The sequence below is a fragment of the Miscanthus floridulus genome, chromosome 8 (genome assembly GCF_019320115.1).
Source record: "Miscanthus floridulus cultivar M001 chromosome 8, ASM1932011v1, whole genome shotgun sequence".
NCBI lineage: Eukaryota > Viridiplantae > Streptophyta > Magnoliopsida > Poales > Poaceae > Miscanthus > Miscanthus floridulus.
The window spans coordinates 85,257,733-85,329,821 of NC_089587.1; the positions used below are offsets into that span (position 1 = coordinate 85,257,733).

The window sequence follows — 72,089 nt, forward strand, 5'->3', positions numbered from 1 at the left end:
CAAGTGTTTATTTTGCTGATGTGTAGTACAGCGTAAAAGCAGCCGACAAGTGTTATTGGATTGAGACTGTAGATGGCTATGATATTGTTGAGTATATTGTTGGAAGGGTTGATAAAGGAGACAAACAATACTATGTGAAATGTGAGATATGCGTTGTTGAACACAAGCTGAAGGAAATTTCTTGTTCTTGTCTAAAGTTACAGTCCCTTGGAACCCCATGCTCACACATCTTCTTTGTATTGGGTTGTCGAGGAGAACACAAGCTTCTAGACTGCTGTGTTTTGGAAAGGTGGACGAGGGGGGACCAAGCAGTGGATTTCCTCCTATAAGGAAGAGCGCCATGTATGACTATTCCGATAGCCTACAGAGGTATCATGAGCTACACAATATCAGTCAAACAACATCCTTCATAGCATCTCAATCACTTGAAGCATATGGGCAGCTCAAACGCATTCTTCATGAGGAAGCTACTATGATCCCTCCAAATGGAGGAGAGAACAGAGGCAAGAGGTTTGGTCCTGTGCTGCCGCAAGCCCTGAATGTTGATTCTGTAGATGTCTTTGATCCCATACATGTGCCTAGCAGAGGGGCCCCGAAGAAAAAGTTGAAGTCAGTTTTAGATAAATCTAAGAAGAAATGTACCCTAGTGTAAGGGTGAGGGTCACAATCGGCGAACATGCTCCAAGAGAGAAGAGGTAAGCTAAGTGTAATGTTCATCAAAGCTGAAAACTAGCTGTCTGTGAGGCATGTGTACTTATGGGTAATGTTCCTCTTCATTTGTAGGAAACAATGCTCCCTGAGGATGTGCCGGATATATGATTTGCCAAAGGTAACTAAAATGGCCTAGTCTTGTGTAAACACTACACTGTTTAGCACATTTGCTTTCCTTGTCATGTGAAACCCATACCCTTACTGTTTGCTGTCTATACTACTTATTCCTTAAAAGCATCCTCAATTTGATGCATCTGCTTCTTTGGTATGTTGGTTGCCATATGAGCCATTTATTTCTTAACTTTGGACATAATCTTTTACAAGAAGTTTTTGTTTGCTGGTAGTTTACAGTCACATGAGATTCATACATACACAACTACGCAAATAAAGGGGGAATAACTTGTGAGCACATTTATCTTGAGGTTTCCATATGGATTTTTTGAGTGAATGGTACCACAAACATGATAACTACTCTTGCTTTGAGCAGCTTTTGCCTCCAATAAATGTACTAAAAAATAGTTAATCAATAGAATCTAGGAGCAACTCTTAAGAGTATGCGGATTTCATTATACTATCCTAAGGTTTTATTTTTTGCTGTACTAATCCACTCTTCTACTTGGGCTTGAATAATTGGTTTGCATGGTTTATAATCTAGGATAGGATGAAGCTGATCAGGTCTCAGGACGAGCACTTATTGCTTTATTTCTTATCCTTTCCTGGGTTGTGGTCATTGTTCAATGCTTCATGGGTTGTGACATATTGAGGTGGCGATCATTTTATGCAACACATGATATGGCATGGAAAGCTCATTACAGGGAAGTGTTCGACCATGGAATTCGAGAAGCTTTGTGCTGCCTAGGACGTGCAAAATATCTGTAGGTGGCAGACCAGAGATTTTACACTTTGGAACTCCAATTTTAGTATAGTTAGTTGAGCTGATTGTTTTATAACTGACGGATTATGCGGAGAATGTGCTTTTACTATGGAAGATTTGGATGGATTAATAAAGTAACTCCCTCTTATTTCTGCCTCTTCTGTTCTTATGTATCCTCCCTCTTTGCAATGATGAATTTTCCTCTCGCCTTTCAATCAATTCGATCCTTAGGCTACGATCTGCTGCAATAAGTGCTCTTTCAGATAACTCTCCAGATGATACAGCAATGATACAAAAGCTCGCTCAAAGAATTTTGCATGTGAACAGGTATCATGATAATGGTCCTGATGATGGCATAATCTAGGGCTATGCTGATCATACAAGAACATCAGGTCAGCATAAATTTGTGGAAGTTTCGTTTACCTTCTCTTTGTGCAATCTTAAATATGCATGGAGTCTGGTTTTGCATGCATTTCACCCATCTTTTCTGTAATCATTTAACGTATTCCACTTGTTGTTGCATTCATAGGACAAGAAAAACTCCATAGCAATATATGAAAAACTAAGCTTTATGAATCTTCCTTGGGGCCAGAGATAGGCGTACACAAGATGAGGTGAACATAACAACACAAGTGTCAAAATCATCCTGCTAGCTCAAATCAGCAAATATTGTATTTCTTGGAAACTTCAAATAAATAGCAACCTACTGCTTTGTTTTGAAAAAGTAACCCTATAGTGATATAACAAGTGTAAAAACATGATGTTGCCTCAATCATAGGTGCTATGAGAGATAACTATCATATACCCACCACTTGCAGATCCTTACTTAAGAGTTAAGAAAGAATAATGAACTGGATCACAGAGTAAATCAGATCAGTACTTTGCTTTAAACTCAAATGCTTCTTTTTTATCTAGTACTTCGCTTTAAACTAAAATCCACTAGTCAAATAGATGGCTACTTTTAATGACTCCCATGCGACGCTAAAGATAGGCTATGGTATAGTGCCTTCAGGTCTGCCTCAAGGGTTGTCTCTAGCTCCAAGTAGCTGTCCATCATCTCCAGATTGTCTGCATAAATTAAAATTTTAGCTTCTTGTCACACATTGAGTGCAGCTTAAAGATGAATCATCAATGGATTCTTAATGCATTGGTTTCAAGCGATCTTTACATAAATGACAAGTATCCAACATGACAAGTAACTAAATGTCTTGCGATTATGCTAAGAGATCACTTTCTTAAATGTTAGCACCAGAGCAGCAACACATAGGACATAGCTATGTCAAAACTTGCATGGAAGGTTACTGTACTTTGCATACTGCTATATGGACATAACTGATTCTAAAGTTTTAACTAGTATATCTTTGAAAATAGATCGAATATCTCACCTTATGCCCTCAGTACTATTCAGTACCACGTTCGTATTAGATGTTCCGTCAGCTTCATCATCGGACTCATCAGATGATTCCATTGGCACATCCTACATTATAGTCCATTAGATGTTAGAGCATCAGTACTTTACAAGGTCAGTTGATGGCTTACTCCAAGGAGCAGTATTTGTCAAGAGGAACCAATACTCACATCTGGGTCTTGGTCTTCATATTTGCTCACTAGGTACAAAAGACAAATCTTAGTCCCCTGTTCAGCATGAGCACGCACCATTTGGTTCATGTCATCTTCTCTGACTATCTTTACAAGGTCAGTTGATGGCTTACTCCAAGGAGCAAGATTGAGGTAGTATACCTCTGAGTCGAATATGTGCCCATTATAGGTCAAAGCCCTCATGAATTTGTGGAACTTAATAGATCTACCTTGCAAAGCCTCTCAAATCTGCTCGAATGTCGTACTTCTCTAGATCAGAATAAAGCTCCTCCAATTTGAAAACCTTAAATCTCATGGCCAAATACTGCATGTAGGGATTACACGAATAAGAATCATTTGAGCACAACGAGTTCTTACACAAAAAAGTGTACGAAAATTATATATACCAGTGCACAGTAGTTGTCCACTGCCATGTTGAAGTACCAACGTGGCATACAAATCATATCATCTGGTACCTTAAAGTCCTAACAATAGAGGGTTTAAGATCACTGTTTATATAGTAAAATTTTTAAATTAAAAGAGTACCGTGGTTACCTCGACATTCAAGTTGTCAGTCAGACCCTTCAACTTTGAGCACAACACTTCTACTTATAGTAGTCTATAACATCATTTAGCACCATTTTCATCCTTGCCACTTTGATTCATGATGTTGACTTTTTTTAAGGTAATTGGTAAAAGTTCAATCTAGCATTAGGTACATATGCCTCTTTTGGAACAGAAAAAAGGAGTATACAACAGAAGCAGGGAAACAAAACACATAAACGAATTAGAGAATAATACCATGGTGGGAAGATATGAATTATGTTTCCAACCAGAAGATCCACATTGTCACATATCTTTGGACTGAAGATAATGGTCCTCCTAGTTCTGCTTTCGTCTATGGTGCTGTCTGCTGAGGCATTACTTATAGCAGTATCCTGCATGAACATAAGTTCCATGAGAACATCACTGCTGCAGAATGCTGGTAAAACATCGTTTATGTTCACATAAGAGTCAGTTCATTAGAAATTTGTCTAATGGCTACAACAAAGGATACCTTTTGTCTAGTCATCTAGATGTAGCAGAATAACTTTCAATTTTAGTTTGTAGCATTGCATAATTGGTCAATTCAGACATTACTTTTCTAAAGAGCATACTGTTCTGGATAAGAAAGTGATAGACAATCATCTTGAAACATTTTTTTCCCAAAATGTTTGTTCAACTTAGCAGCATGAGAAGTAAAATATTATTTAATTTAAGAAGATTACTGCCACATGAGTAGATAGGAGTTTTTCGAAGATGGAGGCATGGAGCACAGACATTGCTCTTTTCCTGGAACATGCAGCTGCAGGACTGTTAGCTTTCCTTCCAATGATCTTGACATGATCTGAACAGTAGTGCCCTTTAAATCACCTACGAATTTGAACTGTCAATATCTCTGAAATCCATGTATACAAACATACTATGCCTAATCCAAAGCATATAAGTGGTACCAACTACCAACTGCTACTAACAGCACCACCTGAATAACCTTGCTCTCTGCTATACCGTCTCAAGAACTCCGCATGCCAATCTTTCTCCATCTGCATAATCTGTTGCATTCTTCCATAGTTACCAGCTCTGCCACAGAGCAAGACCAATAAATACTCAGAATTCCAGTGCAAATGGTCATTTCAATAAGATTTGGCAAGAATTCAAGACTATTATACCCTGTTGATCTCATTGAATTCATGGCACCATCCATGTTTGTTGGATTGAAAACTTCTTGGAATAGGTCAGCCATAGTTTGCTGGTTCTCATCTTTGTTCACCAAACTCAAGTGGTTTTGAGTAGCATCCTATTCCAGGATAAAAGAAAAATATGTTTGAGTATCTCAATTTTCAAATGAACAACTGACTAATATAAAGTGTTTATGTTACCATACTTCCTCCTCGCTAGATGTTCCGTCAATTACATGCTCCAAGGGGTCCTCACTGTCAATACTCCTGTCTCCTAGAATAGCTAGTGTTTTCTTCTCGGAAGAAAGGAGTTTTGGCTTCCAATGTTTAGTTCTGGTGTGTTGATGTGACTGCAAAAAAAATTACAATATTCAGAGGCAAGCTAATTCTTGTCTGAGAACCCCAAATCATGAAATAACACCACAAGAAACACACCAAAGATGTTGTCTCGACATAAGACTCAAAATTCAAAATTACACATGATGGCTGTGTCAAACTAAAAACCTAAGTCCAAGAACATTTAATTCAAGCTCATATCTGCAAATGAGATTTGTCAATAAATAATTCACTAACTAAAGAGAGCATACTTGACAGTTTCTAACCTAGTATACGAAAACCATCAATCCTGTAAGACCATACCCCTTTTGTCAATTGGAAACAAGCACTGTATGCTATGATGAACACACAATTGCAAGTGATTTGTATGAACTACTCTAGTAGTTACGATATTATCTGAACTAAGAATCAAAAGACATGAACTTGCAGCAGCGAGAAACCAACCTGGGTAACACCTATGCCGGGTAAAGTGCGCGATGAAGCGCGCAATGAGGTCAGCCGCGAGGGGCGCGCCGCCTGCAGTTCACCGCCAAGAGCGTGGCCACGTGGGCGGCAGCGCCCGCGTCCGCTTCCTCGGCGGTGTGCACGATGGCCAGCGGCGCTTGGCGGCGCCAGCGCGAGGCGCGTGACGCCGAACCTGCCCATCGCAGATAGCACCGCGGCGGTGTCGAACCTGCCCCTGGTCGTGTGCAGCACGCCAGCACTAGCGTCGGTGTCGGCGCCGGCGCCTCCTCCTCATGGCGCGCTTGGATCTAGGTTTCATGGCCCCCATCCTCTCCTGCCTCCTCTTGCTCCACCATGGACGAACGCCGAGGGCGGAGCCCGAGCGGAGTATGGCCAAGGAGGAACGAGGGGTAGGGGTGGCCCGTTGCCCTGCGCCCGGCCTCCTCCCATCGACGGCGGCGGCGGCTCACAGGACGGCGGCGGTGGAACCCTAGAAGAAGTAAACGACATATTCATTTAACTAACTATACTAATTGTATTATCCATCCTAACTATATTACTCAAAACATTATTTTTGCATTTATAGAGTTACCGTTTTACCCTTTATCAAAAAAAAAAACTACGAGAATAGAATTACCGCCCAGTCCTAATCCCCACATTTGCGGAGGCAATGGAAGGCGATATTTGTGCATATGGCCCACCGATCATAGACACAGCAATCGCCTCCCCTTGCCTCCGTCCCATTGCCTCCCGTTGCCTCCTACCTTTGTTGCCATCGGATTGGCCGCTCTCGGTCGATGTCAGCCATCGAATTTTTCCTCAATTATTGTAAAAAATTTCTTATTAGTATTAGCCACCCAATAAATGATCTATATCCGTGCCACAACTTTTCCTACAATCTTAAGGCAAAACGACGTTCTCGTCAGCCATATCCACAGCATAGCTTTCAAACAAAATCTAGGTCAGATCCGACGACGGCCCCCTCGTCTCCGCCGTGAGCGAAGAAGCTGCCCACGTCCTCCCCATCCAGCTCTTCACATGCATATATATGGCGGGCACCCACACGCCATTAAAGAGCACTAAGCTAGAAGAAGCACACACGCAAGCCCAAAGCTTCGCCCTTCGATCCTTTGACTTCACGTCTCGCCGCGTATTATATAAACACCCTGCAGCTGCAGCATGGCTATGCATCTCAAGCCATTACGCAGCACGCCAGAGCTGTTTCAGCAGCTGTAGCAGAGCAACACCAGGACGAGGTCCAGCTGGGCCTCTCTTCTTCCCCCTCGCCTCCTCCTCTCCCTCCTCGCTGAGACGCCCGTCGTCGGTGGTCCAGCTCCGCCGGTCGCGGGACAGAGGGAACAAGAGGAAGACGACCAAAGGGTGCGTGGCGGCGTCGTCATCGTCGGAGGCGCCGAGCAGCAGCAGTAGCGCGAGCGCTGCAGCGTCGTCGGCCATGGCGGCAGCGGCGGTGCGGGTGACGGCGGTGGCGACGATCAAGGTCACCGTCGGCGGGTTCCTGAACAGTTTGAGGCCGTCCAGGGCCATCGACGACGTCAAGGACCTCATCGGCAGGTCGCTCTACCTCGAGCTCGTCAGCTCCCAGCTCGACGCAAGTACGTGATCGAGCAGACTACTCTCTCTATTATCTCGCTCGATCGCTCGCTCTCTAGCTACTACTCCAATCCTATTGTTTTTTTTAATTCATGTTATATATTCCATTATTTCCATATCGATATATCGGGTTGGAAATGAAATCACTCGACGGCCAATCATGAACGAGCATACATGCACATGTAGTATTTATTTTATGCACATGTACTAGTTACTACTACTCAACTAGCAATAAATCAACAATACCTAAGATTGGAAGTCATTTATATTTAATTTCTCAAAGCTGCCTTTTTTACAAATATATATAGGACGAATCTAGCTAGCAAGAGAAGACTTAGGCAAATCATAATTAATAAAGAATAATGACTCCTAATTAATGAACGTATTAATTAGTTCTTCTAGTAGTATATAATAGCTTAATTAGAGAGTGTATGCATAAATAAAACAATATTAATTGACGCTTTGCATACATGGTACTACTACTAGTTGTACCTCATCGTCGTCGGTCAAAGATAGATTTGACACGCATCGCCGCATGTCGCTATTTTAGTACCCATGTCATTTCATTTTCACTTTGAAAAGTTTTGATGAGAAAAGGGGAATTTGACGAGGAAAAAAAAAGAGAACCACGCACTTGCTTGTTGGAAAGTTATCAAGCATTGCGTTAGCAAGTGCGTACTTTGAACTGGTCCATTCCATGGCGAGGAAAAACTTGGCGCTGCCCGCTGCAACGACGAAAAATGGATCCATTCCAATTGCCTGGAACTGACCGACGAACCACTGCTCTATGCAACTGCCTGCTTCATCACATATGCATATATGCATGTCCATCGATCGATCGTTGGATGATGCGAATGCATGTACACAACCGAACACAGATCAAGATAATATTGTAGAACTAACAGTGACATGCAACGGTCTCTCGCCCTGTTCACTTGCCCTTGTAATCCGTACTTTTTCAGTAAACGAACAGGTATTTTCCTCTCACAACAAATCAGCCAACCATACTTTTAGCCATGGCTTATCAGCCAAGTGAACATGGTGTCTGAATCGCGCACACATATATGGCGGCTGGCGGCCAAAGCTTAGCTCGTTGTAGGATGCCAGATCAGATACCACACATGTGCATATAATTCGTGTAGCACGTTTGCAGTGTCGCTTCCGGTCCAACAGTACGAGAGTTGAACAGGGCGTTCAAACTTTTTGGTACCTACTGCACAAGTCGCCCTACTTGTATATATAGCGACATAGAAGCACTATTCTAGCTAGTGCATTTCAGTCCTTTGCTGAAACTGGTTTTATTTACTACTCCCTCCGTTCTAAATTATAGTTGTTTGACTTTTTGACCCCAAAATTTGACCGTTCGTCTTATTCAAAAAAATTTATACAGATATAGTCAAATTTAATTCATTCTTGAAGAACTTTTGTTAATAAAGCAAGCCACAACAAAAAAAAGTGATATTTAGCATAAATTTTTTAATAAGACAAATAGTCAAATTTAGGATTAAAAAAGTCAAACGAACTATAATTTAAAATGGGTTTAGTACATATTTACGTTTGGCCGCCCATACGGCCATACATGAAAACTTGCTGTGGAAACTGACGTACGGGAGGGCTGAAGGAATGCCGCCGCACGATATATTGTTTGCATATTCGATCGCGCACGTCACAGGGAGTGGTGTGGTGACGACGTACTAACATGGGAACTTTAATTAGTTTCATATGTTCTGATCTGCTGCACTACTTCAGCAGTCTTTTTCGTTTTTGGCTTTTGGCGGGAGAGAAGCCAGTACGCGTCTCTCTCTGGGACTGGGTCGTCGTAGCTCTCACTCTCACTCTCAGAGCTAGCTCTAGCTGCTTCAATTCACCGTCGTTTTGCTTTTTGCCTTTGGTGGAGACGTAGCTACCATTGTCCATTGTTCTCGTCACTACACCACGTACCCGTAAGTACTATACGTCTGATCACGATCCTAGCGCCAGGCCGCCAGCACACGAATTCGAACGAAGCTGCTCATCACGTCGTCGATATCTACGTACGGTCTTATCTACGACGTGCGTGATACGTCGTAACGGTGTGTGTGGATGTTAAGACACCACGTCGATCCGGCTACATTTTAATTGCTACTCGATCAAGTTGAGCTACTTTATTTCCTAACTGTTTTCAATTTTGAGATGCTGCCGTGTGTAAAACTACATTTTATGCATGATTTATGTACTAATATATATATGCTATAGGTTTAAGCACGTGCTATATATGTGTCACTACTAGAAAACGGACATTTCACCAACTTCGATTTTAGCCTTTAGTCTCGATATTTTTTGCGTTCGGGACTAAAGGACTTTTAGTCCCGGTTCGTAATACCAACTGGAACTAAAAGTCATCTTTAGTCCCGGTTGGTGTCACCAACCCGGAGTAAAAGTTCACCAACTTTTAGTCTCGGTTGGTAACACCAACCGGGACTAAAGGGTGACCTTTTAGTCCCGGTTGGTGTCTTCAACCGGGACTAAAGGTATTTTACCCGGGACTAAAGGTCTCCCACGAGTCGATTCAAAAGGAGAGCACACATGACTCTGTCACAAGTGGTGTGCAGTTGAGTTGGTAATGTACCTACGCACGAGGAGAGAGATGTTGGGTTCGAATCTCACGTAGAGCAAGCGAGGCCTCGAGGATTTCCTTTATTTTTTTTCTTCCGTGGGTGACCTTTAGTCCCGGTTCTCAGACCCGGGACTAAAGGCCACACCTTTAGTCCCGGGAATTTAATCCCGGTTGGGAAAACCGGGACTAGAGGGCCTTCCCAACCAGGACTAAAACCCGTTTCTCTAGTAGTGTGTGCACAAGCACAAGGAAGTGATGTGGCGTGCATGCATGCCTCGCTGTCAACTGAATCCTACATTTATAAATAGCGTTCATAAAATCGCCGGCTAGTGTGGTTGCAAAATGTCAAACACAAATTAAATACCTGTTATTAGCCTTTTCCGTGTTCATCATCCACACCAAAGTAAGCAACGTACGCGCTCCTGCATGCTAGCTATACGTACAATACTAGCAGCTGTAAACTAAACTAATATCATCTGCTATTATCGTGTGAAACAATAAGCTAGCAGTAAATATTAACCGCGCTGCTTAATTTCTCTTGAAAATGATGGAATAAGCAGAGACGGGGCAGGAGAAACCCAGGCTCCAGAGCTACGCCCACAAGGTGGCGGACAACGACGCCGACGTGGTGACCTACGAGGCCGACTTCGACGTGCCGCCGGGCTTCGGTGACGTCGGCGCCGTGCTGGTCACCAACGAGCACCACACCGAGATGTTCCTCGAGGACGTAAACCTCTACTCCTCGGTAGCGGCGGCCGGCTCCGGCTCCGACTCCGACAGCAACGACGCCGACGACGACGGTGCCCGCGCCGCGCCGCTCCTGGCCATCCGGTGCAAGTCGTGGGTGGAGCCCAAGTCCGCCGACGCCAACGGGAACGGGAAGCGCGTCTTCTTCGCTAACAAGGTACTGTGATCGGTCGTCCGGGATTAATTACCAAATAATTAAACTGTGTACTTTACCCGTACTCCAACGACTTAAATCACATGAGCTTGACAAGTAGGTTTAGGCTATTCAGCCATGTGACCATCAAACCATCTTGTTCAAACTATAGACCGTCATCTGCATCACAAGTCAAGCTTTCTAGTGCATGCATGGTCTCTAGATCTCTTGTGTTATTTTTTTATCAATATAAAATTGGCACACGGTGTCCATTCGTCAAGAAACGACCGCTAGTTTTAGGGTGGAGTATAAGATAGCTAGGTATTAATTAATCCGGGATTGAGGGGGTTCGATGTCAATGACTCAATTCGCATTTATCAGCACAGCAATCTAAATTTTAAAACGATGAGTAGTCAGTCTATTCGGCAGGGTTTGATAAGGCCAGTCTCAGTGGGGGTTTTATCTCCTAGTTTTCAACACACCCATATTTTGGAAACAGTGCAGAAGAGTTTCATGATAAGGCCAGTTTCAGTGGGGGTTTTATCTCCTAGTTTCCAACACACCTATATTTTTGAAACAGTGCAGAAGAGTTTCATCCCATACTCCCATGAAACTTTTATCTTCTCTTTCTTCATCAAGACAGTGCCATGTCAGCATATTTAATGCCCATGAAACTCTATGAAATCCCCATTGAGACTGGCCTAACTAGTACTCCCTCCGTCCTATAATTAATGTCGTTAACGCTTCCTGATAAGTCAAATGTTTTAAACTTTGACCTAATATATATATAAAAAGTATTGATATTTATCATATATAATTAGCATCGTTAGATGAATCACATAATATATTTTTATAATATAATTATTTAGAAATATATATATTGCTAATATTTTCTAAAAATTTAGTCAAATTTAATAAATTCTGACCGACATGAATCCCATAACGTCATTCTTTTTGGGACAGAGGGAGTATGTAATTTAAGTATTCCATCATCAAGTTAAATAACAAGATTTGTTTAATTTTAAATAAAAAACTAAAAGTGTCAATAACTTTGAAATCATACCGTTTGTAAACATATACTTGTACTCCCTCTGTCTCAAAAAGAGATTTCCTAGAGTTTGTGATAGTCAAACTTTTTTAAGTTTAACTAGATTTATAGAAAATATTAGTAATATTTGTATCTTTAAATAAATTTATTATAAAATATATTTCGTGGTTTATCTAATAATACTAATTATGTATCATAAATAATAATATTTTTTATTCTTTTGAGAAAAATTAATATTTTCTTATGGACGGAGGGACGGAAAGAATATTATGAGACAATGGATGGGCCAACTAGCCTTCTTTTTTTTTTTTTGAGGAGGAGGATGGGTGAACTAGTTGAAAACTCGTCAACTGCCCATGGTCCAAAACAACAGCAACGATGGCCGATCCAAGTACCACGGCCCAACAAGAGCGATGATTTTGCATTATTATATCAGCACCGAAAATTTCTTGGCCTCCACTGAACTGAAAATTTCTTGCCGTGCAGCCTTACCTGCCGGGCCAGACGCCGGCTGGGCTCCGGAGCTACCGGAAGAAGGACCTGGAGCAGAAGCGCGGCGACGGTCGCGGCGAGAGGAAGCCCACCGACCGCATCTACGACTACGACACGTACAACGACCTGGGCGACCCCGACAGCGACGCCGGCAAGAAGGCGCGCCCCGTCCTCGGCGGCAGCGCGCAGTTCCCCTACCCGCGGCGGTGCCGCACAGGCCGACCGATGTCGGCCACGGACCCCAAGACGGAGACGAGGAGCGGCGACAACTACGTGCCCAGGGACGAGGCGTTCTCGGAGGTGAAGAACCTGCAGTTCTCGGTAACCACGCTGCGGTCCGTGCTCCACGCCGCCGTGCCGGCCGTGCAGTCCACGCTCATCGACCCCGACCTCGGATTCCCGTCCTTCTTCGTCATCGACAAGCTGTTCGAGGACGGCGTCGAGCTGCCCAAGGCCGAGCAGCTGGGCTTCCTCCGCAGCGCCGTGCCGCGGCTGCTCCAGATCCTCCGTGACGGCCCCGGCGACCAAGTCCTCCTCTTCGACACGCCCGCCAATGTCCAGAGTACGCATACACCTCGCCGCTCTAGCCTTTTCAATTTCATTCACTCAGCACATAAGAATTCTATGAAAGATTCAGCAGTTCACATTTGTTTGCAACATGAAAATTCAAATTCATTGATCACCGACTGCTTGTTGCATGCAGAGGACAAGTTTGCATGGCTGAGGGACGAGGAGTTCGCGAGGGAGACGCTTGCCGGGATGAACCCGTACGCGATCGAGCTCGTCAGAGTAAGTCGATCTCCATGTCCAAGACAACTTTTTTTTTTTATTTTGATGATGATCCGTGTCTGATGCCTGCACAATGCCGAAAATACGAATGTTGCAGGAGTTCCCTCTGAAGAGCAAGCTGGACCCGGCGGTGTACGGGCCGGCGGAGTCGGCGATCACGGCGGAGGTACTGGAGCGGCAGATGGGGCCGGTGATGACGGTGGCGGAGGCGGTGTCGCAGAAGCGGCTTTTCATGCTGGACTACCACGACCTGTTCCTGCCGTACGTGCACAAGATCCGTGCCCAGGCGAACACCACCATGTACGGCTCGCGCACCGTCTTCTTCCTCTGCGACGACGGCACGCTGCGGCTGCTGGCCATCGAGCTGACGCGGCCGGCGTCGCCGACGCAGCCGCAGTGGCGCCGCGTCTTCACCTCGTCCACGGACACCACCGAGTCGTGGCTGTGGCGGATGGCCAAGTCGCACGTGCGCGCACACGACTCGGGCCACCACGAGCTCGTCTCCCACTGGCTGCGCACGCACTGCGCCGTGGAGCCCTACATCATCGCGGCCAACCGGCAGCTGAGCGAGATGCACCCGGTGTACCAGCTGCTGCACCCGCACTTCCGCTACACCATGCGGATCAACGCGCTGGCGCGGTCGGCGCTCATCAACGCTGGCGGCATCATCGAGCTCTCCTTCTCGCCGCAGAGGTACGCCATGGAGCTCAGCTCCGTCGCGTACGACAAGCTCTGGCGCTTCGACACGGAGGCGCTCCCTGCCGACCTCGTCCGCAGGGGGATGGCCGTGGAGGACCCCAGCGCGGAGCACGGGCTCAGGCTCACGGTCCCGGACTACCCGTTCGCCAACGACGGCCTGCTCGTCTGGGACGCCATCAAGGGCTGGGTGACGTCGTACGTCGCCAGGTTCTACCCCGACGCCGGCACCATCGCCGGCGACGCGGAGCTGCAGGCGTTCTGGACGGACGTGCGCACCGTGGGGCACGGCGACAAGAAGGACGCGCCAGGGTGGCCGGCGCTGGACTCGCCGGCGAGCCTGGCGCACGCGCTGACCACCATCATCTGGGTCGCCTCGGCGCACCACGCCGCCGTCAACTTCGGGCAGTACGACTTCGCCGGCTACTTCCCCAACCGGCCGTCCATCGCGCGCACCAACATGCCGGTGGAGGAGCCCGTCGACGCCGCCGCGCTCGCGGCGTTCCTGGACAACCCGGACCAGGCGCTCCGGGAGTGCTTCCCGTCGCAGGTGCAGGCGACGCTGGTGATGGCCGTGTTGGACCTGCTGTCCACGCACTCCCCCGACGAGGAGTACCTCGGCGGGATGGAGACCGCGCCGTGGAACGACGACGCCACGGTGCAGGCGGCGTACGGGAAGTTCAACGCGCGGCTCAAGGAGATCGAGGACATCATCGACGGGAAGAACAAGGACCGGAGGCTCAAGAACCGGTGCGGCGCCGGCATTGTGCCGTACCAGCTCATGAAGCCCTTCTCTCAGCCCGGTGTCACAGGGATGGGCATCCCTAACAGCACGTCCATCTGATAATCCTTGACTTTATTTTACCTCCGTACGGTGTCTAGTGGAATTAATTCTTCGTCATTGTCATTGTAACTGTAATAGCAGGGATGCAAACTTATTTACTTCAGTCGGTTGTATATTTTTTTTAGATAATGGATAAAACAATATCCGGCCTCTACATCCATAGATGTACACAGCCCATTATTACAAAGTTTTGGAGGAAAAAGAGAGAGCCAGTCTTATAGATCGACCCGGACGCTAATTTTTTACATTTCTATTAAACATTCTAATATTTTATAAACCCCTTAAAATAAGAGTCTGTCTACTCTTGCTCGAGTGTTCCCACACTCGATTTCTTTGCTTCACTATTCAACTTCCTCCTCACCCTAGCACGGCCACGGAGCTCCGATGAAACCCTAGCACGGCCGCGGCGAGCTCCGCCCATGGTGCCCCCGGCCGGTCTCATCCATCGCCGCCAGGGCTCCTACCGCCCAACCGCTGTTCCCATCGCCTGGCCAACCTACCTCCCCCCGAACCCCATTTTGTGCCCACCGGATTTAGAGAAGAAGAGGGGGGAGAGACCAGATTTGGAGAAAAATGAGAGGGAGAGAGATCGAGTGTTGAGAGGCAAAAAAAAAAAAAACACTCGAGCACCATACATATTTACTATAAAACTATCACAATATCTTAGGATACAGTAGTATCCGTGCTACCGGATGATGAACTCACTATGCATATATCTTAGGAGTTAGGATACAGTAAATTCGGTCACAACGTTGTCCACAACTCCACATATTTGACGCGTCCCTCGTTTTGGATGCCTGACTAAAACCTTTTGAACAATGATAGGTAAACCATTGGTATTGTAAAATAAATCTTCAAACATCATTGGCCCTGTTTAGTACAGCTTATCTGGGCCGAGATAAGCTGCACAAATAGAGTAAAAGCGGCGGTCAAAATAAGCTGGTTTGATCCAGCTTCTGTTTTTTAGTACAAATGGGAGCTGTGGGAATAAGCGTGGCCAGAATAAGCCGCTGAAAAACGTAACGTTTGGCTGTTGATTTCAGCTTATTTTGGCCATAAGCAGCTTATAAGCTGTACCAAACAGGCCCATTGTCAATAACGACCAGTCATTGATATTGTAAAAATTCTGTGGGTAAAGCTTAAACCTTCATTGCCAGAAAGGGAGCAGGAGATGCACAACTCCTTTGATATTAAAATTTTCATAATAGTCTGACAAGTAAAGAACTACATATATGTGAGGTAAAAAAACGCATTCCCGCTCACATTCAAATTTCCTTTCGTTGGCACTGCGAGTGAAGCGCTAAAATTGGCAAGAACACTCGGTGTGTTCCAAAGGCCTAATAAAAACTAAAGCCCAGCCCATTACTCTGTGAAACCGACTTGACCAAAGCCCGCTACCCCTCGTCGGCGACCAACCTCCACACACGGTTTCCACGGCCCGTCTCCCTCCTCTCCGACCCCGACCACTGACGCTCGGCGCGCGCCATGGAGCCGGACGCCGACGAGGACTACATGGGCGACCTCTCCCGCTTCCTTCCGCCGAGTCCGTCCTCCTCTTCCCCGCCGAAGAATCTCGGGCGCCGGAAGCAGCCATCCACGCAGGCGCAGGCGCAGGCGCAGACGCGGGCGAAGCGCGGGAAGGGTGTGCCGTGGCAGGAGCGGCGGCGGCAGGAGCGCGAGCGGAAGCAGCGGGAAGAGGATGCCCGCACGATGGCGGGGCTCGCGGAAGCCATCCCGGAGAGCAACGTAGGGTTCAGGATGCTGAAGCAGATGGGGTACGATCCCGAGTCCCGCGGCGCCGCCGCCGAGCCGGTCGGCATCGAGATCCGCCGCTCGCGGGCGGGGCTCGGGGCGGAGGAGCCCGCGTTGGCGCCGGCGACGGCGCTTGCGCCGGTGGAGAAGTCGCGGGAGGTGGTGGAGCGGGAGCGGAGGCAGCAGGAGGAGATGGCGGTAGAGCTAAGGGCGCGGAAGAGCACGCAGTGGAAGGGCAGGAGGGTGGTTTGGGACTACCGCAAGGCCGAGAGGGCGCTCGCGCAGCTGGAGAACCGGGAGGTGGAGCCACCGGCACCGGAGGGGGTGGAGAAGGAGAAAGGGGCAGAGGAGGAAGAGGAGGTGATCACTGAAGAGGTAGTCAATTTTACACTTTTCCTTGTTATATGTTGGTCACATTATTTAGGATCACAGGCCCAATGTGATTGTGCTATGCATTATGATTTACAGAACTCGATCTTAGTGAAGTCTGTAGAATTTTTATGGGATTCCCGAGAATGTAGTGGAGTTAACACAAAACTGATCATGGTATCAAATCAGGTATATGACTGTTTAGCCATTTTGTCACCACTGTCGTCGACTCGTCAAAACCATGTTTCGGATACAAAAAATAATAATAATTCGACCTTGTTTTTTCTTTTCTTTTTTTGGCTTCAAAAAGACCAAGCATAAATGCTTATGGGTGCCTGATAATAGTATGCCTGCCTTTTCATATCCATGTGGTGTGAAGGCAGTGAGGAGTTGCATGGATATGGATTGTGAATTCTGAACTTTACTAACTGTGCTGGTGTTGCCAAAGAGGAAGAGATTAACATGCCATGTTTTGTGTTGTAGGATTTGCAGAACATACTGTCTAAGTTGCGTGACCAGTACCAGTATTGCCTTTATTGTGGATGCAAGGTGAGCTTTGTTCGGGAAACTCAGTAAACTTTTTTTGATACAGCATCTTCCATACCTTTTAAACTGGATGCCTTTTCCTCCTTTGTTCAGTATGAATCACCAGAAGCGCTGGCAAAGGAATGCCCCGGCCCTGATGAGGATGACCATTGATTTGTTGTGTGAAGGTGACAAAGAATTGTCTTTGATACAAACAGGTGATGGTTCTATATTCACTGCAATGAAGTTCGGTCATGATTGGTGTACATTGGATTCGCAATACATTGGAGCATCACAAGCTTTGTGCTCTTGTCCTTATCATACAGACACAATAAGCACTAGAATAGCTTGTTTTTTTGGCCGTATTGGCTACTTTTATACTTCTAATTAAATAGTTTCTTGCTATTTTATATCGGAGTGATGAGACCTTAAGTTGACACAAAACAGAATTGTTGCCCTGAAAGTGCTGGAAGGCATATCCTCTAGAGTGATGCCATGCAATTCACTATTAATTGCTACTTGTGCAATATCTCAATATTTTTTCTCGAGTAAAACAGGAGAGCTGCGTGTCATTTTATTTAGAGAGGAAAAAAGTACAGAGGAGGAGGCCAATTGGCTAAAACGGCAACCCATCTAGCAAACAGGGTTATAAAAGCATCACAATACAAAGGTCTTCCAAGTCTCCCTGCCATAACATGTCGATTCGCATGCGTTGTCCAATAAACATTTGGCCTCGGTGCTGAAGGGCGTCTGGGAAACGCACGTCTAACACGTTCTGTTTCGCAGGCTTTTCGCATCTCCTTGTGGATACACAGCTTGTACATGGAACTAAACAGGCCAAAACGATCAGAAAACGCCATCCACCACAAGGGCACATGGATGGCAGTCTAGTCTACAAATCGAGTACTATTAGTGTATCTAAATCTAAACTTTTTAAATCTTTTTGTGATACTATGTGTATCCTGGAGTGTTTGAAGCTCGTTATATCAACTCGATGTAACGATCTTGAAATTAATAAAGCTTCTGTTGTTGAAAAAAGAAAACACCATCCACCACCCGATTAAGTGTCAGGTGTGAGCGAGTGAGTTCATGGAGTGTGGAAGCACCAACCAAGCACCACAAACTGTACTCGTTGACTAGGTTTACAACAGAGTGTCTGAATAATTGGCATGGCTCCCTCAAACATGCAGGTGTTTTGGTGCTTCTAGACTTCTCAAGTCACTAGGATGATTAGGGTATTGGGACTTCTCAAAAAAAAAAAGGTATTGGGACCCTTTCGCATTTCCTTAGGGACATTTCTGTTGGTGCTGCCCCACCAGCTTGAGAAGCTTGTTGCAGTGATAAATATCTCAATATGAAAACTGAAGTGTATTTTTTCTTCGTCAGTTTGGAAAGATGGGAGTGGAATGGAAAGCCACAAGGAGCGTGTGCATATGATATGCTATGCAGAAAAACTGGAGCGTAGCTACATCTTCGGAGTCCCTCATCAAGGCACAAAGGCTCTTAAGAGCCAGAAGAGAAATGTTGCCAGTGGTGAACAAGCAAACTGTGATTTTGACCTGTGATAAGCGGATGCCATTTTTGTATCTGCTTTCCAACTGAGTGAGAGAGGGGGCTATATTTGTGGACATCTGCTCGATTTTGTAGTTGGAAAAGTCGAAGTCTATTTTATGAAACTTCCACCGTGCAATGCTGGAATGGAATATCTGTACATTGCTGTCAGTATCGTGTCGTCTAAGGATCCATCATTGCTGAAGAAATGCCTGGAAAGGGACATGATCACTGTTGAACATCATAGAAGGTACCATAATACCATATGCTGCAGCATTATTTAGCATGACGCCGGTTCTTATTTCCTATTGTCCCTAACTTCATCATTGTCTCTTTGGACCCTGGCAATTCAATTGGTCTTCTTTGATGTATGTTCCTCATCTGTTTGCTCTTTGAATTAGACAGTTCTCCAACAGCAACATTTTCAACTTGTACCGTCTTTGGAAATAAAAGAGAAGGAATGCCATGAAAAATAGTGATTGGACCTAAAAGGAGATACATGCATCAAATTTTCCAAGACATTCTCTTTCGTGCAATTCCAGTCTTGATGCTTTATGTAGAAAATAAAACAGTTACACTAATAGCTGGATTTCAGTCTCATGGATGTTTGCAGTTATTTGCTTGCTTGTGTTCTTGCTTGTTATTCGTTGTTTTGTCTGTTTGATTTGGCTAAGTGTGAAAGGGCCTCTAGCTGAGTTGGTAGGTAAGTAAGTTGATTCAACCATGGTCGTTGTTGTTCTCTCATGGGCTACAGTGCGTTGTGTATGGGTGGGGCAGGGATTGAGGGGTCTTCTAGACCTGCGTGAGGTCTTCTTAGGCTGTGTTTAGTTCGCGAAATTTGGGGATTTGGCTACTGTAGCACTTTCGTTTTTATTTGGCAATTAGTGTTCAATCATAGACTAATTAGGCTCAAAACGTTCGTCTCGCAATTTCCAACCAAACTGTGCAATTAGTTTTTTTTCGTCTACATTTAATGCTCCATATACGTATCGCAAGATTCGATGTGATAGCTACTGTAGCACTTTTTGGGAATTTGGTTGGGAACTAAACAAGCACTTAATGCAATATGCCCAGGGCTGTCTTACCCTCACAGGTCGAGTTGTTTTGTTTTTTGTTTTTTGTTTTTTTTTATTTGGCTAAGTAGACAACGATATCGATTTTTTATATTCTTTTGTGGTCAATGGTTTACATAACTGAACATTGTTCCTAAATCCTCACTGTTTTTCCTGCTCCATAATGTTTTACTGTCAGCAAATTCAATGTTCCAGTCTGTAAAATTGGGTATTTTTCTTCAACCTCAGCTGTTGTATTTAATAATAAGAAAATTAACTTTGGCTGGATTCTTCAATGGAGACATTTTACGCTCCTCGACTTAGAACTTTTTCGGTATATATTTCAACTTATCTCAATTTGTTTACCTGGAGTTGTTGACTAATTGTTTCCTGATAGAAAAGCATATAACATTACCTTGGCAAATAAGCACTGACAATCTGCGACGCTATTCAAATTTATGTCTTTAATACCAGTGTCCTCTCATCTGGTAGAATCATACCAGCGCTGCCTTGACCAAAACACCTGCATGTTGTGTGCATTAAAACTTAAAGAATACCTGCATGTGTGCACAGTCAGTTTGTTGAGTAGAAATTGCAGCTCTGATGTTCTAACAGTTAATTTTCTAATCTGCAGGGCATAATGAGGGGCTAAGCCTGTTCGTTTGGCTGTGGCTTGTCGTAAACAATCATAAATTTTCACCCAGAACAGTATTTTTCTCTCACACAAATCAGTCAGCTCAGCCTGTTCGTTTGGCTGTGGCTTTCGTAAACGATCGTAAATTTCTAGCCGGAACAGTATTTTTCTCTCACACAAACCAGCCAGCAGTACTTCTTCACGAACCAACAACGATACGAACCAGCCAACCGAACAGGCTAACCAGCAACGATACGATCCAACCAACCGAACATGCAGATATTTTTGGACATCTGCTCGAGCTTGTAGTTGAGACTCGTGAATGCCCAGCCCTACTTTCTCGAGCATCTCTGTACTGTATGTCGTCTAAGGATCCATGATCACCGATGGTAAGCCTGGAATGATCGCTGTTCATTATCGCAGGAGCTACATAGTCCTATATGGCTACAGGCTACCGCATTTGAGGTTGATGCGGTTTCATTGGTTTTCTTTTTAGGGTGGGTTCCTCGGCCTGTTTGGACCCTGAATTACGCTGTATACCGGCAGCTACAGTCCAACCTGTACAACAGATCCAAAACACTCACTGTCACTGGAAAGAAATCGGTACACCTGCTCAACAAACAGTGATTGAACAAAAGAGTGAAAGAAATTGAAACAATTACACAACAAACTGTGATTGGACAAATGGAAATAAATTTGCCAAAAAAAAAATCTCTTTCACAGCAAAGAAGAGGCTGTGGTTCTGTGTGGAATATACCACTGTTCCCCACTGAGAAATTTTTGTAGATTTGAAAGAAGCTGCTGCATGGATCTCATTCTGACCTCTGTCAGTCTATCAACACCACACCACTGGTGCTAAGAGCATGCTGCAAAGCCACGCTGTGCCTGTGGTCTCGCTTTACATAGACAACACTCCCCTGGAACCGATTCTTGGCAATGCCAGGCAACATTGGAGGGTACAGCGGAAAGAGGCATGTAAGTTCTGAAGCCTCAAGTACAATATTCGGTAGAAATGATGCATGGAGGCATGGTTGCTTTTTCTCCGGGTCATTCTCCTGAAAGATGCACCTGCTCTGGATCACAGGATGTAAAGACCACAGTACCAGCAGCATGGACGGACCATCAAACAAGCAGAATATTTTCAAGAATCACCCAAAAACTGAACAGAGCAAATTTCAGGATGAACATGAGATTAATACATCGAGCAAAGTCCCCGACAAGCGTACTGATAACTTCAAATCATGGAGGTCTACATAGACGCGACAGACGAGTTCATGGACAACCACAAAAGAAATTAGTCTCCTGACATTGCATTAGTTCATCACTGGATGCTCTAAGCTAGCAAACAGCGTGCAGCATCAGGCTTTCAGTTCCATCTCTCTGTGCGGCTATGATCTGCTGCACTTTATTTGGCTTCCTAGAGCGACCAGTCCATTGTGTTGCCGGTCTGGTCGAACGTACCCGTGGAGCCCTGATCATTGCGCAGCGCTGGCGCTGACCCTGGCGCTGGCCTGTTTCCCTGCAGGGCAAGCTCGAGCTCACCTGAGAACTGGCCGTGATGGCTGCTTGAGCCAGAGTGCACCTCGCTGAGGGGGACGTGAGGTGGCAACTGAGGCACGTTCCGCCCGCCTTCATGGCCCCGGGACTCAGTCCAGGGGCTTGGCGCAATATAGCTACTCGCCATGAGGGAGGGTGCCACAGGGTTGCCGTCAAAACCTGCTGTTGCAGGCATTGATCCAGCATGGCTGTGGCCGGCGCTGTGGGTAGTATCCCATGGCTGAGTTGACAGAAGAGAGAGAGCACAGCTAGAGTCCGAGGGGACTCCTGCAAGACATCCACCTGGTGGGAGCTCCGGACCAGGGAACACCGGTGGCCTTGACGACGACGAGCTACCCTGGCTCCCATATGAGTGGGCACCGTATCCTGCGACTTCGCTTTGATGATGATGAGGATCTAAGCTCGCTTGCCACTGGATACTACCAGGCACCCTTTCGCCAGGTGGAACTGCCGGAAACCCATCCCTCATGGTGCCTGGAACCCTTGGGTATGAAAAATCCAACATAAAGCTTCGGAACCTGCCGGGCTCTTCTGGATCAAGCATAGGAAAATTAGCAGTTACAAAAACTGAAACTTTGGTCACTCACATCACAAAGTAGAAATAAATAAAGCAACTTTGTTACCACCGAATGATGCAGCAAGGCGACCATATCGTGATGCAAGAGGTCCAGGAGGTGGCCTCCTCCGGCGTTCATTGTGGCCTGCAAGACGTCTGCGGCAGCTTTTCTTTAGTTGGTCAAATTCAGGCAGCTGGTGGAACCTGTGATTTATGTGAACAGAGATGTGTTCATTCAAGTGTCCTTGATTCAACTTACAGGTGAGGCACAGTAACAGAATTTTATAAGGAATACAAGTTGCATTCTCTAAATCCACATATATTGTTGTAGATTGATAGTTTCTGTGTAGAAAGCAAAAGAAGCCAGCAGTAAAAAATTCATGGAACAAGCATAAACCATAATAACTCTTACAATAGAGTAAAATGCAAGTTGAATGATGGGATAATAGTAAGTTCAAAGTACTAGTTTATCTTATTAGCAGCATGTGAACACTTATCTTAGTAGGAACATGCATAGCGCGACATAGATATAGGAAACCACACTTTAGGTCAAAGCCAGTGGGAATGGTAGCACATTCAAGAGTAACATTTCTCTTCCTCCTAGGCTAGGGTTGTACTGCACATCCATTAAAGATTAACCTCTGTGTTATGCCATTCATAATTACACCTGCACATCCATACTAAGAAAGCAAAGAGAAATTTTATGTAATCATTCAGAGAGATGTGAGATGTCGGGCTTAACACAACAATACACATCCACCAATGAGGCTTCCATTAATGCCGAGGCAGGTGTCCTTAACAGCAAAGTGGTGGAGGGCCCAACTTAGCTTATCTAATGATGCGTTGTTGCTATAAGTGGCTATGTAGTGTTGTGGCTTAGGACAGCCCAAATCCAGAACTGTGGCACCTTTTCTTTTGCTGGGGACGTGAGGACACCCCTGTAGCCTAGTCCTAAAGCACAAAAGTTGGGGTCGCTAGGGTGATGTGCCCTGGTCCTACTCATATCAACGCTTAATACATGTAGTTCCACCATCATGTTTAGTTTTTTTTTCTGTTGTAACTTGATCGACAAAGAAAACCAAAAGCTTGAACTTAACGAAGTTGAAAATAGCATCGCTACAGGTGACCAACAAAAATTGAAATTATTAAAAAAATGATACAGCAAAATTAATTAAACACTGCCTTAATCCTACCATCTACCATTGTCAAATTAGAGAACTGAATTACTGAAATACCTATCCGTAGGACCGTAGCTACATTATACTTTTTTCTTTCTTTCCCTCCGTAGCATTGTTCTGGTATTAAGCCACAAGACAGCTCGATCTTTCCATACGCTTACTATCCTTAGGCATCAGTAGCAAATTTATGAACGAATATATGCTAGAGTGCATCCTAAAGGAAACAAGCTATTCCAGAAACAACCTAGTTTGGTGTAGCACCTTAAGGGACTAGAATTTTTTGCAGATCTTGAAACGAATGAATTTAATTTAGTTTGATAAGTACTTGTAGCAGTCAACCTGTAAAGTTCCTAGAATAACACAGTGGCAAAGGTTAGCTTGTTCTTCCTTGGGGGACCACTGAGGGCCAACTGATCATGCCTAATGTAGGGGTTCTTTTTTGGCGAAGGATGCCCAATGTAGTTTGGTTAGTACAGGGGACAAAAAATGTCTAGTGCTACTAAACAATGGATACTATCAACTTGTACAGTTGGAACTCTAAATTAATACTCTGGACATCGGCAAAGACTTGTTTGAAATTCCTCAGTGTTGTTCCTTCGGGGACCACCCACAACCACAATCCGATTAAGCTCAACGCAAATTGCATATAGTAATGGCTTGTTAACTGACAGGCATAAGTGAGATACTAAGCTAACACACTGGAATCTAATGCAAAGCAAACTGACAGACAGGCAGGCAGGCTGAGTCACATCACTCTATCATATTTAGGACTAGGAGCATCCATCAAACCTACCGACTTCAAAGTTCTCATGAGCACCATTCAAACGAAACATTAAAGTACTCTAATAATAATACCAAAGCAAGTTTTCAACTTTTCTTTTATCCTTCATTCTTCAGAAAGAGAAGATGTCAGGGGAAAAACAATTGGTATAGATGAAATGGAAGCTCCATCAAACTGAGCGTTTGCAATGTTTAGCGCATCTAGTTTTGTAATGTGTCCATGATATTTAAACCTAAAATTGTTTGATTTTTCGTCTAGTCTCCATAAACCCTAGACAGTAAGTAAAACAAGTGGAATGAAAACACAGCGAATGCAACCAACTGTCACTGAAAACAAGCAATTGAATGGAAGCAGGCAGCAGCAAGTGGAGGGGAGTGCAGCAATGGTGGGGTGGTGACCTGCTGCACTGCTGGCAGAAGCGCTGCTCGAGGCCGTTGACGACGACGCGGGGCTCCTTGGAGTGCATTTTGCAGACCTTGTGGCGGCAGTAGTAGGGCTTGACGTCGGTGAGGTCAACGTTGCAGCCGTCGACCTGGCAGCGCGCGGGCGCGGGCACCGGGGATGGGCCTGCGCCGCCGGCTGCGGCCCTGCCCCTCCTGCCGCCGCCGGCCGCCCTAGGCGAAGCGGCCGGTGGCGACGGCTGCTGCGTGGCTGGAGGCGCGGCCGCGCTGGCACTGCCACTGCCACCGCCGCCGCCGCCGCCGCTTCTGCCACTGCTGGAGCCGGCGGCGGCGTCCTCGAAGTAGATCTTCTTGCCGAACTTGAGGCCGTGCAGCTGGTCATCCCCGCCGCCGCCGCTGCCACTGGCGCCGCCGCCAGACTCCATTGCGGCGGCGACGAGACTTGTCAACGTACGTACGGCGAGGGGGTGTTGTTGGGTTTGGGCTGGGTCTCCCCCTCTTCTCTCTCCTCCTCCAAGAGGGAGGAAAGAGAGGGGAGGGAGGAGGCGGCGAAGGAGAGGGACAGCGGGGCTCGCTGTTGCCTTAAAAATAAGGGACTCCCCTGTGCTCTCTCTCCTTCCACTCCCTCCACCTCCACTGTGGGCGTGTGACTGTGTGTGTGATGCGAACTGCTGCTGCGTCTCCTGCCGCTCGGCTCTGGCTCTGAGCACGGTCTCTCACGCGCGTGCACGAGCCGGCCTAGCTAGCCGCGCCACCGCCACCTTTCGCTTCCATCGGCTGCTTGACGGGCGCGCGTCGCCACCACCCCGTGACAACGCCTCCTCCTGCTCCCGGGGGCTTTTTGTAGACACGACGCGAGGGAGAGGGACGGGGGTAAAGGAAAAAGGGTAGGCTGCTCCTGCGCTTGTGGCAGCGAGCTGAGCGGCGGCCGCTCAGCCGCATCCGCATGCCATCTTTGGCGCACCGCACAGTGGCAGCAGCCCGGGCGGCCGCCTGTCCCCAGTTATCAAATCGCTCAGAGTATCAAACAGACTGAAAAACATAAAGCCTTTTTTTTCTCCTCCTCGCTCAGTCTTCGACATCAAAACTCAAAATACAACGCTCATTCAACGTTCAGTTAGCGCTATAATCAATAGGGATAAAAATGGTACGGATATTTTCCGACCGTATTCGAGACCGAATCCGTTTAAAGAGGTTTAGATCTGTTCGTATCCGAGTCCGGATATTCAACATCCGATACCGTATCCATATTCGAATACTCAAATCGCATATTTATAATACTCAAATCGCGTCTATATAGTTTTTCTTGTTGAAGACAGTGTACAAGCTAGCAGTAGCAGGCCATGAATGAACAGAACAGCTCGTCTGTGTTGGCAGCTGCGTCTGCGACGGGGCTGGCTGCTGCCTTGCACAGAAGATGTTTCCCCCTGGCCGCTGGGCCCTCCACCCACACCCCACCAGTCCAGAGCCTTGTCACCCTCCTGGGTCCTGGCCTCCTCTCTCTACAGTCTCTCTCCCCGCTGCCACACACACAGTCACGCAGAGGAGCGGCACAGGGAGGCCGGGGGCATCCGGTATCAAATCCAAGGGGCATGTCCATGTCACGGCACTGCTCATGCCAGGCCGGCTCGCTGACGCGCGGGGGCCGCCCGTGGCCGGGCCCACTCGTCTGGTCGCAGCCTCAGCCTGTGTCTGTGTGGTGGGCGGCAATGATAGGTGAGTACTCATGGTGGTGGCTGTGTATTTTTTGTTTTCCCGCTGACAGACACAGACAGATACAGTGCGACGAGCAGCCGGGGCGGGCCGGGCCGGGCCGGGCGGGGGATGCTGCGGTGACTGGTGACTTGTCACTGGTGTGACTCGTGCTGCCCAGGAATGCTACCGGGAGTTACCATGCCGCAGGGGTAAAAGTAGGCCGGATACGTACTGTAGCGTGTGGGCTGGGTTTCCTTTTCATTTGCCCCTTTTGTGGTAAGGGGCGATCACCAACCAGGGCTTCCAAACGGCCTTTTCACACGTTCCGGGGGGTGTGGATGGAGGTTTGGGCGTGCCAGGCTCAGGCTACCAACTCCCCCATGCTGTGCTCTGTGGAAGAATGGTTGAACCCGTGGCCACCGGTGCTAAGGAGGAGAGACCCATCCCTTGTTTACAGTTGAGCAGTTCTTAAGATTTAGTTTGCTTATATTTAGGTCCCGTTCACTTCACTGAAAAAAACAAGCCCAAACACGATTCCAGCTAATTTGTTGTGAGAGAAAAACACTGGCTGAAAAGTATGGATTACAAAACAAGCGAATAGGGCCTTAGTCCAAATAATTTTACCAGTGAATCATTATTGATGTTCTGCCAGGAGCTTGTTACCTATGATGACTTCAACGATGGCCATTGCGGGAGTGAACTCCATCAGCTGGAATTTGGCTTGTGGTTACTATTTGCAAGGACGGGCATTCCTGTGGGATTATTATTAACTCTGGGTTGTTGACCTTACCATCATTTGTCGCGGAGAGAAAACCAAACGTCCAACTTGATGGATTAAGGGTTGGAGGTACAAAATTTGTTCGCCTAAACAATAATTAAACGGTAAACGATAGTCAACCATGTTGTTTAGGCACTAAACAGTAAATCAATGGCCGGACTGTTTAAACTCATCTAAACCGTTAAAACACAATCAAATTAAACATGATTAAATGAGCTAAATGGATATTTTAGTGTTAATACACAAAACTGTTTAAGTCGTTCAACTTTGTTTAAACATCATCTAAACAGCCTAAACAGTTTAGCATTTAGGATAACAGTGGTATTGTGCGACAATTCAACCACACATGTTCTTCCATCGATTCACATACCTTTCAGTCTAGTTCTTGAACATGGGATCTTGCGGCATTAACTTGTTGCATCTAAGTCCTTACAACCATACTTTGATTTTACTACATTTTCAGTCTAATTTCATGTGACGATCTACTTGAGGATTGCCTCTTTCTTCTCATGGACCTTGATTTTTGTCCTTACCTCACTTTGTCCATGTATTATCTGAAGGCTTACCTATTTAAGCGGTCTCCATTATTTGAGTGGCAGTAGGGGGCCAAAGCCCCCCTCCCTCCCAACACACACACAACACATGTTGCAGTTTTCCATGATAGTTTGTGTTTTTCTATATAATTTGAAAGCCCCCTCCCTTACGTTCCGCACCTCTTCAGAGAACACGCTGCCCCAACTCTTGGTCCTTTTCATGTCCTTGATGCGCTGCTGCATGCAGGTCCTGCCTCGTCCTGTCCCTTTCGTCACCCCTCTCGTAGAAACCTCTATGAATTCCATCCCCAGACCATATCATCGATCGGATACGTCAAATAAAAGGGGAGTAAAGATTAAGGAAACAAGGCCAATAACACACTGCATGATCGAATCCCAAGCAACGCTGATCCTAGTGTGGTCGAGACTCTTCATCTCCTCGTACTGAGCGGCGTAGAGAACCACCAAGACATGGTTTTCTTGATTGGAAAAGCGCCTCTTCCCCTGAATCATGCCAACTCCTGCAGGCACCAGTACTAGTATGACCGATGCCCCAGCACCGACAGCGATTGAGCCATCGCCACCGACCGCGATCACTCTATCACCACCGACAATGATCGCTCAGCACTGGCCATGGTCACCCTAGCACCGGCTGCGCTCCCCTCTTGGCCTGTCACCACACCGTTGGACTGTACCAGCACCGGCACCACTGCGTCGTCATCCTTAGATGTTGGGAGGGGATCGTCTGTTCAGGAGAGCAAACTCAAGCAACAAAGTGGTTTCATGTGAGATCAAGTTTTCTTAACCAAAACTTGATCGTCACATGAAGTCTTAACTGAAACAAACCAAAACAAGACTATAACATCAAGTCTTCCAAAACATTAACTTGTTGGCATCTAAGTCCTTACTATAAGACTTTGGTTTTGCCACATTTTCAGCCTTGCTACATTTCAGCCTCTATTAGGTTTCATGTGACGATGTAGTTTCCTTGAGGATATCTCTTTCTCCTGATCTACCTCAATTTTTATACTTACCTTGCTTAAGGGGGTCTCCATTTCGAGTGGCAGTAGGGGGCCAAAGCCCCTTGCCTCCCTCCCTCCCAACATGCGCGCACATACACGCAGAACACATGTTGCACGTGTCCCCATGACAATTTAAGTGTTTCTATATCATTTGAAAGTAAATGAAGACATGAGATATGTACAAGAGCAAGATGAGTTAGCACAGAGAATATACAAATCAATGATAACATGATGAAGGAAATGACTTAATATGCTAGGGACATGCAAGATAACCACCTCATTGGTAAGTTATTCGAAGAGTAAATGGCATTCAATGATGGAGCTAGAATGTTTTTGTCAAAGAGGTCAAATGACATATCTAAACAATGACAATGCAAAGTAGTGGTATTTTCTATTTCTACTATGATTTTGTGTAGCCTTTTTTAGGGTGAGCAATGGCTCTTGTTTCCTCTCAATCTCTTGGACTACCGCCTATTTCCATAGATCCGTAGTACACTAGTGAAGATTTCCTAAACAGCTTTGTGTAAGATTGTCATTATTTTGGCAAATTAATAGAGTATGCGTGATCTCGTTTATAAAATTATTAAGAATCATGTTGCCTGATCTTCAGCCTATAGAGCTTGTTTGGTTCATGGCTTCCCAGTCAGTAATCCTGTGTTGACAGTCTAAGACGTTGCCTGGCAGGCAGCCGAGAAACCAAACATGTCCATAGACATGAAGTTTTTTTTGGGTTATTGCTAGTAACTTTTGTAGCCAGTTATTTTTTCCCTGGCACTATTGAACTAAACATTTAGAAGAGTGAGTTTGCATGCACGGTTGAAGGTTTGCCGGCCTACGTTAGGAGAGTCCAACTTTTGGATGTGAAAATTTGGAATATTTTTTTGAAATTGTCTGCTAGCTCAATATACCCTTAATCCATCGAAACGTGAGAGAGGTAAATAATCAATGGTATCTCTGACATTGTATAATATTCTATCTATGTGGCTAGTATTTAATCCTCTACACGGTGCCCGCTGTCGATGCTTTGGATCGGTTAATTTCTTGTATTGGCTGTTAAACTTTTGGAGCGTCAATTTAGCCCTATCCCCATCTCCCTAATAGGGGAATTTTCCGCAGGGAATCGGGGATCGTGGCCCCATTGCCATCTCTACTCAACGTCCTCTTCAAAATACCAACTGATGATTGGCAATTTGGAATGGGGCTTGGAGCTAGCTAGCTTCTAATGAGTACATCACTCCTTCGGATGTATCCACTGATCCTCCAACCATCATGCAAGGTCCAATGACCCGGGCTCGAATACGTCAACTCGGTTTAGAGGTGAGCTCGTTCTTAAGTGATCCTTTTCATACTTTTGAGAATAGACTACTACCTAATGATGTTATCTTGCTTAGGAACATTGAAGAGGGTCATGAGGGACTTATAGGAAGAGGTGGAGGCATTGATGACCAACAAGGACGTTCAACAGAAACTGAAGGCCCGGTCCAACATGATTTTGAGTCTGTCTCGGCCTCTAGGACTAGTCTACCTTAAACTGGTCACCCAGGACGCATCCGGACTCCGTTTTCAACGATCCACATATGGTTGGAAAGCTAATTTAATAAGGAAGCCAATCCAAGTGGTTTCACATCAAAAGACCTTCAGAATTAACAAAAATCATCGAAACAATTTAGCGTCCAGAATCTATCAGGATGCTGCGACACCGTCTTTTGGTCCGTTGGACCGTGTATCGTGTTTGGGCCTATTAGGGGGTGCGTCTAGGGTAGGTGACGACCCTAAGACCTTTATAATCATATGCCGCCGCCGTCATTACATTTTGGGTGTTGCTTAGATTAATCTGTCAAGAACAGTTTCGTCGTTCATCGGTTTATGAGACCCCAACTTTGTGAGATTAATTATTCATCTACAATTTGGTTGCTTTCTTTCTTGTTTTTGCTTGTGTTCTTTGTTACATAGGTAGGGATTAGCCTTCTTGGCGAGGTCAACCGGATCCGTGTCTTGGTTGATAACCAGAGGAGTTGTGGTGCTAAGATTATAGGATTCGATCTTTCGATCTAAAGCTGGATTGGTGTGTCATTCTCTGCCAAAACGATAGTTATCACTACCTGATGGAAGATCGGGATCCCCCATTTCCATTAAGTGGTATCAGAGCTAAGGTATATCATTAGGTTTACATTTATCCCCTAGTTTGGAGTGTTTCACATTCGTCCCATAGTCCAGTGCCATACTTTTTTTTCCTGTCCTAGAACCTTTCGCGCCATAGCCCTTGCATATTTTAGTTTTAGAGTCCGTCGTGTTGAGTTTGTGTCTTGGTTGAGGTCTTGTTGCTGGTTAGGTCATGTTAGAGTCTAGTTCATGTGTTTTCCCCCATCGTTTTCATCAAATCTTTGCTGCTGTGACCAATTTTACGCACATTGTTCCTGTTTTGTCCTCTAATTCGGAGCCAATTCTTAAAACTGGTCTAGTTTTCACATACGAACTCAGATTTTGACGTTCCATATATCAAAATTGACCAGAAAAAATTTCGGATCTGTCTATCCCCTATTTTCTCGAGGTTGGAAAATTTTAATTTGGTCAAAAATTGGTCACAAGAACCTCTTTTCGTGGTCACTAGCTTTTTGTCGATTTTGAGCACATCTTCTGAAATTTAAAAATGCCACGCCTTTCACTTGTTTAAGCTCATGTTTTCTGTGGTTACTTGTTTTGTGCTCCTAAGTGAAGAAAAAATATGAAAAAAATAAAAATAAAAAGTCAAAATTTCCCAAAAAACAACGATAGCCCCAAAAAATAGAAAAAAAGAGAGGGGCAAAAGAGAAATAATATCTAGAGGAGCACATAGAGAAGGTCAAAGTGAGCTGTGTTAGCGTGTGCTGTCTGGTTCCTTGTTTGTGTTGCTCTTGCTATCCACCATACTTATTTTTCACACACATGTCACCTTGTTGTAAGGAAAATGGACCCTAGTCCCATTTACTTTGGATTTTGGTGTTTGATGACCAACACAACCAAATTGGACTAAAGAATTTGTATGTGTTTTTTTATAGTTCAATAGGGTGCAAGACATGACTTGGACGAAGGCGACGTGATGATCCGATGATCAACACTATAAGTAAGACCTTAGAAGCACAAGAGAGGACCCAAGATATCAAGAAAAGTCCAATCACAAAGATAGGAACTAAGCCGGACGCAAGATCGCGAAGAAAAGAGCTCATAGAGATGACAGGACGCTGTATAGGACGCTGCACCAGATGCTGCATAGGACGCTGCATAGGACATTACACCGGACGCTGCACAGGACGCTACACCGAACGATGTACCGGACGCTACACAGGACGCTGCACCGGATGCTCCGATCAAGAGGCTCGGCAATAGCAGTGTCAGCAGCAGCGACCGGACGCTGAGTGCCAGAGTCCAATCAACATCAGTAAGGTTCTAGAGAGCCATTTTCATGACCGGACGCATCCGGTCAGTGCTGATCGGACGCTGGTCAGAGTCCGATCAGTAGCAGAAAAGTGGGATTTCATCCCCAACGGCTACTTTATCAGTGGGACTTATAAATAGATCCCCCAACCGGCCATTTGAGTAGTGTGAAGCTAAGGAAATATACCAAGGGTGTTGATACGCCATTTTAGTAATCTTCACTTGCATAGTGCTTAGTGTTTTATTAGGTGATTAGCGTAGGTGCTTTGTGAAGTGCTTAGGTTGATTAGACCACCACTTATGTGCTTGCTCTAGGTTTAGGCCTAGTGTTTAGTGAGGTTTGTATACCTCTTACCACTCGATACTTACATGCACCATTGTTGTACATTAGAGGGGCTTGTAGTCTTACGAGATCATACTAATCGCGTTTGTGGTGTGGCCGCCATTGTATACCAGAGTGAACAAGACCTGTGGCGTTTCGGCCGGAAGCTTGATAATGAAGACGGCGGGGAGCATCTAGGAGAGGCTTGCCGGAAGGCACGTCGGAGACCCACTTACGCATGGGGAAGGCCCGAGGCTATCCACGGAGTTACCTGACTGGGAGCTTGGCCCTTGCGAGGGATTCCTTGCATGGGGCTCCAATGAGGACTAAAGGGAAGCTTGCGCGCTTCTCGATACCTGGGTAAAAATACCAGAGTCATCGATGGGAGTTTGCATATTTCTACCTTTCTCTTTAGCTTCCGCATTTACATTGATTGCATTACTCCTTTTGCGATAGAGATAGCAACACATTAGCAAAACCGTAGTTGTACATTTAGATAGTTTATCTTTTGCATAGGTTTCGCTAAGGTTAGAAAAAGAGGCCATAGTTTAGAGTTAGAATTTTAAGTTGCCTAATTCACCCCCCCTCTTAGGCGTCACGATCCCCTTCAATTGATATCAGAGCGGGTTGGCTGAAATTGGACCTTTGGCTTAACCACCGTTGAGCCGACGCTATTTAGAGTGGTTGGGATGGATACCTCTAGGCCTCTACACTTTGACGGCACTAACTTCCCCTATTATATAGCTAGAATGTCTTGCTATCTTGAGACGGTGATTTGGGAGTTTGGAGAGTCACTCGTGATGGGATGAAATCCATTAAGAATCCTGAAAAACCCACAAAGAGTGATAAAAAAGAAATGCATTTCAATGCTAGAGCTAAGAATTGCTTGTTTGAATTATTTAGCATGGATGTGTTTAACCAAGTATTCACTTTAAATACGGCATATGAAATTTGGTTAAAACTTCAAGAGCTCCATGACGGCACATCTAATGTTCGTGAGCAAAAATATTGTCTAGCTAAACAAAATTATGATTCCTTTACAATGAATGATAATGAGCTTGTTGGTAATATGTATTCTTGTTTGAATCTAATTATCAATGAGCTCCATTCAATAGGATTAATAAAGCTAGATGATGCGGACATTGTGAGGAAGATCATCTCCGTGTTACCATAAAAGAAATATGCAAGCATCATCACCATCCTTCACAACATGGAGGACTTGAGCACCATGACCCCGGGAATAGTCATTGTCAAGATAGTGGCATTTGAAATGTCACGCGAGATGGGTCAAGAAGAAGCCTCTTCATCAAGCAAAGGCAAAGCTCTCACATGTAGCGAGAAAAAGAAGATAAAGGGCAAGCAAGTTAAGACAATATCAAGCTCAAGCTCCTCAAGTGAAGATGAAGAAGAAGATGAGGATGATAATGATGATGATGAAGATTCAAGTGACGATGATCAATCTTCCTCCTCCACCTCTAACCTTGATAAAGAATCAATCAAACTTATCAATAAGGTAGAGAAGATGATCCAAAGGCTCAATGTCAAGGGTGTGCCCATCCAAATTCAAGATCTTATTTTCACCAATCAAAGAAATGAGCAAAGAAAGAGAGGATGCTATGGATGCGGTGAGTTGGGGCACTTTGTGGAAGGTTGTCCAAACAAGCCCACACCCAAGATAAAGAAGAAGGCATGCAAGAACTAAGCCTTCACATCAATAAATTCATGGAATGATTCTTCAAGTGAAGAAGAACACCATCACAAGAGGCGAGGCCGCAAGCACTCATCATCAAGCTCTTCTCGTATGTGCCTTATGGCATGAGGTAATGAAAGCTCATCCTCTAGTGAGAGTGATAGTGATGATGAAATGTCTTCTTATGATGAAATTGTGCAATAAAATCTTAATTATGCTAAAGTTTGCACTAGTCAACAAAAGAAGCTCAAAAAATTAAAAGGGAAGCTAGATAGTTCACAAGAAGCATACGAAACTTTGCTTGAATAATACAAGAACTTTGCTAATCTCAATATTGAACTATCTACTAAAATTGAGCAACTTAAGGCTAGTGCAACAACAAATGCATGCACAATCAATGATGAGCAACTTGTAAAGAAAAATAAAAGATTAAAAGAAAAGTTAGCTAGCTCATAAGATGCTTATAAAAGTTTGCTTGCTAAAATGGAAACCATGTGCAAACATTGTGATGAGCTAACTAATAAAGTTGCTAAGCTTGAAGCCGTTAGTACAACACCCACCAAGGCATCTAAAAAGAAAAGCTCTATCTTTAACATGTCTAAAAAGGATGCCTCTACTTCTTGTAATGATTTATGTTTAGACTCATCTTTGTACAGCCAAGTTTGTGTTGAGAAAGTTATTGTAGATACATGCACACAAGAGGTTGCAAAAGAAAATGAGCAACTCAAGCAAGAAATAGCTCGCCTCACCAAGGACTTGACCCAAGTGAAAGGCAAAGCAAAGCAAGCCCAACTTCATCAAGATAACACCATCAAGGGAGTGAAGAAGCTTGATGAAGGACAAACCGTGGTTTGCTGCATATGCCACAAGGAAGGTCACAAGTCCTATGAGTGCAAGGTAAAGAATGGGGGAGGAGCAAAGAAGAAAGAGAAGAAGCAAACAAGCAAGCTCTCCAACACCTACACCAATAAGGTGGACAAGAAGGCCTGCACACCTTATCTTTTGAAGAAGAAGAAAAATGACAAGGTGGTGGCCATCAAGGTGAACAAGCAAGCCAATAATGGGGTCAAACACTTTTGGGTGCCAAAGGAAATCATTTCTAACATGAAGAGCACTAAGAAGGTTTGGATCCCGAAAGGGAAGTGAGAAGTCCAATGGACTTCAGGGAACTTGGAGACTTGGCAAAGTATGGGTGCATTTCATAGGATGCATCATGATGGACAAAATCATTGCCAAGTGGGTTAGTGAATACTATGGACCCAAATTCTCCTTCCCATGTTAGGTAACTAGATGTTATTACTTTCAATTGGTACTTTCTTCAAGTGGTATTTCTTACAAATTGGCATCTTATAGCATCTAGTCACTTTTTATGCCTATGTTTGCATTTGTATGCTTATATCTTTTGTCATGCATACACTAGGCATATCTTATGGTAGATTTGCTCGGTTTCATTCTTAACCCTTAGAGCAAACCTACATGGTTTAAAATTGTTTAGGAGCACGACACATAGCTTGTCTTTTGATTGTACATCTAATATGTGCCAAAGACTAAATTGTGGATAATTTCTCCCGAATATCATCTTCGAAAAGGATTCTCACATTCATGAGAAGTCATCTTTCAAGTAGTATTATTGATTCTCAAATCAATGTGCATGACTTCTACAAGTATCCCACACTTGTGTGCATAAATTTAGGGGGAGATTAATCTACAAGTTGGATGCTTTGAGACTAACTCCTTTTCAAGCTTATCATGTGTGTAGTAGTCTCATTGCAAGGAAAATAGAGTCCCTGGAGTTAAGCATCATACTTCAAACATCCACCACCTATTGCAAGTGGTAGAAATCAAATTGATTTCCACATGTGGTATTTCTAAACCGATATCCTCATGTTGATTTCATTTTGATATTTATATGCTTTCACCATGCATTATATAGACTAAATTTCCTTGAGCAATAATTTGCCAAATGTCGGGTACCATAAAAAGGGGTCCTCTAAGCAAGAACCGAAAAAATCGCTTAGACCTCGTAAATATCGAAGCCAAGAGACAACCACCGGCAAAACCCCCACCTCATCCAAGGCTCGGCTGGACCGCCCGGCCCACCTCAAACAATATTCGAGCTCACCCAAAGCGAGCTTGGCCCAGAACAAAACCATGAGGCCTCGGATGAGGTATCGATTCTCTGACTCACCCGAGGCCCCGCGCGTAAGGCCTCGGATGAGGTACCGATTCTCCAACTCGCCCGAGGCCCCACGCGTAAGGCCTCGGACGAGGTACCGATTCTCTGACTCGCCCGAGGCCCCGCACCAAAGGCCTCGGATGAGATACCAATTCTTCGACTCGCCCGAGGCCCCACGCGTAAGGCCTCGGACGAGGTACCGATTCTCCTTCTCGCCCGAGGCCCCGTGCGTAAGGCCTCGGACGAGGTATCGATTCTCCGACTCGCCCGAGGCCCCATCCGTAAGGCCTCGGACGAGGTACCGATTCTCCACCTTGCCCGAGGCCCCACGCATAAGGCCTCAGACGAGGTACCGATTCTCCGACTTGCTCGAGGTCGGCTCGGCATCAACCCCGTCACCTTCGCCTTGACCGACTTCTCTGATAGGATGTCACGTCCAACTAACACGTTCAGCCACTCTCACGATGTTAGCCGAATGACGGCTCGATACAGCAGAGTGGCCGACAAGATGGGAGTCACATCAACGCCATGCCACCCAGGACAAGACGGGGCAGGGGTTATTGGCCGCTGTGCTCGGTACTATGCCCACGACTAACACCCGTACTGCACTGTGCTGCCTAACCCCTTCTCCAAGGACAACATGGCATGGAGCGTCATGTCTAGGTCCCTGTAGCCTTAGAATCGACGTACAAAGACCAACTGCTCCCTCCGAGCCTCGGCTATCCGCTTCCGGGTCCCTGTAGCCTCGGGACTCGCACCCATCGAGCCCCCCACAATAGTTTAGCCTCTGCACCGACTAGGCATCGGCTCTCTATGTTGTCAACATACAGCGACCGGCACGTCATCCGCAGTACGCACCATATCCTACGTTAAGCTGCTGGAGCTCCCACGTCGCACCGGATCAGGCGTGACCGGCGCATTGCTCTAGTGCACCGAGGACAAGGCCGCTCCACCGACTATGCCGCCACTATGACAAGCTACAGGGCTCGGACATACCGCCTCTGCTCACAAAACGCCACATAGCAAATCCATATACCGCCCTTGTGCCTCCCTTCGACTTAAAAGGGAGTGACCGGGGCCGCTTCTAGGGACTCACACGGGCAAGCAACGCACAACGCTCTGTAACGCACACGCTTCCTCACTGCAAGAGATCAACATCTCAAGCAACCCTCGCCACTCCACGTAGAGACTGGGACTAGCTCCCTTTCTCACTCAGCTTGTAAGCCCCTACTACAAGCACCACGGTGCAAGGAATACAAGATCGCTCTCTCAGACTGGACGTAGGGCACCTATTGCCTGAACCAGTATAAACCTTGTATCTCTTTGCATCACCATCCAGGATCAGGGGCACGCAATACACTTTCACTAGTCGGTTGAGGATCCGCCAGACCCAAAACACCAACACCAAATATGCATAAGGCTTGATTTCTATCATATGTATGCATATATTTAGGGGGAGCTTAATCTATATAATATGAGAGTCAAATTTTATGACCTATTCTACTATACTTACAAAGGATCACAAAGTTTAACCCTCCCTTGTGCTACTAATGTCTTTCTTTTTGGTGTTTAATTCCAAAGGAGGAGAATTTAGAGGACCAAAAGTAAGCATTAATAATTTACAAGTGCTAATGGTCCGAGAAAGGGAGGATAGTGGATTATGGATTGCCTATGTAATGGGGAGAATTTGTAGGAAGCAAGGCTTAAATTCATAATGCCACATGGGGACATTTTACAAGGGCAAGATATGTTTTTATGTAGTATCTTTTTGATCTTACAAGTAGTATCTTTTAGCATCATCCCCTTGCATTGCATTCTAGTAAGTAGGTAGTTTTCAATTTTCAAAATTCTATTATTTGCTTGCTTTGGTCGTGTTGTCATCAATCACCAAAAAGGGGGAGATTGCAAGGAAAATGGACCCTAGTCCCATTTACTTTGGATTTTGGTGTTTGATGACTAACACAACCAAATTGGACTAAAAAATTTGCAAGTGTTTGTTTTGTAGTTTAATAGGGTGCAAGACATGACTTGGACGAAGGCGACGTGATGATTCGATGATCAACACCATAAGCAAGACCTTAGAAGCACAAGAGAGGACCCAAGATATCAAGCAAAGTCCAAGCACGAAGATAGGAACTAAGTTGGACGTAGGATCGCAAAGAAACGAGCTCACAGAGGTGGCAGGATGCTGCACAGGATGCTACACCGGACGCTGCACCGGACGCTCTGATCGAGAGGCTTAGCAACAGCAGTGTCAGCAGCAGCGATCGGATGCTGCACCAGATGCTGAGTTCTAGAGTTCGGTCAACATTAGTAAGGTTCTAGAGAGCCATTTTCATGACCGGACGTGTCCGGTCAGTGCTGACCGGACGCTGGTCAGAGTCTGCTCAGTAGCAGAAAAGCAGGATTTCGTCCCCAACGGCTACTTTCTCAGTGGGGCTTATAAATAGACCCCCAACCAGCCATTTGAGTAGTGTGGAGCTGTGGAAACATACCAAGGGTGTTGATACACCATTTTCGTGATCTCTACTTGTATAGTGCTTAGTGTTTTATTAGGTGATTAGCGTAGGTGCTTTGCGAAGTGCTTAGATTGATTAGACCACCGCTTATGCACTTGCTCTAGGTTTAGGCCTAGTGTTTAGTGAGGTTTGTATACCTCTTACCACTCAGTGCTTGCGCACACCATTGTTGTATATTGAAGGGGCTTGTAGTCTTACAAGATCGTACCAACCGTGTTTGTGGTGTGGCCGCCATCGTGTATCGGAGGGAACAAGGCCCACGACGTTTTGGCCAGAAGCTTAATAGTGAAGACAGTGGGGAGCATCCGGGAGAGGCTTGTCGGAAGATATGTCGGAGACCCACTTGCACATGGGGAAGTCCTATGGCTATCTATGGAGTTACCCGACCGGGAGCTTGGCCCTTGCGAGGGATTCCTTGCGAGGGGCTCCAACGAGGACTAGGGGAAGCTTACGCGCTTCTCGATACCTCGGTAAAAATACCGAAGTTATCGATGGGAGTTTGCATATCTCTACCTTGCTCTTTAGCTTTCGCATTTACATTGATTGCATTACTCCTTTTACGGTAGAGATGGCAACACATTAGCAAAACTATAGTTGCACATTTAGATAGTTTGTCTTTTGCATAGGTTTTGCTAAGGTTAGAAAAAGGGGCCATAGTTTAAAGTTAGAATTTTAAGTTGCCTAATTCACCCCCTCCCCTCTTAGGCGTCATGATCCCCTTCACTTGCTATCCACCATACTTGTCTATCACACACCTGGTACTTGGAATATTTTAGACCAACAACGAGAACAAGTAGTTTGGACTATAATTCAACATTACTTTCTGTTACTAACTTATGTGCCAAATATACATTTTATTCTTTATGTGCCTTCCAAGCTCCACAAACTCTTTAGATCAGTACAGAAAAAGGGCCTTGCAATCTTGGTACCACTGCCTCACAGGTATCACGAACCAGCTGCCAGTTGTACCGTCCACTGTTTGTGTTGGTACGAACTTTGTAAGAGCTTGGTAAGACGCTTTCACTTGCTGTGAAAAGTAACCCCACTACAACCACGTAGTCATTTGGTAGGGATAACCTTCACCGTTTATTCCTATTTTTGTGTTTACAATGGCAGGAGGTGATCAGACTGGAGATAACAGCCCCAAGGATTTCAATGAGCGTGTAAGCCAAGAGCAACTGCAAGCTGCTATAGATAATGCCCAAAAAAGGATGAATGAAACCATCAGGAAGGCCGTCACTGACGCACTCATTGAACTCAACATTGGCAATAGCATGGAGAGGTTGGACAAACAAATTTCCACGCTAACCGACAAGGTTACTGAGTTGGAACCCTTGGTGGTGGTCAACAACGATTTGTCCGGCAGTAACACCGATGGTCTCTTGCCAGAAGACATAGTGCATGATGCCACTAGAAACATAGATCGAGCAGCCTTCCAACAAGCAAGATTACGATGATGTCTTCATCGCAACATGACAGGTATGGGTGGTGTCCACCACCATCAAGGTAATAATCATCATGTGCCTGATGATCCTTATGCTAAGATTAAGTTCACAATACCATCTTTTTTGGATTATTATGATGCTGAGGGATATCTTCATTAGGAGATGATGGTAGAACAAAAGTTTAGTGCCCACCTTGTGCCTGAGCATCATAGAGTTTGATAAGCTACTAGTGAGTTTAAGGACTTTGTCATTATTTGGTGGAATGGGCTAGCTGCATAGGATGCTTTACCTGGTATGTGGGAAGAACTTAAAATAGCTATACGTGATCATTTTATCCCTTCTTATCATAGAGACTTGCATAAGAAATTGATGCATTTAGAACAAGGAGAGAAATCTATACATGATTACTATGGTGAGCTCCAAAAGGGATTGATGCGATGTAGTGTTGTGGAGGGGAACGAAGATTCCATTTGTCGTTTTTATTCAGGTTTGAGGTGCGAGATTCAGGACATTGTTGATTATAAAGAATTTAACATTGTCAACCAGTTGTTTTAGTTTGCTATGCTTGTAGAAAAGGAATTGCAGGGGCGTGAATAGTAGAGCAAGAGCAAGGTTAGCACCACATACACGCCACGCTCGGCACCATCTTTGGGGCTAACCAAGCCAACCACTTTTCAAGCACCTCCACCAGTGAGCAAGTGACTAGCACCCTCTAGAGTTACCGCTACATCTCAGGCACCTCCCGCACGACCTTTAGATTTAGGTAAAAATTCTTTGCAGGTGCCTACCAAGAGTGCCTCATCCATTGCATCGACGGAACACACTTCGGGAATTCAGTGCCACCGCTGCCATGACATTGGCCATGTGTAGAAGGACTTCCCAAGTCAGCGGACATACATTGCTATAGAAGATGGTTACATCAGCACCTCTGACATTGAGGATGGAGAAGACTAAGATACAGATGAGGAGGACAATGAAGTCCTTGGTGACGAGGCCATGGCGTCCTATAGGAGCATCATTGTACAGCGAGTGCTCAGCTCACAAGTACAGCAACTTGAGAAGCTACAACGCTATAACTTATTCTAGATTTTCTTCATCATCAGCAACCGTCGAGCACGTGCCATTATTGATGGAGGTAGCTGCAATAATTTGGTGAGTTCTGAATTGGTCAAGAAGCTTGGCTTGACCACATGCCCGCACCCATGTCCATACCATATCCAGTGGCTAAATGATTCTGGTAAAGCAAAGGTAACACAACCTTGCAGAGTATCATTTTCTATTGGTTCTTATGCTAATTTTGTTGATTGTGATGTGGTACCTATACAAGCTTGTTCACTCTTATTAGGTCATCTTTGGGAACATGATAATGATGCTATACACCATGGTAGAAGTAATAAATACACCTTTGTGTATAAAGGAAAGAAAATTACTTTGGTACCTTTGACCCCTGCTCAAATTGTACAAGCTGATAGAGAACGCGCTCCTAGTTTGAATGATGTTCAATCTAAAAATCAGCAAGTTACTAATTCTATTCTCCCACCTAAAAAGGATAAGTCTACATCTATTTCTAGGGCCGAAGGGATTAAATTGAATGGTGGTGTTATGCTTGCAACAAAACGTGACTTTGCTGAAATTTCTAATGATGATATTTGCTATGCTTTGGTATGCAAACGAGCTATGTATTCGCTTGATGATATTGTTAGCTCGGTGCCTCCTACTATCACTAACCTTTTGCAGGAGTATAAGGATATTTTTCCAGCTGAGATACCCTCGGGGCTACCACCTATGAGAGGGATAGAGCATCAAATCGATTTAATTCTGGGAGAAATCTTGTCCAACCGAGCTGCCTATCGAACCAATCCCGAGGAGACTAAGGAAATTCAGCGACAAGTCCAATACCTTTTGGACCGCGAGTATGTACATGAAAGCCTTAGTCTTTGTGTCGTTCCTGTACTTTTGGTTCCTAAGAAAGATAAAACTTGGTGTATGTGTGTTGATTGTAGAGCCATCAATAATATTACTATTCGGTATTGTCATCATATTCCTAGGCTAGACGACATGCTTGATGAGTTGTGTGGTTCTATAATTTTTACCAAGATTGACTTGCGAAGTGGCTACCATCAAATTAGAATAAAACTTAGAGATGAATGGAAAACTGCATTTAAAACCAAATTCGGGTTGTATGAGTGGTTAGTAATGCCTTTTGATTTGACAAATGCACCTAACACTTTCATGCGCTTAGTGAATGAGGTTTTAAGAGCTTTTATTGGTCGTTTTATGGTAGTTTACTTTGATGATATATTGATTTACAGCAAGTCTTTTGTTGAACATATAGATCACTTACGTGCTATTTTTAATGCCTTACGTGATGCACGTTTATTTGGTAACCTTGAGAAGTGCATCTTTTGCACGGATCGAGTTTCTTTTCTTGGCTATGTTGTAATTCCATAGGGAATTGAGGTGGATGAGATAAAAATTGAAGCCATAAAGAGCTAGCCGGTTCCCCAAACTATCACACAGGTGAGGAATTTTCTTGGTCTTGTAGGATTCTACCGCCGCTTCGTCAAAGATTTTAGCATCATTGCTGCCTCGTTGCATGAGTTGACGAAGAAAGGGGTGGTGTCTCATTGGGGAAAGTCACATGAGGAGTCCTTTGTCATTTTGAAGGACAAGCTCACACACACACCATTACTGCAACTTTCAAACTTTGGTAAGACTTTTGAGCTAGAATATGATGCTAGTGGAGTTGGTATTGAGGTGTTTTAATGCAAGATGGTAAACTCATTGCTTACTTTAGTGAAAAAATGCATGGTTCTGTTCTGAATTATTTCACGTATGATAAGGAATTATAGGCACTTGTCTGTTCTTTAGAGACATGGCATCATTATTTGTGGCCTAAAGAATTTATTATCTATTTTGATCATGAATCACTTAAGTATCTTCGCTCTCAACATAATCTGAATCGTAGGCATGCTAAATTGATTGAATTTATTGAATCTTTTTCTTATATTATCAAACACAAGAAAGGAAAGGATAATGTAATTGCTGATGCTTTGTCTAGATGATATACATTGCTGTCCCAACTTGATTATTGGATTTTTGGACTTGAATCAGTAAAAGAACAATATGCGCTTGATCCTGATTTTAAGGACGTGTTGCTAAATTGTAGAGAAGGACATACAAGGAATAAGTTTATGATTAATGATGGGTTTTTGTTTAGAGCTAACTGTCTATGCATTCTAGTTGGCTCCGTTCGTCTTTTGTTATTGCAGGAGGAACATGGAGGCGGATTGATGGGATATTTTAGAGCTAAGAAGATAGAGGAGATGCTGTCCACATATTTCTTTTGGCCTAGGATGAGGCGAGATGTAGAACGGTATGTGGCTCGGTGAATCACATGTCAAAAAGCTAAGTCGCGGTTGAACCCACATGGTTTATATATGCCTCTTCCTGTTTCTTCTACTCCTTAGGCTGATATATCTATGGATTTTATGTTGGGTTTGCCAAGGACTAAGAGAGAGAGGGATAGTATTTTTATGGTGGTTGATCGTTTTTCTAAGATGGCACATTTTATTTCTTGTCATAAGAGTGACGATGTTGTTCATATTGCTGACCTTTTCTTTTAAGAAATCGTTCGTTTGCATGATATGCCTTCTACTATTATTTCAGATCACGATGCAAAATTCTTGAGTCATTTTTGGCGCACTTTGTGGAATAAATTGGGGACCAAGCTGCTGTTTTCTACAACATGTCATCCCCAAACTGATGGGCAAACTGTGGTAGTGAATCGAACATTGTCCACCATGTTGAGAGCAATTTTGAAGCACAATTTGAAGATGTGGGAAGAATGTTTGCCGCATATGGAGTTTGTATATAACAGGGCGGAACATTACACCACCAAGGTAAATTCTTTTCAGGTAGTGTATGGTTTTAATCCTCACGCTCATATTGATCTTTTGCCTTTACCTACCATAGTGATGCTAGAGAGCGTGCTGATTTCATTCGTAAGTTGCACGAAACAACTAAAGCAAATATTGAAAGAATGAATGAAAAGTATAGAATTGCTGTAGTAAATGTAGAAACGAAATTAAACTTGAACCGGGTGATTTGGTTTTATTACATTTGAGAAAAGATAGATTTTCTGAGCTGCGTAAGTCTAAATTAATGCCAAGAGCAGTTGGTCCTTATAAGATAATTGAGAAAATTAATGATAATGCCTACAAACTTGAGTTGCCACCCGAGTTCGAGGTTAGTCCCACCTTTAACATTACAGATTTGAAGCCTTATTTGGGAGAAGAAGATGAGCTTGAGTCGAGGATGACTCAGTTTCAAGAGGGGGAGGATGATGAGTACATCACTCTTTCGGATGTACCCGCTGATCCTCCAACCATCATGCAAGGTCCAATGATCCAGGCTCGAATGCGTCAACTCAATTTAGAGATGAGCTTATTTTTAAGCGATTCTTTTTATACTTTTGAGAATAGACTACTACCTAATGATGTTATCTTACTTAGGAACATTGGAGAGGGTCATGAGGGACTTAGAGGAAGAGGTGGAGGCGTTGATGACCAGCATGGACGTTCAACAGAAACCGGAGCCCCGGTCTAACATGATTTCGAGTCTGTCTCGGCCTCTAGGACTAGTATGCCTTAAACTGGTCACTCAGGACGTATCCGGACTTCGTTTTCGACGATCCATATATGGTTGGAAAGCTAATTTGATAAGGAAGCCAATCCAAGTGGTCTCACATCAAAAGACCTTTAGAAACAACAAGAATCGTCAAAACAAGTTAGCTTCCAAAATCTGTCAGGGTGCTGCGACACCGTCTTTTGGTCCGTTGGACCGTGTATCGTGTTTGGGCCCATTAGGGAGCACGTCTAGGGTAGGCGACGACCTAAGACCTTTATAATCATACGCCGCCATCGTCATTAGGTTTTGGGTTTTGCTTAGATTAATCTGTTAAGAACAGTTTCGCCGTTCATCGGTTTGTGAGACCCTAACTTTGTGAGATTAATCATTCATCTGCAATTTGGTTGCTTTATTTCTTGTTCTTGCTTGTGTTTTTCGTTGCGCATGCAGGGATGGCGAGGTCAACTGGATCCGTATCTCAGTTGATAACCAGAGGAGTTGTGGTGCTAAGATTGCAGGGTTTGATCTTTCGATCTAAAGCCAGATCGATGTGTCATTCTCCGCCACAACAATAGTTATCACTACCTAATGGAAGATCGGGATACCCATTTCCATTAGCTTCCATGTTCTCACTCATTCACTGGTACAAGGTACTGTTAGCTGCTTCCATTTGCCCATTGGAATCTGCCGTGAAACGTACGCCTCGGTACAGAAACCAAGAACAACCCCTAGCTTTGGAATAAAGCAGAACTAGGAAGCCAAAAACAAAAAAAGAGAGAAAAGGCTGGACGAACATGCACATGAATATTTCACGGCAACATAGCTGCAAATCAATCTGTGTAAACTTGAAAACTATGGACCACTAGATGCTGATCCAATGGATGAGGTGATGGGGCTTAAGCGCAAAAAAAAAAGACTGGCGGGTGGAGGGCTTAAAAGCAAAAAAATCCCACCTCTCACCCCATCCATTGGATCAACATCTAGTGGTTCTGACTGATAGTTTTCAAGTTTATACATGTTGATTGGTTTGCAGCTGATACGTTGCCATATTTAACGTCCAGAACGGACACCCAGATCTCGATCTCTTCTTCTTTTGGGGTTTTCACAGCATGCAATGCCATTTCCAGGCTCTGTTCGGCTTATCTTACATTCAGCTTATTTTTTCAGTCGAAACAGTATTTTTTTTTCACAATAATTTAGCCAGCGAACGGGGCCTCAGTATGGCTGGCCACCATATTCAGGTGTAAGAAAATAATAATATAATAAAAGAACATTGATCTATGGGAAAGCAGCAAAACTATTATTCTCGTCAAGGGGAACATCTGTCTATCTACCATTCTATCTCGACAATGCGTGCAGATCCAACAACAACAGAAAAAGAAAGGGTAAGTACGTACTCGTACTACGTAGCGATAGCTTATGCGTACGGAAGCCCGGCCAATTGCCCAGAGCAGATTACTACAAGTAGAGCGACAAATCATCGAATTTCCTTGAATAAAAATGTACTCCGTACTGTGCTTTTCTACCACTACGAGCGTTCGTGTGCTCATGCTCGTCGAAGCGCAATATAGCATGATTCCATTTTGGAACCAGCACAACGTACTATATATAGTTTATAATGCTTTGGCCTAAAAAAAAGATATTACGTGTACAATAGACTAACATGGCATAATTTGGAGTAGGACGACCTGGTCGGTACGCCTTACTGTGGCCCTGACTCTTCCTACACCAACAATTATAGCAACGCTGTTCATATGAGTTGTTTTTCTCTCTCTTCACAAAATGAACTTGAACCGAGAGAAGCCACGATTTATGGCTAGTTCTTCTAGCTTCGGCTCCTCCGATACTGTAGTGAGTAGCGGAGCCCGGTCAAATAGAGGCTATATATGCTTTGATCATTTATTTATTTATTTTGTATTGTTTATGATTATTGGATACTACATCCATTCTAAGTTATTAGTTATTTTAGTTCTTTTTAAGTATATAGATTTTGCTAGGCACCTAAATTTATACTAGATACATAGTAATTTATACTACAAGAGCTAAAGTTGCTAACTAAATTATTCATCAAAGATTGTAAAGTTTAAAAATTGGAGGATAGGCAGTATATATAGTATATATATAATATATCCAGGACCATGCGAAGCAGCAGAACTGAAGAAGAATGGAACGGACGGTGCTCAGCTCATCAGCGCCCAGCAGCAGCTTAAAAGGAAAGCAAGAAAAGGAAGGAGCGGCAGTAATAAGGGCATGTTTGATTTTTATAAGTTCGATGACTTATTAAGTCAGGTGATTGAAAACTAGTGACTTATAAGTCATGCTTGTTTGATTGTAGATGACTTATAAGCTCATTAAAGGTGTGGGCCTCACGCAGAAAAATGTGACTTATAAGTTTTAAGTAGGGGTGAATCAACTTAAAACTTATAAGCAGGAGTGTCTTATAAGTTTGTGGTGTTTGACAAAATAAGTCAATTATTTTATTTTTTTAAATTATAAATAGATGACTTATTTAGAACCAAACCTTAAACCAGGACTGGTGCTGTACTTGTGCCAATCGGCATGCAGATCTAGCTGGATAAATACAGGTACTTGTTGGATTGGAGCAACCACACCCGGCCGCCTGGGCTACTTTTAGCAGCCTTCCTGTTAGGGCGTGAACCACATGCGAAGGGCTCCAGATTTTGTTTAGAGCGAGGCAACTTTTGTTAGCGCGTACTCGTGCCCAATTCGCAGTACGTTTCTTCTTTAGATACTCATGTTTGGTACTCCCTCCATAGCTTCCTGCAGCAATGTCTGCAGTCGGATTGTAATGATTTTTCTGAGTAATGAAACGTTTGTCCAAAAAAAATCAGTAGAGCACTTGGTTTCTGTTCTTTTAGAAAAAATGTTCTTTAATATGGAAAAAGAAAATTGACAGCTGGTTCACGAACGATGATGGCAAGATCACCATCATGGATGTATGGATATTTACCAGCACCCGTGGAGCTCGAAGCTCGTCCTGTGAAGGGAAGGAATATAACGGTGGAGTGAAGGGACTAGCAGCGATGTGAAACAACCTTGTATTGAGTGACCTTCTTCCGCCGATCTTTAGTGCAACTTTCAAGAAAAGCTTCCAGGACAGCGTTGAATTTAGCCTCCACTTGTTGCTTCAGCTCCTCGGGAAACTCCTCAACGGACATGCATGGGGTGGTTGATGTTGGCTTGGTTGTCACCCTTGTCACCATCCACACCTCGACTATCCATGTCGCTAGTAGATTGAATCTTACTTCGCTTCTTCTTCTCCAGTAAAATCGTCAAAAAGTGTGTTGAAGCTGGAGGGTGTCCGGATCACACACCAGCAAGGCTAGCACGCCCAAGAGGTTTCATACTACCTACAAAGCAATAAGAACGCAGCGTGGCCGACGAAACCGATCTAGAGACCGGTTAGACCGACATTGAGCCCGTTCTTGGCTTGATAGACTCTTGAACTTCTCACGGGAAGACCCGTCGGGGAGGATCACGAGGAGGATGCCCTAGGACCAGCAAGGCCATCTAGAACGCCGTCAAATCTCGCTGGGAGATGAGATGAACAGCAAGAGGGGTTGGGAAAGAGGTAAATGGTGTAGTAAATGTGTTTTTTGACGATTGGATGGATGGGGTCTCAATCGGCTATGATCCTCTCATATATATAGAGAGGGTTGGTCTTTTCCCAGTACAAAACAAATCCAAAACGTGTTCTCCAAGTTTCTCACATCGAAAATATACCAAAAACCGATTTGGAAATCAAATTAGTTCGTAATACAGCAGGAGGCAGCTTAGCCAACTTTTACGTGCTCAGGCAAATCCCCTGATGGACTAAAAGGGGAAAGTCGGTTAATCGGCCGGCCAGAAGCCGATGTCGACTTAGCCAGCTTGCGGGCCCAGGGAGATGCCCCATCGGTTGAAAGGGAAAAGTCGGCCAATTGGCAGGGTAAAAGCCGATAGGCCCCAACCGGCGTTTGGAGAGCTGACATGTAGCCTTGATGTTTTGTCATGCAACTTGGCCACCAACACGTATATGATATATATTGCTGGAGATACCTATAATCTATCGTGAGACATTTTTGGGTGTCAACAGCGGGCCAAAAGGGTGTCAACACCCGGGGACATTTTTGAGTCTGTAAACAGCTGGCCACCATTTTAGGGTTCCTCATAGCTCTTCCAGCAGTACAGACTTTAACAGAGCTGTGAGCGTGACCAAAGAGGCACGCACAACCACACAGACAGAGATGACATAACCAAGAAAAGAACACTACTATAGGAAAGTTTTTTTTTTAGGGTGGCTATAAATTCCCGATTTGTAGGGGCGGCTGAAGATTTATAGTGACGGCTCTGTATCTAGTCGCCTCTATAAATCAATTTTCAAAAATCATACTATCCCGAGCAAAAAAAAAAAAAGCGAAAAATAGCAATTTTTTTAATTCGGGGAGACCCCCACCGATCAGTAAGTCGTTGTTTTTTTTTTCGTGCGAAAATCTTGTGCTTCGTGGCCTTGCATTTTAGTTCCCCACGTATTATACTAAATCGAGCATAAATTGATTATTTAAGGCTCTAAACGAATTCAACTGAAAAAGTTGTCAACTACAAAATTTTATAACCTTTCGAAATATACAACTTTCATTTTGGTAGTTTCTCCATCTGAGGTCGTTTACAAAATTTGAATTTCAAATTTGAGAAATTCAAACATAGTTTTCCATGACGAGATGAATTCAAATAAAAAAAGTTGTCAACTACAAAGTTTCATAATTTTTTGAGATCTACAACTTTCATTTTGGTTGTATCTCCATCCGAGGTCGTTTATAAAATTTAAATTTTAAATTTTTGAAAATTCAAACGTAGTTTTCGTTGACAAGATGATTTCAAATCAAAAAGTTGTCAACTATCAAGTTTCATAACTTTTCAAGATCTACAACTTTTATTTTGGTCATTTATTCATCCAACATAATGGTAGTAACATTGATCACAAATTTTACATATCCCTCTTATAGTTTATGGAACTATAAGAGAGATATAAATTTTATGAGCAATGTTACTTCCACTTTGTCGGATGAAGAAATGATTAAAATAAAAGTTATAGATCTTGATGAGTTGTACAACTTTTATGTTCATGATTTTTTCAGCTGAAATCATTTAATGTTTCAAAATGACGTTTGAAGTTACCAGTTTTTTAAATTCAAAATTCAAATAGATAAAACACAGTCGCATAAAAATATGGATAAAATAATAGATGTAAGAACACAATAATTTAATAGACCATGATTTTAGAAATTTTTAGGAAAAAAATCATTAAATTTGAAGTTAGTATGAGGGAGAAAGATTAGTAACAAGTTTTAGCCAGAGATTAAAAAGAGAAATTAGTGTTCTTCAACAATTTCAAAATTGAATTTCAAACAATATTTTTAAGCAGTAAATGATTTCAAATGAAAAAGTTGTAAACAACAAAGTTCCATAACTTTTCGAGATCTACAACTTTTATTTTGGTCATTTCTCCATCCAAGGTCGTTTGAAAAAAATTAAATCTCAGTGCTTAGTTTTTAATATTCGGCGTCTATTTGTAGGAGCGGCTCAATATTGAGCCGTCTCTACAAATTCGATTTATAGAGATGGCTGGATATAGAGTCGTTCCTACAAATCGAATCATTGTAGGGCGGCTAGGAACACCAGCGGCCTCTATAAATAGATTTGTATAAAAAAAGGTCGTTGTTACGGATCGTTTCTGTAGCAGTGGAAAGTTAACGCCGATCTAGTCGTGAAGGCTAGATGTCATCGGCGCACACCTCCACGTTCACTAGATCAGCGCAGAGAAGAGACGACAGCGCGTCATGCTTGGATGGAGACATTGGCTCGGCAAAGCCTCATGGTTAAGCTGCTGCTGCTGCGTGTTCTATGGTCAAGGCCTCATGGCCACCATATTCAGATCTAAGAACATTGATGTATGGGAAAGCAGCAAAACTATTCTCGTCAAGGGAACATCTGCTGTCTATCTACCATTCTATATCTTTGACAACTCACGCAGATCCAACAACCAAAAAAGAAAGAAAGAAAGAAAGGGTACGTACGTACTCGTGCTACGTTGCGACAGCTAGCTTATGCGTACGGAAGCCTAAAGTGGAGTACTATATAAGAGCCAGTTTAGTTCCAAAATTTTTTGGCAAAATGGATACTGTAGCATTTTCGTTGTTATTTGGTAAATAGTGTCCAATCATAGTCTAATTAGGCTTAAAAGATTCGTCTCGTGGATTTCGTCTAAACTGTGTAATTAGTTTTATTTTTTATTTATATTTAATACTCCATGCATGCGTCTAAAGATTCGATGTGACGGAGAATGTGAAAAATTTTGTAAAATTTTTGGGGAACTAAACTGGGCCTAAGTAGAAGTGGTCTTCTTTAGAGATCGATTTTCCATGAATTAAATGTACTCCGTACTACTGTGCTTTTCTACCACTACGAGCGTTCGTGTGCTCATGGTCCTATATAACATGATTCCATTTTGGAACCAGCACAACGTACAATAGTTTATACTGCTTTGGCCTCCAAGTATAAGTACGCATAAAATAGATCAACATGGCACAATTTGACATAGCACGACCTCCTAATCTATGGGCCTATTTGACACACGTTTTTTTTTTTTTTTTGGCTCCGGCTCTTTCTACACCAGCAACTGTAGTAGACTGTTCACATGAGCCATTTTTAGGGCATGTTTGGATCACCGGATTAAATTGTAGTTCGTCGTATGATAATATGTTAAATGTGGATTAATTAAAATTTTCTTTTTTCTAATAAGTTCTACACATCAATTAGCATCTATTAGTTTTTGTTAGACCATAAGTAGTTAATGTTTAGACCTATTTGTCATCCAAAAGACGGACTAAACTCCAAACAAACCCTTATTTCTCTTCACGAAATGAACGTAGGGCGGGAAGAAGCCATGATTTGTGGCTAGCTCCTCCGGCACCATAGTAGCGAGTAGCAGGAGCTCGGGCCAACCTATATATATATACATATGTTTTGATCATTTATTTATTTTAGATTTTGTTATTTATGATTACTAGATACTACATTAATTCTCTAAATTATAAGTCGTTTTAGCTTTTTTTTGAGTGCATTGCTTTTGCTAGACACTTAAATTTATACTAATTACATAGTAAAAGATATGTATCTAGAAGAGCCCGAACACAACTTACAATTTGAAACAAGAAAAGCTATAGAACAACCGAGTGTTCTAGGGGCTCCCCACACAAGATTTCTGGAGCCTTGGATCCGCGCGGGATGCGATGGAGGCCGCTCGATCCCGCACTTAGCTGAGCTCATGGCTCTTTCCTCCCTCCCCTCAGGTGGCGGCCGAGCTCGCGGGCGCCGACAAGGTAGGCGTCCGATCCTCCTCCTCCTCCTCCTCCTCCACCGAAGACGAGGACAACAACGGCAGTGGCTAGGGTTCTGGCGAGCTCTCCCCCTCTTTCTTCTCCAACTCCGGTGGGTATAGATGGGACCGGCCAGGGAGAGGCGGGCTGGCCAGGCGGTGGGGTGGTGGCCGAGCGATTTAGGGGAGCTGGCGGTGTGTCGACAGAATATCGTCGGCAATCCTCCGAGGGGTGTCCCACGAAGGTAGATTGATCGGCAGAGAAGCATGAGATCAAGAATAAGAAGGCAACAGAGACACACGAGTTAGACAGGTTTAGGCCATCAGTATGACGTAATACCCAACTGTTGTGGTCTATTGGTTTGTATTAGCTATCGTATGATATTGCATGAGTTTAGAGGGGGTCCCTACCCACCTTATATAGTCCAGGGAGTAGGGTTATAAGTCGGTTAGATCTTAGAGATAACCGGAAAGTAATAACTGATTACAGGAATATTGGGATCTTACGTATCCTAATAGATCTCGTAGTATCTTCAAGATATCTTCCTGGTGTCTTGCGGGAGGCGCCTAGCAGAGTCATGCCCCGTAAGGCTTCGTCTTGTGGGCTAGGCCGCCCCTGGGGGCATAGCCCATATGGTCTACCGTGGGTATCCAGGGTTGTACCCCCCACAGCTAGTCCCCGAGCGCCTTGTACCCGTTGTGCAACGCCGTCTTGAGCCTGTCTGAGCAGGTGCGAATAAAGCTGAGCAGTCAAACTCATGGTCCGACCACCGTGATGAGTTGGCGAGCAGTTGTGAGTAGTTACCAAGCAGCATGTACCATCTCCGAGCAGCATAACCCAAGTATGGCTTGCCATAAGAGTGTAAGGAGCTCAAATTCAGAATAAAAAATTTCTTCGCAATGGACCAAGTGTGCCCACTAAGAGTCCGACCACAAGAAAAGGAGATAGTCTTCTTCAACTTCAAGAGGCATGGAGTCTTCTAGATTTAAGCAAATACACTCATCGCAAGGTGAAGTGTGCCCACTTAGTCCCTGAGCCTAACAGTAGATGACGTAGTCATGTGATGCTAGGGTCCAAAGTAGAAGAATAATAGAAGACCAGCCGAGCAGGCGACCAATCCCCAGGTGTAGCCCCAAAACGCACATTCACCATAAGGTGAAGTGTGCCCACTTAGTCCCTAAGCCTAACAGTAGGTGATATAGTCACGTGGTGCCAGGGTCAGAAACAGCAGTCAACTTGTAGAAAATAGAATCGTGGAGAAATCACCGGAGTAATGGCTGTATAGTAGCAATTACTGAGCCATAATGGTTGGCGGAGAGGTCGGCCAATATTCGGCGAGCCGTAACAAATTATGGAGATAAATTAGTGATACGGGCTAAAGTTGCGTGAAGGCCTAGGCAACGACCCACCTTTAGTTGTGGAGAATTCGGGGTGGCGTAAATCGCGGGACTAGTTCCCCAAAAACCCTCGAATGCGAAGGGGGGGGGAAGTGCTTTATAACTGCACCGTCGCATCCCGCATTCCCACCTTTGCCACTTTGCCATTTCATCTTCCTCCTCAGCCCTCACATTTCTAGATTCACATCCACACTTGCTTCTACCACTAAACCCTAATTAGATCTAAGAGATGCGCTAAAGAAGGGAGCTGCCAAATCGAAGAAGACGAGCCCCAAGAAGGCGAGCGCCGAAGCCTGGCGTGACGAAGAGTGGGTGCCATCGTGAATGGGAGAAGCGGAGCTCAATAGATTGGTGGAAGCTAGCGTTCTTCCTGACCGCGCTACCGCCAGATGGCGACCGGCCCTCGGTGAGCCCTTCCCAACGCCTCATACCGATGAAGTGGTGGTATTTGAGGATTACTTCCTGTTCATCCATTCCTGAGGGATTTGTTGGAGCTTTGGGTGGTTAGTCTATGCAATCTCCACCTAAATACCATTTTACACATCTCTATCTTCATCCATTTCTATGAGGCATATCTCAAAATCCTTCCCACTTCAACCTCTTCTATCACCTGTTCTGGCTAAAGAAGAGAGGCGACGGTGGTTCTAAGGTGGTCAGCAGAGTGTACCTTCAGCTGCACGATGGAATGGCGGGGGAGTACCTTATTGTGCCACTAAACACGTCACTAAAGGGGTGGAATGCCAATTGGTTCTACATGTGGCAGAGCCACCCAATCATCCGCTACGACACCGACCATATCCTAGAGAGCAGCAGAGCTGGCTAGAGATGCCAAGTAGCGCTGGCATGGAGCAAGTGAGGGAGCTCCTTAACTTAATAAAGGATGTGAAAACCAACGGCGGATTGGTGGCAATGAGCTTTATAGTGCACTACGTTCAGCCCTGTAAGGAGAGAGCCCACCCGGCCTTTGAATTCAAGAGAGAGACCGACGGTACTCGGGAGAGGCCAAAGATGCTGTTGAGGGACATTATGGAAGAGCGGGTTGTAGAGCTATTCGCTCTGTTTGCCTCATTCAATATGTCAGGGTATACGAAGCCCTTTAACTATAAGAATCTACCTCCTCAGGTAAATATCTCAGTTGTATGCTCCTGATGCTTTGTACCTTTTGTCATTTCCGAGCATTGGACTGATTCACTTATGCAAAGATCTACTCACAGGATAGGATGGTGTACTTCTTGGGCGTGCCGAGGAGTGAATGACCGAAGGGAGTAGATTCTTGGCCACCACCGCGGCCAGAGGAGGAAACTATCAGCATCTCGTCGGAGAGTCCATCCCTAGTGTCGGAGAAAATCTAGGGGAAAAGGGTAGCGGCAGATGAGCCGGCCCGGAAGAAGAGAAAGACGGCAGCCACCGCTCCCCTCAAACCGGGTGGCAACTCGCTTGGTGGCGACCAGACCACTCAAACACAAAGGACCGCGGTGTTCGAGCGATCGGATGATGATGAAAATCCAGTGGCTGCTCCATCGAGCACTGAAGCACCTCCGCATAACACACGTGTAGAAGAACGATTGAAGGGAGGCAAAGAAGTCCTCGAGCAGTGGGTGAGGAGAGTCCCTGCACAGCAAGCGACAGGGGCCTCCACGCAGCAAGCGACATGAGTCCCTGAACAGCAGGTGGAGGAAGTCCTAGAGCGATGGGTAGACTAGAGGCTGACAGTGAAGGAGGTGGCACCTCCGCTCGAGAGCACAGAAGTCGACCCCACGGTCGTGCCCGGGTGCTTGGGTAATCATCACTGGTTCGAGAAATTGTACCGGCAGACCAAACCATAAGTATCCCTACCTTGGAGTTACTTTGCTATCGTTTCTTAGCTTTTTTGGCGACTGACGAGAAGATCCGATGTAGTGCAAAGCATGCGGAGGATCTGGCCCCGCCCATCCGGACTGTCAAGTAATCGAAGGCTAGTCCCGGAGCAGAAAAGGTGCCGGTAGACCCCATGCCAGAGTCCCCAGTTGCTTGGTGGCCTATAGAGGAGTCAACCATAGTGTCGCAGAACCGACCAATTTATAAGAGTACAAGTACAATAACAGCCCGCAAGCGGTCGCACTGTCATACTTGAACCCATATAAACCCGGTAGTCCATCGAGTACCACGATGGGTCTTGATAAACAATTTACAACAACCAAGATCGTACAGGATTCAACATACATGCCACATATTACATAAAGTTTGCAGATACATTTCATCATCAGAGTACGAATAAAAGTTATTACAAACCGAGTTTGATAAATAAAGCGGAAGCAAATAAGTTCGAAAATAAAGTTTCCAACATAGTTTGATACAGTGCCAAGTCAGATCATGGTCCATAAAAGCAAGGATAGGAATTAATAATGAAGCCTGCCCAAGGCTTACTCCTCATCCACAGCGGGATAGAAGCAACTCTTGCAATAACCATGATATACAGTGCCATCTGCAACAATGGGAAATAAACCCTAAGTACGAGAAGGTACTCAGCTAGACTTACCCGTCATGAACCAGAAATAAAATGACTCTAAGGATTATGCAAGGCTATATAAGTGGACGTAACTTGACAACATTTTGCGAAAAAGGCAATTGACCCGTTGTACAATTATGATTCCTTTATCAAGTTAATTATAACTATCCATTTCTAGATTAGCAACTATCCTATGCCAAACATGTGGTATATCATTTAGAAGTATACAATAGTAACCATAGCAGGTATTGTAATTCCATATTCATCCGAACCATCATGTTTCATAACACAGTTACTACGATGTTGGAGCTAGTCAAGTTTCTCACTATCCGGGAGAGACGGCGATTCGAATCGATTTCAACCAGCTGAGAATTTATTCCTAACACAAACCCATGTCTACCAGCCACGATAGCCTTAGGTCACCTTTTGTACAACTCAGGTACACATTTCGCGGGTTCGTACCACGTCGCACAATCTGGAACACCAGATGCCAGGATGCTCAGGCCAAGCCTGCCCTTGGGCTCAGTCTGATCATTCCCCGGAAGGAGCGCACAACAGAACAGTTCCCGGCCTGAGTTGAATTACTCGGCTTAGTGGTCGGAACGAGTTATCCGACCAGCTAAGTGAGAGGCATGCGTTCAATCTTGTTAGAAGTTCCAACAATGGTACGGTCCTTGATCGACACAGACGGGGATAGATCCACACCCAAGACCTCCATGTCTTGTTGCTTCTCTATCGACTTCCCATCCGGTCTCGATTTACTTTTACCCCATGGTTCTTTCCACGATAGCAGAGATAGCCCACCATGCTCCGGTATCCACCTATATCTCGTAGGTGACAGGACATCACCCGACTTCTACCGGTTTAAGCATGGCTAAGCATATATTCGATCCTGGACCTATACCGGTTAAAGGTGTAATATCTGGACAAGGAATTTCTATGCATCAAGTGGTTCCATTCAACTCTTATAACCTAATGCATCAATCATAAGTACATAAGTAAACATTTGTAAATTACTAGGAGACTTATAATGCTCCGGGGCTTGCCTCGCAGAAAGGAAGTAGGGCGATGATCAGGACACTCCGGAAGCTCTTCAGGGTTCTGCTCCACGCCTTCGGGAGCTGCGGCTTGCGGATCCTCCTGCTGATTCCCTTCCTCTGCTTCTTCGAATTCCAGTAACGTGATCTCTTCCTCCGATCCTAGATGCATGAATATGGCATAAGTATTATGAATGCATATATGTTAACAAGTGCATCATGTTTATTAAGTAGGTGCATATCTCTTCTCGATTATTTAATCATCTACTTCCACAATGCATCGATTTTGCCACAAAATAGTAGCTACTTGTTTCACTCATAACTGGAGTTCTACTAATCCAAATACAGTGATCCTAGACTTTTTGGAAAGCTTATCAAATTCTCTACAACTTTGTTATTAACCATTTTTACAGTACACATCATTTTCAATATGCAACTCATCAAACTCCAGAATCAGTCCGGAAACTATTCAATATGCAATAAAAAGTAACAATACTTCTACTTCATGTAATCATTCAAAATTTGACAACATAAAACCTACCAATAGTTTAAGCATACCAAATACATTTAAGGTAATATAAGGGTGAAGCCCAAACTATTTATTTAAATGCCTTTATTATTTTATTTAGATATTTAGGTTAAATAATAAACATATACCAGATGTACTTCATAAATTCTCAAAAAATTTATAGTGCCTTACTAATGCTATCAAAGGACTACTATAAAAAAATTTCATGTCATTTTACCAAGTAGAACATCCTATGCAAAAATGACAAGGCAGCAAGGCTTGAAATAACATAAATGGGAAACCCTATTAAAAAGTGTTAAGCAACAGATTTCCTATTTTTCTTAGCATCCATATACTACTAGGATTATCTCCAACAAATTTCATGAATTTTGGACTCATAAATAATTTATAAAAATTCATGCAAGGATTAACTATTCATAAAAGAAAAATCTATAACTATAAATCTACACATGCACTGGTCCTCAAATTTTTACCAAAGTTCATATATGCTAATACTAGCTTACCACAAAAATTTCATAAATTTTGGAGCACAGGAACTCTAGATATAAAATAAACAAATTTGAATGCATTCAAAAGCACATTTCAAATCCCTATTTAAATCTCCAAAAATTTCTACTGTACAAGTCAAGAACATATTTTTCCTAAATACTACACTTCCTAAGGAACACTAACAAATTTATTTCACAATTTTTGAAGCTAGCAAACTGAAGATACAAAATTTAGAAAAGAAATCAAAACTAGATCAAATGAACTATCACACACTCTAACTGTCGCTGACCGGTGGGACCCGCTGGTCAGGGGACCCCACGAGTCAGTGACTCGAAACAGGGCAGCGGCGCTGTGAGACGGTGGTGCGGCCAAAGCTCGCCGATGGCGAGTTCGCTGGCGGTGAGGTCTTCACGGCATGACCTACTCGACCAGGCGCAACTAATGAACCACTTGGCCAGCCCTATCGTTGACGCCAGTGACGACAGCGGCGGCCATGGCGGCTCGGCGAGGCGGGACGACGGTGGTACGCTGGTGACTACCTCAGCAGTGCGACCTAAAGCTTGGATGAGCTTCACTGGACTACAAGGAACCTATTGCGCGCGCTCTCGTGGCCTGCAGTGGTCGGTTAGGTGGGACCACGGTGACGAAGGGTGGCGACGGAGCTCCGGCGAGCTAGCGCACGGCGCTGTTGCTTACCAAGTGCTCTCAGTGAGCTAATGCGGGCGCGGTGAGTCGCTGAGATGAGGGTGGAGAGGTTGCGGTGGCGACCAAGTGGCTAGGCGTGGGTTTGTGCCGTCGACGGTGACGGTGGCACTGCGGGAGCTCAGCGGCTGCGCTTGCGGGTGCTGCGAACGGCGAAGGAGGAGCGGGGAAACTGAAAATGGGGTGCATGATGGCTCGGGCAGGCGCTGGCAGGGTTAAGGCCACATTCAGGCGCGTCGTGGCCTGTGTGATCAGGGCGTTGGTGATGCGCGGCCTCCATCGGCTCCACGCGGCGGTATGCCGAACTTGCTCATGCTCATGCTATGTTTATGAATGCTTGTTTATGAATGCGTGATGATCATGCTCATGCTATGCAAGTCAAGTTATGCAAGGCTAACACCCGAGGTGTTACAGCCCCTCCCCCTTATAAAAATCTCGTCCCGAGATTTGCAAGACCTACCATTCTTGGAAAAAGGCGGGATTACTTCTTGTAAATAATCTTCTCTTTCCCATGTAGCATCTTGTTCACTATGATTGTTCCACACCACCTTATAGAACTTAATAATCTTACTCCATGTTACTCTCTCCATCTCCTTTAATACTCAAATTGGCTTTTCCTCATAGGTCAAATCCGATTGAAGCTGCACGTTGGTGGGTGCAATAGCTTCTTCCGGTACTCGAAGACATTTCTTCAACTAGGAAACATGGAACACATCAAAGATTGCACTCATCTCTGGTGGAAGTTGTAACTTATACGCAACATTCCCTTTTTGTTCCAAAATTTTGTATGGCCCTACATATCTTGGTGAAAGCTTCTTTTTCATCCCAAATCTTTTCACACCTTTCATGGGTGATACTCTCAAGTATACATAGTCACCCACTTCAAAAGTTAGTGGTCTTCTTCTTCTGTCGGCATAACTCTTTTGTCTTGATTGAGCTACCTTCATATGTTGTTGGATGATACGTACTTGCTCTTCGGCTTCATTGACAAAATCAATACCAAAGTATCTCCTTTCACCTGGCTCAATCCAATTCAAGGGAGTTTTACATTTTCTGCCATATAAGGCTTCAAATGGAGCCATTTTGGTACTCACTTGATAATTGTTGTTATAGGAGAACTCAGCTAAAGGTAACCATTTCTCCTATGAACCTTTTGAAGATATAACACATGCTCTAAGTAAATCTTCTAGGATTTGGTTCACTCGCTCTGTCTGTCCTGAAGTTTGCGGATGGTATGCCAAACTTCTGATTAGCTTGGTTCCCAAGGCCTAGTGTAAGTGCTCCCAGAAACGAGCTATGAATTGTGGTCCTCGATCTGAGATTATAGTCCTAGGTACTCCATGCAATCTCACGATCTAGGAAACATATAACTTAGAGTATTTCCCCATGTGATATGTCATGTGAACTGGTACAAAATGTACTGACTTGGTGAGATGATCAACAATTACCCATGTTGAATCATGACCTTGTGGCATCATTGGAAGGCCTGTGATAAAGTCCATGCTGATTTCCTCCCATTTCCATCCTGGAATAGGCAATGGCTGAAGTAATCCATCAATTTTTATATGAACGGCTTTCACTCTACTACAGTTATCACACCTAGCAACATATGCTGCGATCTCTTTCTTCATCTTAGTCCACCAAAAACGGGTTCTTAAATCTTGATACATTTTACTACTACCCGGATGGATAGACAATTTGGATGAGTGAGCTTCATCTAAAATTTGATTCCTTAGCTCCTAGTCTTTTGGTACCACTAGCCGGTCCTCAAACCATAATACACCTCTCTCGTCTAATCTAAAATGTTTGGTTTCCTGCTCTTGCATTTTTCTCTTGATGTGACTTATTCCTACATCTGTCTGCTGTAGCTCTATGATTTTGCCCTCAAGTGAACAACTGATTGTGATATTGTGTAGTACAGCAGGATGTAACAAGTTGAATCCATCTTCCAACAATGCTTCTACAGTATTGCAATGGGACTTCTGACTGAGTGCATCGGCTACTACATTAGCTTTACCCGGATGGTAATGCACTTCTAAATTATAGTCCTTAATCAATTCTAACCATCTTCGTTGTCTCATGTTCAGCTCTGGCTGGGTAAAGATATACTTGAGACTTTTGTGGTCAGTATAGATATGACATACACTGCCCAACAAGTAATGTCTCCATATCTTTAATGCACGGACAACAGCTACAAGTTCCAAATCATGTGTAGGGTAGTTGACTTCATGTTTTCTCAATTGCCGAGAAGCATATGCAATTACTCTTCCTTCTTGCATAAGCACACATCCTAAACCTATTCCCGAGGCATCACAAAATACATCAAAAGGTTTTTCAATGTCTGGTTGTGCTAGCACAGGTGCTGTAGTCAACAAAGTTCTGAGGGTGCAAAAAGCTATTTCACATTCTGGTGTCCATTTGTACTTCTTATCTTTCTGAAGTAGTCTGGTCATAGGCTTAGCTATCTTTGAGAAATCTAGAATAAACCGACGATAGTATCATGCTAACCCTAGAAAACTCCTAACTTCATGAACCGAAGTTGGGGCTTTCCAATCCATGACCTCTTGTACTTTGGATGGGTCTACAGAGATTCCATCTTTTGATAAAATGTGACCTAAGAAAGGTACTTTGCTCAACCAAAATTTATATTTGCTAAACTTGGCATATAGCTGATGTTCCCTCAGTCTAGATAGGACAATCCTCAGATGCTCTTCATGATCTGACTCATTTTCTGAATAAATCAATATGTCATCGATAAACACGACCACGAACTTGTCAAGTTCGGGCATGAATACCGAGTTCATCAGGTACATGAAGTAGGTTGGAGCATTTGTTAGTCCGAAAGACATAACCAAATACTCGTATAAGCCATACCTAGTAGAGAAAGCAGTTTTAGGTATATATCCTCCGGTCTGATCTTTATCTGATGGTAACCTAATCTCAAGTCAATTTTAGAGAATACCTTTGCCTTCGCTAGCTGATCGAACAAGATGTCGATGCGGGGCAATGGATATTTGTTCTTGATGGTCACAGCATTGAGTGGTCTGTAATCTACACACATTCTTAGTGACTTGTCCTTCTTTTTCACAAACAAGGCTGGACATCCCCACAGAGATGAGCTAGGTTGGATAAGACCCTTGTCCAATAGATCTTGCAATTGAACCTTAAGTTCTGCTAACTCATTGGGTGGCATTCTATAGGGCCTTCTGGATATGGGTGCCGTACCTGGCACTAACTCGATCTTAAATTCCATGTCCCTATCCAGTGGTAGACCAGGTAATTCTTCTGGAAATACATCCAAAAACTCACAAACCACAGGGATATCACATATTGTGGTGGTTTGGATAGCACAGGCTAAATGTTGGGGTTTGAAATCGTGGGAGAGTGGTACTAGAAAAGCATTCCCTCCCGTGGGTTCTCTCAACATAATAGTATGGGTGCTAGTGTCAATAAGAACACCATGATCCTTCATCCAATTCATGCCTAAGATTACACTTATCGATAACCCGGGCAATATTATCAAATCTGTTATGTACTCCCTCCCTTGTATAGAGATGAGTACATTTTTGACTATCTTTTTGGTAGTAACAGTTCCCCCTGCTGAACTTATGTTAAAACCCCCTTTGCTTACTTCAATTATTTCTTGATCATGTCTAGATTCAAATGCTTGACTAATAAATGAATGAGAAGCTCCCGAATCAAATAAAACAACAGCAGGATGCTTGTTGACGAGAAACATACCAGCCGTGACAACTTCTCCGGCGGGCACTTCCTCCATAGTGGTATAATGCACTTGTCCCTGACGTGCCCTGGCATTCGCCTGTCTCTGATTGTTTTGATTCTGGTTGCTATTCTTCTTAGGGTGGGGGCATTCCTTGGACCAATGACCCAGTTGGTTGCAGTTGAAACATGGTTGATTACTTCTGAATCTGGTGGAGCTATCCTGATTGCCATTTCCTTTTGGTAGGGCAATAGTGAACACCTTACGGAATGGTTTCTGTGGCCTAGTATTCTGAGCTTTCGGTGGTGGAGGCCTAAACTTGGGTGCAGGTGGACGGAATTGTGGCCTAGCTGTGATAGGCGCTTTCGACTAGAAAGATCCGGAGGCACCAGTCTCATATGCCCTCTTGCGACCCTTGGCAACTGCATGCATGTTGTTGTGGTTCTCTTGGGTCAAGGCATCACTAATAAACTCATTGTACGTGGCACACCTACAATTGGCCATGGTCTTCATAAGTTTGGTACCCAGACCTCGCTTAAAACTCTCTATCTTTTTCTCTTCAGTATCCATGAAACTTGGAGCATATCTTGACAAGTTGTTGAATGCGTGCATATATTCTGTGAGTGACTTTGTTCCTTGAGTAATCCTCATAAATTCAGCCGCTTTCATGCGCATCAGGCCCAGGGGAATATGGTGTCCCCTAAAAGCCAGCTTGAATTGTTCCTAGGTAACTCGCGCATTAGTAGGCAAAGACGACAGGAATTGTGTCCACCAGATCCCTGCTGGTCCTTGTAATTGATAAGAAGCATACTCTGCTTTTAGATGCTCCATGACCCTCAGTAGACGGAATTTCTGCTCAATGGTATTCAGCCACTCATCGGCCTGCAGTGATTCCTCAGCCACCTTAAAGATTGGAGGCTTCGTATCCAGAAACTCCTTGAATGTACTATGCTGATTTGGCTCGGCCCCTGGTTGATGTGGGTGGCCACGAGCAGTGTTTTGCGCGATGAGGCGCAAAGCTTCCTCCATTGTCCTCTGGCTCCCCAGGAACTGGGTAAAGAACTCCTGAGCAGACGGCGGCGGTGGGGGTGGCAAGTCGTCATGGTTGCCATCCTGGCTGCCACCGGCTCTAGCACGGGTGTGCGTCATCTACGAAGTTGCAACAATAAGCGATTATTGGTTGATGCTAAGAGATTGCAGATGAATTAGATACTCATGCCAAACTAAAATTACTGGAGAAAAATTCTCAAAATCATAATAAAAACAGAGGCATAACACTTCATTCTTGCAACATGGCATCCCCAATTAGACCACTTATCGCGCTCATAACGCATGCAAATTTAAATTGTGATTACCGACAAAGGACTGGAATTGCATTGATGTTCAACCAACGTGCGATTAATCAACATTACATGATATTCGGGTTACTAATGCCAAATTTGAACTACAGGTCCATTACATTAATAAAGGTGATACATTAGACCTTCCACTAAGTGCTAAGCGATCTAATCCTCATCATGATCACTATCGAGGTCAGACGTAGGATCATCTCCTTCCTCAGGCTCCACTTCTTCTTTAGGCTCTACTTCTTCTTCTTCCTCGTCCTCTTCTAGATCCATCTCTACAGCTCCAGGTGGGACATAAGGGTGGAGCTGGTTGTTCAGTAGATGAACCTCTTCATATAGATTATCGTTGTATTCTTCCGCATGGGCCAGCTGCTGCCCCAGCTCGAACTGTCGAGCTCTCAGAACATCTTTCCTGGTCCAGGCCGCATTCCTTTGGTGAGTTAATCGAGTCATCTCTTCAGTGAGCCTCTCAATCTCGGCATCGTGCTCCCTCTGAAGCTGATGTCGGTCCTCGCGGGCATGACCAAGAGCACCAGACACACGTCTGAGGCTACCTTCTACTCCATCTAACACTCTCATCACTACGAACATGGCTCTCATGGAAGGGTTATTGTTGTTCTGCCCTTCTACTGCACCAATCTCCAAAGATCTTCCTCTTGCCTGCTGCCATGAGTCAGTGGAGGGGTTACCCCTTGGAAAGACTCTAGCCAAAGCGGCTGCTAGCTCCTGAGGAAAATGATCCATGATATCCCTCAGGATCCCAAAGGCTGCTCTGCTAGCTGCTTCTTCAGTAGTCCTACTAGTGGACTTATAACACCAACCTGTCCACTCAGAATCGTCACCTCGGGGATGAACAATGGCCTCCACAGTAACTAAGAGACCTTCTCCCAACTGCTCATTCACCCAGAAGTAGCGAGGTTCCATTCCATCGGGATAGCCTACATAGCTGAGCACTCTCCACAAGAGTGTAGGCATCCCAAACTCTCCAAGGAACATGTGACGTTGACGGGTATGTGGAGCAAGCTGATGACTGGGAGCTCTGCCTCCGGTGGACTTGCGAGCAGTCTGCTTGGTGCGTGCCATCTGCACCATTAACATGTACCACTTGGTGAGACAATGCCATAATGGATAAGAGTTACATAACCGAGTAAGAATTTTATAAGGGGAGGAACAATGTAATTATGTGATTGATAATTATCATGATGCATGCTCGTTCCGTACGTCCTCACAAACTTAGGAAAAATTTGTTTCTAACGGTAGACACGGTGGCATACATACGTTCTCTCATAAATAGCGTAACTAGTTGAGCTACACGTTTCGTTGTTAGTGTACCTGCATAAGAATTCCATTTCAGCCCTAAACCCATAATGAAATATGTAGAATGTAATTGTAAATACTTCCATATATGTATACCCATACATATACTTCCGTATCAATCTACCCGACAATAATTTAAACCCACAATTAAATACGTACCATATACACATGCAAGCATGCATACATAGCCATATCAAAGCTAACTCTCCCCGACCGCACGCTCACATCTTGCGGTCATATACTCATCATCTTACCTTGGCATAGAGGCATTTGATCCATACATTACCACTCAACTGAATGGTATCCATACAATAGCACGCCATATGGATGACGAAGTAAAAACCCCCATGTTAGTACTTAAATAGCCACCTAATAGTCCTTAATTTGGGCATAAGGAAAGTGATTATTGGCACACTTTAGATTTCAAATACCTATTATATAACTATTAGTTAATCGAGGAGGGTTTTTGGACAACAAAAACTTTTGTTTTAAATACACTTGTGACAATTAGCGTTGAATCTTGCTCTGATATCAGCTGTCGTAGAACCGACCAATTTATAAGAGTACAAGTACAATGGCAGCCTATAAACGGTCGCACTGTCATACTTGAACCCATATAAACCCGGTAGTCCGTCGAGTACCACGACGGGTCTCGATAAATGATTTATAACAACCAAGATCGTACAGGATTCAACATACATGCCATATATTACATAAAGTTTGTAGATACATTTCATCATCAGAGTACGAATAAAAGTTATTACAAACCGAGTTTGATAAATAAAGCGAAAGCAAATAAGTTTGAAAATAAAGTTTCCAACATAGTTTGATACAGTGCCAAGTCGGATCACGGTCCACAAAAGCAAGGATAGGAATTAATAAAGAAGTCTGCCCAAGGCTTACTCCTCATCCACAGCGGGATAGAAGCAACTCCTGCAATAACCATGATATACAGTGCCATCTGCAACAATGGGAAAATAAACCCTGAGTACAAGAAGGTACTCAGCTAGACTTACCCATCATGAACCAGAAATAAAATGACTCCAAGGATTATGCAAGGCTGTATAAGTGGACGTAACTTGACAACATTTTGTGAAAAAGGCAATTGACCCATTGTACAATTATGATTCCTTTATCAAGTTAATTATAACTATCTATTTCTAGATTAGCAACTATCCTGTGCCAAACATGTGGTATATCATTTAGAAGCATACAATAGTAACCATGATAGGTATTGTAATTCCATATTCATCCAAACCATCATGTTTCATAACACAGTTACTATGATGTTGGAGCTAGTCAAGTTTCTCACTATCCGAGAGAGACGGCGATTCGAATCGATTTCAACCAGCTGAGAATTTATTCCTAACACAAACCCATGTCTACCAGCCACGATAGCCTTAGGTCACCTTTTGTACAACTCAGGTACACATTTCGTGGGTCCATACCGCGCCACACAATCTGGAACACCAGATGCCAGGATGCTCAGGCCAAGCCTGCCCTTGGGCTCAGTCTGATCGTTCCCCGGAAGGAGCGCACAACAGAACGGTTCCTGGCCTAAGTTGAATTACTCGGCTTCGCGGTCGGAACGAGTTATCCGGCCAGCTAAGTGAGAGGCATGCGTTCAATCTTGTTAGAAGTTTCAACAATGGTATGGTCCTTGATCGACACAGATGGGGATAGATCCACACCCAAGACCTCCATGTCTTATTGCTTCTCTATCGACTTCCCGTCCGGTCTCGATTTACTTTTACCCCATGGTTCTTTCCACGATAGCAGAGATAGCCCACCGTGCTCCGGTATCCACCTATATCTCGTAGGTGACAGGACATCACCCGACTTCTACCGGTTTAAGCATGGCTAAGCATATATTCGATCCTGGACCTATACTGGTTAAAGGTGTAATATCTGGACAAGGAATTTCTATGCATCAAGTGGTTCCATTCAACTCTTATAACCTAATGCATCAATCATAAGTACATAAGTAAACATTTGTAAATTACTAGGAGACTTATAATGCTCTGGGGCTTGCCTCATAGAAAGGAAGTAGGGCGGTGATCAGGACACTCCGGAAGCTCTTTAGGGTTCTGCTCCACGCCTTCGGGAGCTGCATCTTGCGGATCCTCCTACTGATTCCCTTCCTCTGCTTCTTCGAATTCTAGCAACGTGATCTCTTCCTCTGATCCTAGATGCATGAATATGGCATAAGTATTACGAATGTATATATGTTAACAAGTGCATCATGTTTATTGAGTAGGTGCATATCTCTTCTCGATTATTTAATCATCTACTTCCACAATGCATCGATTTTGCCACAAAATAGTAGCTAATTGTTTCACTCATAACTAGAGTTCTACTAATCCAAATATAGTGATCCTAGACTTTCTGGAAAGCTTATCAAATTCTCTACAACTTTGTTATTAACCATTTTTATAGTACACATCATATTCAACATGCAACTCATCAAACTCCAGAATCAGTCCGGAAACTATTCAATATGCAATAAAAAGTAACAATACTTCTACTTCATGTAATCATTCAAAATTTGACAACATAAAACCTACCAACAGTTTAAGCATACCAAATACATTTAAGGTAATATAAGGGTGAAGCCTAAACTATTTATGTAAATACCTTTATTATTTTAATTAGCTATCTAGGTTAAATAATAAACATATACCAGATGCACTTCATAAATTCTCAAAAAATTTATAGTGCCTTACTAATGCTATCAAAGGACTACTATAAAAAAATTTCATGTCATTTTACCAAGTAGAACATCCTATGCAAAAATGGCAAGGCAGCAAGGCTTGAAATAGCATAAATGGGAAACCCTATTAAAAAGTGTCAACCAACAGATTTCCTATTTTTCTTAGCATCCATATACTACTAGGATTACCTCCAACAAATTTCATGAATTTTGGACTCATAAATAATTTATAAAAATTCATGCAAGGATTAACTATTCATAAAAGAAAAATCTATAACTATAAATCTACACATGAACTAGTCCTCAAATTTTGACCAGAGTTCATATATGCTAATACTAGCTTACCACAAAAATTTCATAAATTTTGGAGCACAGGAACTCTAGATATAAAATAAACAAATTTGAATGCATTCAAAAGCACATTTCAAATCCCTATTTAAATCTCCAAACATTTCTACTGTACAAGTCAAGAACGTATTTTTCCTAAATACTACACTTCCTAAGGAACACTAACAAATTTATTTCACAATTTTTGGAGCTAGCAAACTGAAGATACAAAATTCAGAAAAGAAATAAAAAATTGGATCAAATGAACTATCACACACTCTAACTGTCGCTGACCGGTGGGACCCGCTGGTCAGGGGACCCCACGAGTTAGTGACTCAAAATAGGGCATCGACGCTGTGAGACGGTGGCGCGGCCAATGCTCGTCGACGGCGAGTTCACCGGCGGTGAGGTCTTCACGGCACGACCTACTCGACTAGGCGCAACTAATGAACCACTTGGCCGGCCCTATCGTCGACGCCAGTGATGATGGTGGTGGCCATGGTGGCTCGGCGAGGCGAGACGATGGTGGTACGCCGGTGACTACCTTGGTGGCGTGACCTAAAGCTCGGACGAGCATCACTGGACTACAAGAAACCTATTGCGCGTGCTCTCGTGGCCTACAGTGGTCGGGTTAGGTGGGACCACGGCGACGAAGGGTGGTGGCGGAGCTCTGGCAAGCTAGCGCACGGCGCTGTTGCTTACCAAGCACTCTCAATGAGCTAGTGTGGGCATAGTGAGTCGCTGAGACGAGGGTGTAGAGGTTGCGGTGGCGACCGAGTGGCTAGGCGTGGGTTTGTGCCCTCGACGGTGACGGTGGCACTGCGGGAGCTCGACGGCTGCTCTTGCGGGTGCTACAGACAGCGAAGGAGGAGCAGGGAAACTGAAAATGGGGCGTGGGATGGGTCGGGCAGGCGCTGGTGGGGTTAAGGCCACGTTCAGGCGCATCGTGGCCTACGCGATCAGGGCGTTGGCGACGCGCGGCCTCCATCGGCTCCACATGGCGGCCAAGCTCTAGCATGGTCAGCCATTGACGATGGTGGTTCATTTCGATTCCGTCGCGCGCGTATTAGCCTGATAGCGAGAATTGACGACAATTTAACAGCTAATCCGTAGCTCCAATGTGCAAACACTTTAGACCGAAATGATAAACCAATGTACCAGCTACAATTTTCGTTCAAGGATCATGCTCCAATTCTCAACCGAGACTGAGTAAAATCACCCCAACCTAGGCCTATCAGTCTGTTAGTCAATCAAGGACTTAGAAAATTTTTGTTAAGTCAAGAAATGTTGATTTACTGATTTTTGTGATCCAAATTCACACATGTTAGGAGCTGAATCAGTTAGTGACCCAAAAATAAAAGTTGTTCCTTATGTCAAACACTGTAACTTTGCTTTAGTGATCTCCTCCATGCAAGGTCCCTAACACCTAGTTCAAACTTGGTCAAACAAGCTACATTCAAATGATGATACATACTCAAACTATGACATAATGACCAAATTAGCCCTAGCCCTAAATACCAAAGTTGTTCATAAAGATACTCTAAACATGTTTAAGCAATTTGCAAGGTCATTCAATCATTTCATGTAGTAGTCTCTCATAGGGCCATTTAAAGTAATCACATTAAACATGACTTTAAGGACTTGATCATGGAAAATGACATTCATGAACCATGTTCCAATTGTGAACCTAAGCATCGCCAAAATATTTTGGTGACTCATATTAACCAAGTACATGTGTCCACTCATGATCATATGCATATACACATGGAGACATGAAATAACAAGAAAGGTTGCATATGTTAATGAAACATGCGATAACAAACAAATGTTGCAGATGTTTCAATTGTAAATGCTTGTTTATGAATGCGTGATGATCATGCTCATGCTATGCAAGTCAAGTTATGCAAGGCTAACACCCAAGGTGTTACACATAGCTACTGGCAGACTTGGCGGCAATGAGAGGTTGGCTGACGGGTCGGTGACGGTGCCGGAGGTGATGGTAGAAACCACCGAATCTTCAGGGGCAGAGGCTAGAGCTATCAATGCTACGTCGGCGTTCCATGGAGGGATCTGCAGAGCAAACGGTGCTGCCTGAGGCATCGAAGGGCATGGTCGGACTTGCTATTTGGCCACCAAGCCTCCAGGTGCAGCCATTGAGCCCCCAGGTGGTGCCTCCAGCTATAGCAGAGGAGGACGAGGTGGAAGAGATCAAGCATGATGAACCTTGACCTCAATCTGTCTGAATCCTCCACAAGCGCGGTGATAAGGTGGTGGTTGTCGAGGAGGAGGACACCACCAGGGAGATGAGGAGACTGAAGTCTACCCTTGGCGGGGTGATGAAACAAATCAAGGTCAGTACTACATCTGGAGTGCTTGTCTTTGATGTTGTAGATTGGAGTTCATCATTAACATTGTGCATTTGTAGGGGATAACTCGGACTATTGAGCAGCGGCACCAGCTGATAAAGAGGATGGAGCCCCTCGTCGAGGAGAATGAAAAACTCAAGGCAGCGATGAACCTCATGGAGAGAAACATCCATAAGGCCCAGCGCGAGCAAGACCTTATAGAGTCCAACATGTGGGACCTAGAGTACTAGAAGGGCATTCTATCTGAGTGGCTGGCGACCATGTCCGAGTAGCCGCAGAGCAAGTCTGAGCAGCTGGCCATTGTCTCTGAGCAACTAACGGGTGCTTCTGAGCAGTTGGAGCAGCTACGGAAGGTCTCCGAGCAGAAGAAAGGTATGTAATATCGGTGAATGTGCTTTGTATTGCTGAATAGCTATATCTTTGGTGATGACTGTTGTGCTTATAGAGCAAGACATGGAGCTCGGCGAGCTGCGCTAGGCCCTCAAACAACCCCAAGATGAGAAGGCGAAGGAGTCAGAGCGAGCAGACAAACTGGCCGAGGAGATAAAAGGTGAAAACTTCTTGGTCGGAGTTACTGCTGAAGTTCTTTTCTTGTTTGATGGAACCTTGTAATGCTTGCTGGCTATCGTCATAATGTCAAGGCATAGTTTGATGTGCTGGTGCAGGAGGCTAGGACCCAAAGGGACAAGTTCGACGCTGTAGTCGCCAGAGTTAAACTGGTGCTCGACTGCGTTGACCTAGAGGCGGCTCCTCAGCCTGACTGCAGGCCGCAGCGTTCGGACACTATCATCTAGAGGTGCAAGGCAACGTGGGAGAACTTTAAGAGCTTCAACTATGATGCCATTTTTACCGCCGCTACTCACGCCCTTGCGGTGGTTCGGTCCCACTATCTAGCCATTGACCTTCAGGCGATAGGGGTCGGATTCACCGAAGGGCTAGACGAGGTGGAGACCTAGTAGCTAGAGGATGAGGTGGAGGACGCGGTGAAAAAGCTGGCCGACGACATCGACCTATTTGATGAGACAAGCAACAATGGCAAAGCTCGGTGATCTGCTCGGAGATTACCATCCGTAATACCTAGACAT

The 72,089-nt window shown here is 44.4% G+C and overlaps 2 protein-coding genes and 1 pseudogene across 8 annotated transcripts; 2 read left to right on the forward strand and 1 right to left on the reverse strand.

The window, feature by feature from the left end:
• The first annotated feature begins 6,726 nt into the window (after positions 1-6,726).
• LOC136476870 (probable lipoxygenase 8, chloroplastic) lies at positions 6,727-14,835 on the forward strand (annotated as a pseudogene).
• A 1,178-nt stretch (positions 14,836-16,013) lies between these two features.
• Positions 16,014-19,234, forward strand: LOC136472825 (uncharacterized). 4 transcript variants are annotated; one of them, XR_010762438.1, is made up of 5 exons: positions 16,014-16,744; positions 17,222-17,287; positions 17,378-17,481; positions 18,454-18,525; positions 18,650-19,234. XR_010762438.1 is itself a non-coding variant. In XM_066470527.1 (4 exons), the coding sequence occupies exons 1-3, from the start codon at positions 16,103-16,105 to the stop codon at positions 17,435-17,437; spliced, it is 768 nt and encodes a 255-aa protein (XP_066326624.1). In that variant the 5' UTR covers positions 16,014-16,102; the 3' UTR covers positions 17,438-17,481; positions 18,650-19,234. The 4 variants fall into 4 exon arrangements, 2 of the variants coding, with proteins under 2 accessions (XP_066326624.1, XP_066326625.1); XR_010762439.1 differs by lacking the exons at positions 18,454-18,525; positions 18,650-19,234 and adding an exon at positions 18,050-18,442 and having other exon boundaries at positions 17,378-17,933; XM_066470527.1 differs by lacking the exon at positions 18,454-18,525.
• A 2,289-nt stretch (positions 19,235-21,523) lies between these two features.
• On the reverse strand, positions 21,524-25,853 carry LOC136472826 (squamosa promoter-binding-like protein 14). Of its 4 annotated transcripts, none has more exons than XM_066470532.1 (3): positions 24,971-25,853; positions 22,684-22,817; positions 21,524-22,585 (listed from the first exon to the last, which is right to left on the reverse strand). In XM_066470532.1, exons 1-3 carry the CDS (start codon positions 25,396-25,398, stop codon positions 21,918-21,920), a joined length of 1,230 nt encoding a protein of 409 aa, XP_066326629.1. In that variant the 5' UTR covers positions 25,399-25,853; the 3' UTR covers positions 21,524-21,917. The 4 variants fall into 4 exon arrangements, with proteins under 4 accessions (XP_066326629.1, XP_066326628.1, XP_066326627.1 ...); XM_066470531.1 differs by having other exon boundaries at positions 21,524-22,588; positions 24,971-25,852; XM_066470530.1 differs by having other exon boundaries at positions 21,542-22,585; positions 22,681-22,817; positions 24,971-25,851.
• Between the last annotated feature and the right edge of the window lie 46,236 nt (positions 25,854-72,089).

Bases quoted from the DNA above. Each gene is read 5' to 3' on its own strand.
- LOC136472825 (XM_066470527.1), top strand. From the start codon at position 16,103: ATGGAGCCGGACGCCGACGAGGACTACATGGGCGACCTCTCCCGCTTC. The intron at 16,745-17,221 runs GTAGTCAATTTT...TTTGTGTTGTAG, and splicing joins AGGAGGTGATCACTGAAGAG to GATTTGCAGAACATACTGTC. The intron at 17,288-17,377 runs GTGAGCTTTGTT...TCCTTTGTTCAG, and splicing joins GCCTTTATTGTGGATGCAAG to TATGAATCACCAGAAGCGCT.
- LOC136472826 (XM_066470529.1), bottom strand. From the start codon at position 25,398: ATGGAGTCTGGCGGCGGCGCCAGTGGCAGCGGCGGCGGCGGGGATGAC. The intron at 22,818-24,970 runs GTCACCACCCCA...CATAAATCACAG, and splicing joins TTCTGCCAGCAGTGCAGCAG to GTTCCACCAGCTGCCTGAAT. The intron at 22,589-22,680 runs GTAACAAAGTTG...TGCTTGATCCAG, and splicing joins CCTTGCTGCATCATTCGGTG to AAGAGCCCGGCAGGTTCCGA.